The following is a 72089-nucleotide window of genomic DNA, read 5'->3' on the forward strand; positions in this document are numbered from 1 at the left end:
CTAAATTGTTTTTCCGCCAAAAAATGATCCAAATACTTAAAAAAAGTGGTAGTCGGTTGGCGAAAGGTGCGGTGGATATGGTGAATGAGGCAGAGTCTCATACTGCAATTCGTTCGATTTTTAAACCGGATACATGAGTTCATGCATTGTCGTGAAGAAGTATTACACCATCTCTGTTGACCAATCTCGGCCGTTGAATACTCAATTTTTGGTGCATTTCCTCGAGTTGGGCACAGTATTTCTCTGCATTTATCGTTTCTCCAGGTGCCAAAAAAGAATAGTGCATAACTCCAGCTGTAGACCACCAAACAGTCACCATTTCCTTCTTCGGATGGAGGCTCAGTGGTTCATCAGCACCTAGCCATTGTGCTGATCGGCGACGATTGTCGTATAATATCCATATGTCACTATTCTGTGCAAAAAGGGATCGCTTCTGTTGCCGGTGAGTAAAGAACTGCAAATTTACATTCGAAGCGCCATGTGGAACCCATTTGCCCAGTTTTTTCATCTTTCCAAGTTGTTACAAGTGTCGGGAAACTGTCGAATAGTGTACGCCCAGTTTCTCTACAATGTCTCTCACAGGCTGACGTGTGTCGGATTCGACTAGCAGACGCAGCCCGTCGTTGTCAATCGATGGTCCTGGATGTCCACGTGACTCACTTTGAAGGTTTACGTCGCCTGACCGGAATTTTTCGAACCACCGCCGTGTGATTCGTTCGCTTACCGTATCAGCTCCAAATACGCTCTTAATGTCCCTGGCCGCCTTTTTTCCTTTCTATTCATTGTTATCACAACGATGGTCAAAACTGAAATGACTCCTAAATTAAATGTGTGAGTATTTATACTTCATTATCCAACACCAACAGTGTCAACGGGTGGTGGTTTGATACAGCAAAATCACAACTAATTTCACTTGATTGCCAAATCGGCCATTCCATGTGCAACAACCTAATACTATTATTACTTTTATTTGAACAGATATCAGTATGAGAGGTATTTCGAAGCCTAGGCACCACATAGTAGCACCCTCCTGATTTTTTTTCAGATTTTTCAGTTGGGTTTTCTGAGAATGGGTGAAAGAAATGATCACTTTCGGCTCCCCGCACTCCCCACCTTTTTAACAGATGTCAAAACTAAGACCGGCTTTGCAAGCACCAACCTTTCATTCGATATCCCACATGGCTATATCTGGTGAAAAAAAATTGCACCTGCTTTAATTTTGACCTAGAATGATGTAATTTGGTGTCAATTCCTACAGCTGGTCCCTGAAAAAATGAGTGTGACAGACAGACAGTAAACCGATTTTAATAGGGTTTCGTTTTACACAGAACCTTAAAAAGGTAAGATTAATGTAACAGTGTGAACTAACCATTAAATGTAATACATAGTGTGAATTAACAATTAAGTTTACTACAGCTGTATTAAACATACATTCAACTGTCAAATATTTTTTCAAATAAATATGATTCCACAACATACTGGCGACGAGGACGGTCGTGTTTTTCGTTTTTCCGAGCGCGAGTTAAATATGGACGCCACACAGTTTGCCGAATTTTTACGTGTGCAGGCGGAGCAACAAACCGCCATCCTAAAAATTCTTGAAAATTTCGCTACCGTGACGGTTGGTAGAGAAAACATCTCTACAGAGGTAAAAAAACAAAACATCCTAAAAAACTTTAAATGTGAGAAATATGATGGCGTTACAACGGCTAGTGTTTTCGTAGATTATTTTGAAGCTCAGTGCCACATGTGGGGAATCGCGGATGATATAAGTTCGAAAAGAGAATTATTCGTATCATGTCTAAAGCCGGAAACCTATCGTGAACTAAAAATTGCATTTGCGGACGCAAAGAAAAAATTTGAAAACCTGACTTACACGGAAATCGCGGAAAAATTCGTGAAGCTTTTTGAACGAAAAACCACGCGCTTCAAAGGTCTAACGAACTTTTGGAATTGTGTGAGGAAAAAAGATGAGTCATTCGAATCTTACGCGAACAGGCTAAAAGACATAAGTCGCGATTGTGGCTACGACGGCGACATGCTAGAACGTCAATTACATGATCGGTTTGCAACGGGTCTCAACCATCCCCGACTTGAAGTGGAATTGAAACAAAGGTGGCCAGAGCTAAAAACATTCGATGATATTGAAGGCATAGCAAACGAAGTGTCGTTCGCGGCAGTTTTCAAAGTAGCGCTATCAAGAGAGTTGGCGGAAAAAGACATTGTAGAAAGTGAATGCGCGGAAGTGAAAAAGATAGTAAAACGTCGTTCGAAAATCGGTAAGCGGATCCGAATTTTGTCGGAAGAACAATGTTTAAGATGTGGTGCGCGTGAAAGACATTCAAAAGACAACTGCAAGGCGGCGAATCACAATTGTGAAGCGTGTGGCAAACGTGGACATTACGGGTCGTGCTGTATAAGAAAAGGCAGAGCTAAATTGATCGCGAGAGACAAAAAGAAACAACAGCGTATTTACAACGTAAAAAATAGTGATACATATATTTCGAGTTGTGAGCAAGTTTTTAAAGTAATGAGTGCCATTGCTAAGAAAAGAAACATTGACGTTAAGATAAACGGTGTCACGTGTACGATGGACTGGGATCCGGGCGCGTCAGTTTCCATTATAAGTACAGATTTTTGGAAACAGATCGGATCACCAACGCTTAAAGGGAAGACAAAACTACGGGCTTATGGCAATTTCGATTTACCTTGCCAAGGCGAAGCTACAGTGACAGTGACGCTGAACAAGCGAACGCGATCTTTGAAAGTAGTCGTGGTGGACAACGCGAATCCAATGTTATTTGGCTTAGAGTGGAATGAAGCCTTCAATTTGCCACTGCCCGAACCAGTGTACAACGTAGATCGTGTCAACAACCACGTGCAGCCGACAACGAAACCACTGCATCAGAAGTTAAATGACATATTGGAAGAGAACAAGCAGCTATTCGAAGAAGGACTGGGAAAAATAAATAACTACCAAGTTAAAATTCACGTAAAGGAAACAGCAACACCAATACATATTCCAGCCAGGCCAGTCCGATTCGGAATTCAAAAAAGCGTGGAATTCGAACTTGAAAGGTTACAGCAGCTTGGAATTATCTCACCTGTTGACCCCAACGAAACACCGATCGAATGGGCAACACCCACTGTCAACGTGGTTAAACGAAACGGAAATATACGTATTTGTGGTGATTTTCGTGTTACACTGAATCCAGCACTAGTAACAATACGACATCCAGTACCAACATTCGGAAACATCTGTCAGCAGCTTGCCAAGGGTGAGAAGTACACGAAATTAGATCTACGCGATGCCTATCTACAATTCGAGATTAGTCCAGAGTCAAGAAAATACCTAATCATATCCACACACAAAGGTTATTTTCAGTATAACCGTATGACTCCTGGTATATCGAGTGCACCCGGAACATTTCAAAATTATATGGAAAATCTACTTGCTGGCATACCCAACGTTGCAATCTATTTCGACGACATAGGCATTACAGGTCCAGATGAAGATAGCCATCTAAGATCATTAAGAGAAGTTTTTAAACGTCTGCGTGAAGCTGGTTTTCGTATCGAAAAGAACAAATGTAGCTTTTTTCAAGACAGTATCGACTATTTGGGCCATCAATTCAACCGAAAAGGGATCTATCCAGTGGAAGACAAGCTGATAGCAATCAAAAATGCTGCAATACCCACTAACAAGAAGGAGTTACGATCTCTTCTGGGATTGGTCAATTTTTACGAGAAATTCATACCCAACTTACATGGAGCATGTTCCGAACTACACGCATTAGCTGGTACAAAGTCGCAATGGCGATGGTCAATAAAGGAACAGAAACAATTTGATAATGTTAGACATATGATAGCCCGTCAGCTAACTCCTTACGATCACACAAAACCGCTTTATTTGGCAACAGACGCATCCGATGTAGGCCTTGGTGCTGTTTTATATCATCAGGACGAGGCTAACAACGAGTTACCTATCGCCTACGCGTCACGAAAATTGAACGAAGCAGAACAAAAATACGCTACCATTGACAAGGAGGCATTAGCAATATTTTTCGCCGTGAAGAAATTTGATCCATATTTACGTGGGACAAAGTTTACATTAATTACGGATCACAAGCCGCTTCAATACCTGTTGGGAGACAAACGAAATTTGCAAAAAATCGTAAACAACCGTCTGACGAGATGGGCACTAATGTTAGGTGCATACAATTACGATATACAGTATCGTCAAGGCAAATACAATATTCTAGCTGATTGCTTATCACGCTTACCAAACGCACATGAAGCAATTTCGGAGGAAGCGCAGAAGATTTATAAAATTTATGCGGTAATTCAAACACGGAAGCTTGATGATATTGTACTAACAGAACAGGAACTTAGGAAGCAAACGAAACATAACCTAATATTACGACGAGTAATTGAGTTAATTGAGCGTCACTGGCCAGACACGAAGTGTATCAACAACGAGCTGAAACCATACTACGACAAACGGGAGGAACTATCATACGAAAACGGTATTTTGATGTGGCAAAGACGAATTATCGTGCCCGATAATCTTCAAGAAGTAACATTGAGGCATCTTCATAGAGGGCATCCAGGCATTGGCTCTATGCGTGCGTTAACGAGGTACTATGTATGGTGGCCGAACATCGACAAGGACGTGGAACATACAGTGAAATCATGCATGGCATGTCAACGGCAACGCCCAAAACAATCTGAACTGCCAATCTACTTTTGGTCCCTGCCAGAGCATTGTAGGACTTTGCAGGTCCCTTCGAAGGAAAAATGTGGATTGTGCTTGTTGATGCTTTATCAAAGTGGGTAGAAGCAGATGTACTTTATGCTGCCACCACAAGAACTTTGTGCGAATTCCTAGAGGAGAAGTTTATAACATTTGGTTATCCGGAAATTATCGTGTCGGATAATGGTAGTCAATTTACGTCAGAAGAGTTTCGAAATTATTGTCAAAGTCATGGAATAAAACATGTAACGTCTTCACCGTACCATCCGAAAACCAACGGACTAGCCGAACGATTCGTACGAACATTCAAGGAGCGCATGAAAGCCAGTGAATATGATGGTTTATCACAACGTCAGCGCTTGCGCACATTTCTATTTACATATCGAAACACACCATACTCCTTTACAGGGAAGGCACCATCTGAATTTTTGCTAGGTCGACGCCTGCGAACTTTATTTGACAATCTGAAGCCTAATGTACGGCGAGAGATGCATTTTAAACATGTAAAGCAAAATCTTCAAGCAGAGCAGTCTAACAGAGAGTTCCAACCAGCACAACCAGTATTCGTAAAGACAGACATCGAGAAAATGTGGGAACCAGCCAACATAGTCGAAAGAACAAATCGATATTCCTACCGTGTTCGAACAAAGGACGGTGTAGAAAGAAGACGACATGCAGATCATATCCGAGAACGGAGGGTAATACCACCATCAATCGACTTCCGGGATGTTTCAGATTTTAAGCGAAACAGTTTCCATTACCAGTCTGCAAGCCCGACAGTCTATGCAGCCCGCTATACCGTCGTATGAAAACGGAAACATGAGTGAACAAGGACAACACACCGAAGCACAACAAATTGAACATCCAGTACGGCGAAGCCAACGGCTAAGAAATCGACCCAAGAGACTAGTCGAAGAGATGTAAAATTACTGAAGGAAGGAGAAATGTAACAGTGTGAACTAACCATTAAATGTAATACATAGTGTGAATTAAGTTTACTACAGCTGTATTAAACATACATTCAACTGTCAAATATTTTTTCAAATAAATATGATTCCACAACAATTAAAATGTTCAAACGTTTCCTGCGAATCAGATAAGCCAAAAAGGCTATATACAGGAGGAACAATTTCAGCGGAAAAAGGGGCACCGAATCTCATTAAACGCCTTTCGCAATCGCTTGCGGAAGATTGATCTTGGATGGATCTACTTATTTCCTCCTAACTTCCTAGAAGAGCAATCGTAGATCTATTTTTGAGTATGTTGCGCGCGTTTGCTTCTACCAAGCTTGCGATAGCGGGAATTTTGAAGAATTATTTGCTCAGTGATTCCATTAAAATCCATCACCATTAATCCGAAATGAATCTTTAAGGAAGCTCTCCCTTTAGTTCCCGTTGGGATGTACGAAGCCATAAACACCTTCCATTGATTCAACAAAGGCACCACTTTCAATTCGACAACCATTTAATACTACTTTTAACTTTAAATCTTCCCCCTGCAACCATACAAGGCGATGAAAACTCAAATATTCAATATTACTCAACTCAAACAAATCACATATAACAAAAAATCAAATTGGAAACTTAGCATTAATTCATTGTTCAGTTTGATTAGAATCATTCGATCGGACCAATACACAACAGGATTCATCAGTAACCAATTCTGTTGCCCCGGAGGCAAATCTGAAAACCCCTTCGCAAGAGTGTAGTTCATCCGATTGGCTCCATATACATAATTAATGAATTCGTGATGAACGCTTGACAACGAAATGAATTTTTCAATGGACTAGCATACAGGCAGATTTCAAAATGCCTCGCGAGGAATGTGTATTACAAAGAGAACATTTTCTGTTGCTGCTCTGCTTTTCCCCTGTCAAACTGCTGTTATGAAGCAATATTTGGAGCCATGTTATGAGTTTGAAGTGGTCAAAGGGTAGAATAGGTCACGGGGCGAAACGTAGATTGGTACCCACGATGGAGCATAAAACCTGGGAAATGCCTGCTGAACCAACACCAGCAGCTCTACTACCAGACCCTATCTCCACGTCCACGTGGTGACCGCTGGGAGCTCATTCTTAACGAAAAGCTGCAGACGGAGCAGGATGAAGGCGAGTCTCCCGCGCCTAAAAACGGGACAAATTGTACCAACTACAACCCTACACGGAAAACAACTTGTTACGAAGCCACAACAGGAGCCTCGGACAGGACGGATTTTAAAACGACGGACCCGGCAACGACAACGGAATAACGATTTGCGCATTTTCTCATGGAACGTGCGCTCCCTGTACAGAGATGAAGCTGATGAGCAGTTAGCCGATACCCTGTCCCAATATAGGGCTGATATAACAGCGTTGCAAGAGATGCGATGGACAGGGACCGGTTTCCTGGGGAAGAGCCACTACACCATATATTATAGCGGTCATCCAGTAAACCATGTGCTCGGAGTAGGTTTCTTAGTCAGCCAAAAAATGAAACCTGCTGTTATCGGCTTTGAAAACATAAGCGAACCGCTATGCACTCTGCGCTTGCGAGGCAAGTTTAGAAATATAAGGCTCATAAACGTTCCCGCCCCTACAGAGGAGACTGCAGAGTCGGAGGATACCTTCTACGAGGCAGTAGAACGAACCCTCGAAGCCTGTCCCAGATATGATATGAAAATCATACTTGGGGATTTTAACAGCCAAGTAGGGAAGGAGCCCGTATTCAGGCGATACGTTGGCTCCCATAGCTTACACGAAAAAACAAATGATAATGGACTGCGGACTATTCAATTAGCAGGGTCACACGAAGTGGTTGTTGGAAGTACGTGGTTTGCGCGGAAAGCGGTCCACAAACATACGTGGGCCTCTCCAGACGGGACCACTTTCAACCAAATTGACCACGTGTTGATCGAACGCCGCCACCTCTCAGCCTTGATGAATGTCAGAACATATAGGGCATGGTGCTCCGAGCTCGAATAACAATACCACCTAGAATCCCCTCTGACGCCAACTGAAGACGACGGACAAATACTGCCACCACCAAGTTTGGGAGAAACAGTCCGTGCAATTCATCAGCTAAAAAATCATAAGTCGCCAGCAGCCGATGGAATTAGAGCCGAATTGGTTAAATATGGAGGCGACCAGTTACACAAAGTGGTTCATCAACTTGTGTTCAAGGTATGAGACAGCGAATCAATGCCTGACGATTGGCAACGAGGCTTTATCGGTCTCATACATAAAAACACACAGTGCAGCAATTATAGAGGTACCACGTTGCTGAGTACCATCTATAAGATATTCTCCACTATCTTGCTAGGCCGGATAGCCCCATACGCCCAGAAAATCATTGGCCCATACCAAAGAAGCTTCACTCCAGGCAAATCAGCAACAGATCAGATTTTCTGTCTGCGGCAAGCGATGGAAAAACTGTTGGAATATGGACAACAGTTGCACCATCTGTTCATCGACTTTAAAGCCGCCTATGATAGCATAGCCAGGGTAAAACTGTACACGGCCATGAGAGAATTCAGTATCCCGACGAAATTAATAAGACTGACTAGGCTGACCCTGACCAATGTGCGAGGCCAGATAAAAGCAGCAGGATCACTCTCAAGATCATTCGACATCAACAACGGTCTACGACAAGCGGATGCCCTATCATGCGTCTTCTTCAACCTGGCCCTCGACAAAGTGATCCGTGATGCTGAGGTAAATGCAAGAGGTACGACCCTCTTCAAGTCCACCCAACTACTGGCCTACGCTGATGATATCGACATCATGGGAAGAACCACCCGAGACGTACAAACTGCCTTCATCCAGATCGAGCAGGCGGCAATCGGCGCGAGATTTTGGGCTGCACAACAATGAAGGCAAGACAAAGTATATGGTGGCAACGTCAACAGCGAAGACGAATCAACCAACAGCATCAAACCGCACTGATCAAACACAAACACGGAGAAGAATAAGGATAGGAGAATGCAACTTTGAGACCGTTGACAATTTCTCCTATCTAGGGTCGAAAATCACAACCGATAACAACTACGATGATGAAATCCGCGCACGGTTGTTGTTAGCCAACAGAGCCCATTTCAGCTTACAAAGACTGTTCCGCTCGAAACGTCTCACCATAGGGTCAAAGCTCTTACGGTACAAGACTATGATCTTGCCATTTCTCATGTATTCCTCGGAAATTTGGGTTCTTAGCAAGAAAAATTGCGAACTCTTGGCCGCGTTCGAGAGAAGAATCCTCCGAAGAATTTTTGGCCCTCTACATGAGGATGGACGATTCCGTAGCCTACACAATGACGAAATCTATGAGCGATACCATGACCGTCTGGTTGTGGATAAAATCCAGCTCAATAGGGTACGGTGGGCGGGTCACTTAATCCGTATGAATGAGGATGATCCCACCCGGAAAGTCTATAAGGGCAATATCTATGGTAGAAAAAGAAGACGAGAGAGACCCTGCCTAAGATGGAGCGATGGAGTAGGTCAGGACGCCAGACAGCTTTTAGGGATATCGAGTTGGTGGACCTCGGCGCAAAACCGGGATGTCTGGAGTTCCTTATTAAGGTAGGCCTAGACCTGATACCGATTGTTGCGCCGTTGATGATGATGATGATGTTATGAGTTTTACAGATCATTTCATCATTCTATTGACTGAATTATACTCCATTCAAACCTTTCGTGAAATAAATCGTGTACCCATAATTATAATACTAAATTAAATTCGGAAGTAGTTATTGTAGATTCTCATAATTACAATGTTAAATTAACTACGGAAGTAATTATTATAGATGGTGAAATTTTGTCGAGCATGGCTGGAAAACGCACAACAAAAAACTCGAAGACTAATTTTTAATAGTTCTGAATTACTCCGGCGGGGTGAGGTGAGTCTCGAGTCGTGGTGAGTTGGGCTACTTTGGTGTGCAACTCAGATGAATCTCCACTAAGTGGCTCCACACTATTCCACCCCCAGCTGATACTGAGTTTCTGCGACAAAACACGACTCCTGGAATCTCACGCGAGACTTCCCCGAAACCTCAGCTCTGGAGGCAAAAGGCTGGCTAATCTGGACACTGAGACGTTCTTGGGCCTGCCGTCTACATCAATCCTAAGGAAGTACTCCCCACTGTTTAACCTTTCATATGAGCCCTCATATGGTGGTTGCAAGAACTTCCGGGAAGCATCCACACGAGCCAAGATGTGTGTGCAGACATCGAGGCCTCCGCCGAAGAATGATAAAATGGTGGGGATGAATTTAATTTGGCCACGGTGTCCTGGAGCAAGCGCAAAAGCCCAGTAGTGGAAAGGGTTGACCTGGCATCGATCAGAGGATCGCGGGTGAGTCTCAATTCTCTCCGTATATTAGCTCGGCGGAGTTGGCGGCAAACTCTTCACGATGGACTGTACGTAGACAGGACTCATCTTGTGCCATTAAAGCGGCCTTTAGTGTCCGATGCCAGCGTTCCAGAATCCCATTGGATTGCGGATTGTATGCTGACTTTTGTATGTATGTTGACTTTTCTAAAAAAAATCAAACTGAATATGGCCAAGTGCTTAGGCAGTCTCACCTAAGCTTTAAACAAATTAAAGGCTTGTGTGCTTGAACCATATTGAAATTTTATTGCATTTGAACACTTATTATATACACAATTTTTGCTTACAGATAAAATTCTTAGTAGACTAAAAAACCGTAGGTACGAATATTACAAAAAAAAAACGCTATGTCAACCAATTTCTCATGCAATGTATTTTTAGCTGATTTTGTTCAATACATTTTTAACGCTAGTTCTTTACCATCATTGTTGACAATCGAAACTAATACCTTGCATGCAATTATTGCGAGTTAATATTATACTCTAGATAAAGTATGTGTTATATTTCATAAAAAGACTTATTCTGATTATATTCTAAACATTCTGCCCAGCCAAGAACCACTGGTTCTTCTATTTATCGTGGTCGTAAAACTGGACCGTGGATTCTGGAGATGTTCTGGGTGATGAAGTTGACTGAAAGCTTTGTGACTTGCAGAATTTGCAAAGGAGCGCCGTGATGATGATGCTGGTAATCAGGAACCCGAAACCGAGCCCGGACCCTAATACGATGGTCTGATGCCTAAGATGGTGCCAAGTAGTAGTCTTCATATCGGCTCGAAGTTGGGCTTCTTGATGTTGAGTCTCCTCAATGAAGTTGTCGTCTCGTTCGAGAATTGTCTTTGATGGTACGTACACAACTGTCGTGTTGATTGTGTCAAGTCGTTGGATGATGACGGGTTTCACGTAGGTGTACTGGACCATGGCGTTGTTGATATCGGTGGGAGTGGTTCGAAGAATAACTGTAGAACTCTTCAGACTGCAACTTGGGTCCATTTCTAAGATGCCTACGCCTTCGAGTTGTAGGTCTTGTCTTTGTCCCTTGCAAATGAGGACGACAGGATTCGTGGTGGAAGCAAGAAATAGCCAAGTGTTGGGTCGTATTAACTGTTTCCACAACATGTTCTTCTCATGAATGATGTGCTGCGGGCATGGTGTCTTGTTGAATCTGTTGTAGATCTCGTCCAAGATGCAATTCGGGTGGTCATCGTCATCTTTCGTTCAACGATGTGGAACCAGCCGGAAAACGTAATTCTGTTTCCCTGGGTAGAAATGCCAGGTTTGCCTACTTCTTGTGAAACTATGATCAGTTCACCTCCTAGCTTTTCTTGCATCCGAGAGAGGGTGGTCACTATGGTTAATGCTGGTAGTATTTCCGAAAAGCTTCCTGTTCCTGATTTAATTTTGTAAATCGCTTCATAATGCTTCTGAGTGTGCTCCAGCCAAGTGAATGCTGCCTGATACGCTGCCAAGAGTTGAATATTGATTCTGTTGTGATTGGTGTACCAGGTGGCCATTTCTGCCATTGTCTTATAGGCGTGATCTACTTTCCTAGCGACGAGGTGTAATTTAGTGATAAGAGCTTGCCGTGTCTCTTTCACAAGTGCGGTAGTGCTTAACAACAGGTTGCCATGGTGTTCCAAAGTCTTGATGACCTGCCTTTGATTTTCATCCAGTTTGTCGATGTCTGCGTAGACTTCGTCGTTCACTCCGAAGATTCCTTGCAGTAGATTTCCTAGGAGACCGCGTTGATTCCTCACTGTAACCCATGGACTGATAGCGTCCATTGTTATGTTGACTTCATGTTCAAGTTGAGTCACAAGCTCCGCACACCGTATATCTGGGTGTAATCGTAGGCCTTCTTTACAGATATTGGACATATTCTGATATATCTGTCGAGTGTGCTCTAGGTCAGACATGATCTCTTCACTAGAGATATTGACGTCTAACCCGAATTGTCCCTTTATTAGTCGAACCTGACCCAAATGCTCGACATATATCCCTGATTCAGGGTGCTTGATGGTATAGTTGCGTTTTGCCCCTGTGACACAAACCAATAAAGCGATTAAATTTATCATCAGTTTGGACATTTTTGATGTCTTTCCCCCAGACCGGGATTCTTGTTTCCTTTTCTGCCGATTTGGGTGGATACCAATGTCAGCTATCGTTGGCTCTACTGTACGTTCCCCGTTGTTTGGCAAAGGACAAATCTTCAAAATAGGTCGTTTGATTATGTTATTTTCGGTCTTCAGCGTGACTACTCTAGTTAGTCCATCATTTCCAGGATAAACTGCCACAATTCTTCCTAGAGGCCATCGGCCAGACGGTTGATTTTCGCATTTAATGAGGACTAGATCATCCACGTTTATTTTTCGATTCTCACTAAACCACTTTGCTCGTTGCTGCAACTGTGTCAAATACTCCAAACTCCATCGATGCCAGAACTGTTGTTTGAGCCTTTGCACTAGTTGCCACTTTTTTGTAACATTGTCTTCTGTATTTCCATCCGGCAGTTCAAACAGATGTTCCCCCGTCAAGAAGTGTCCAGGAGTCAAAGCGGTAAGGTCATGTGGATCAGTGCTCAATGGTGTCAAGGGCCTCGAGTTCATACATGCTTCGATCTGTGCTAGCTGCGTGAACATTTCTTCCACATTTAACAAGTGCGCACCGATGGTTTTGATCAAATGGCGCTTCATACTTTTGACTGCTGCCTCCCAGATCCCTCCAAAGTGAGGACTTCCCGGTGGAATAAACTTCCAGTTGATGTTGTTTACAGCTAATTTTCCTTGTGCTTCCTCAATCATCTTTCGTGCCGTCTCACGCAACAGTTTGTCAGCCCCTACAAAATTGGTGCCGTTGTCGCTTATCAAGGTGTGACACATACCTCTCGTTGCAATGAACCGTCTGATTGCTGCAATGCATGTTTTCGCTGTTAGATCGCTAGCGAGCTCAAGATGTACAGCCTTTGTAGATAGACATACGAACACAACTATGTATGCTTTGGTGGTCTTGGTCCCTCTACCGTTACTCCATTTAATTGTGATTGGCCCAGCGTAATCAATTCCTGTCCGAGCAAAAGGTTTTCCTGGCCGTACTCGTTCCTGAGACAGTATTCCCATCAGTTGTTGACTCGGTTTGGCGTTCATTCTGAAACAATGGGTACATTTCCTCCCGAATTGTTTCACGGCCGTGAGCCCGTCAATGATCCAGTACTTCGTACGAATCGTCGAGTGTACTAGCTGAGCGGGACCATGCAGCATTACATGATGGTAATGTTTTATGATCAGATTAGCCATATGTCCTCGGGGTAGTAGTATAGGGTGTTTTGTATCGAAATTTGCAGCACTCTGCTGTATCCTTCCACATACCCGCAAGATCTGGTCTGAATCGAGGAACGGTGTTAACCTAATCAGCGAACTAGTCTTGGCCAAGGGTTTGTTGGTGTTGAGTAGACTGATATCATCTGCAAATGCCTCTCGCTGAATCATCCTAATGAGAGCGGTTTCCGCTTGTCGGAGCTCATCTGACTTTAAAAATGGGTTGTGAGAGTTAGACCTCCATCTTCTGCAGTAAGCGATGACTCTTACGAGTTTCGTGAATGATGAGAATCGTTGCGTTAAATTCTCCTTTTCTTCTGCCTTAATAGTTCTGAAACATGCTGCCTTTTGTCGTACTTCTAAATTGGTGACTGCTTTGTTGCATATGAATCTGAATTTCGGCCATTTGTCTTGATGTTCCTTTAACCAGTCCGGGCCGTTCCTCCACTGTACATGATTTTTTAAAAAGTTAGGGAAAATTCCACGGGATGCGACATCTGCCGGGTTTGCTTTGCTATTTATATGTCGCCATTGTTTGGAATCGGAGGAGGAATGAATGTGGCTGACTCTATTGGCGATAAACACTTTCCATTTAGCTGCTGGACTTTGGAGCCATTGTAGTACGATCATCGAATCTGTCCAATAATAGGGAATGACATCCTTCCAACCATGGGCTTCTAACGTAGTTGACATCAGGTCGCACAAGAGCGCAGCGCTGCACAGCTCCAACCGTGGAATCGATTGGACCTTTAACGGTGCGACTTTGGACTTCGACGTTATGAGTTGAACAGTTGTGGAACCGTCACGGTCCTCAATGCGTACATAGATGACTGCCACATATGCTGCTTCTGAGGCGTCACAAAATCCATGGACTTGAATAGTTACAGTATCACTACAGTGTAGCCACCTTGGAATAGTAATTTCCTGGAGAACCGGCAACTGTGAACGGAAGTTTCGCCATTTCGCATCAAGTTCTTCTGTGATTGGTTCATTCCAGGTTCTGTGTTGTAACCACAACTGCTGCATCATTATTTTCCCTACGACAATACATGGCTGCAACCATCCCATTGGATCGAATAATTTGGCTACCTCAGAAAGCAATTGTCGTTTCGTGAGCACAGTACCTGTGATCTCCTCTAAGGTAACCTTGAAGAAGAAGCAATCCCTTGCTGGATGCCATCGTAGTCCTAGCGTCTTGATGTGATCTTCCTTGTCGATGCTTAACGGTCGGTTCGCTTCTCTATCGGAAACAGGAATTGACTCCAACAGACTATCGTGATTTGCTGCCCATTTCCTTAATTTAAACCCTCCCTTTTGTAGCACTTTGATAAGGTCTTGCTGTAAGGTTTGCGCTTCCTTGATTGTATCTCCGCCTGTTAGGACATCATCCACATAAAAGTCTTCTTTAATGGCTCGACACGCTTTTGGATAGTGCATCCTTTCGTCATCCGATAGCTGATGCAAAGTGCGCATCGCCAAGTACGGGGCGCTGGCCGCGCCATATGTAACTGTTGTTAACTTAAAATGTTTAATCAGTTCGGATGGATGACTTCGCCACAGGATTCGTTGATAGTCCTGATCCTGAGGATGTATACTTATCTGTCGGTACATCTTTTCTATGTCAGCTGCTATCACGTATCGATGCGTTCTCCATCTCATCAATACATGAGTGATGCTATTCTGAATGTTGGGACCGACGAGCAAGATATCGTTGAGTGACTTGCCTGTTGGTGTTGCTTGAGACGCATTGAAAACGACTCGAAGCTTTGTGGTGGTACTGCCATCCTTGCGTACGGCATGATGAGGCAAGTAATATGTCTGTTTTGTAAACTTATCTGCGATTGGCACTTCCACCATATGGCCTAGCTCAAGGTATTCCTCCATGAATGCTACATATTGATTCCTTAAGTCATCGTCGTTGTTCAATCGTTTTTCCAATTGCTTAAACGGGAGCCGAACAATGTATCTGCCAGACTCGTCCCTCCTGGTGGTCTGCTGATACGATTCCATAGCTGCCTGCTCGTCCCTTGTTACCGGCTGTTCGCTCGGTATCTCGTTGATTTCCCAAAACCTCTTGACCAGCCTATCCGTGCTGTCTTCAGTAGCGATAAATGTCAATATTCCCTCTTGATTGTTTCGAGCAGCAATCGGACCGAGTAAAATCCAGCCAAATCTGGTATTCACTGCACAAGGAGGTCCCCTTTTGAACTCTGCTAACACGATCTCGTTGTAGATGTCTGCTCCAAGCAGAATGTCGATTCGCCCTGGAGTTCCGTATTGGGGATCAGCTAATTTTTTGATTGATAGTCCCGCTGGCAGCTTGACTGGGTTTCGGTTGACGAATGCAAGTTCGTTATGGTCGGTAGTACTAAAGTTGACACATTGGTTGTGAAGCCTCCATACTTTTCCTTGATCACTAACTCCACACTGCTTCTGCTCTGCAGTCTTGTACCTGCTCCGACTCCGCATATATGTATCTTTGAGAATCGCCTTCGTAGACCAAGCAATTGAACCGCTGATTCCGTGATGAAACTCCTTTGCGACCCAGAATCTATTAAAGCTCTCAAAGTCACAAATTCGCCCGAAACACTCTGTACATCAACTCGAGCGGTTCCGAGTATTACTGTTTGATCCAGCGTTCCATCCCCAGCCAACAACGCTTTGGTAGTCGGGATGAACGGTTTAGAATCGACTGTCAATTTTTTTGAAATGCTTGTGATTTCACTGTTATGTAGTAACGAATGGTGCTTCTTCGAACATGTCCGGCACCTGCCACTCGAGTTGCATTGGTTGACGCCATGTGCCTTCCTCAAGCAGTTAAAGCACAAGTTTTGTTTTCTTGCTTCATTTTTCCGTTGTTGCTCGTCCATCTCTCTGAACTTGTCGCACTGATTCATGTAGTGGTCCTTGGTGCAAATGCTGCATGCCTTTGTCGTTGTAGTCGTCAGTGAGTCAACCTTAGAAGTTTTCCGAGGAATGTTCAACGCCTCGAGTGCCCTGAACCGACTCGTCAGGAACTCCAAAAACAATTTCAAGGTGGTTAACTCTGCGTTAGCACCCAGTGATGCCTCCCATAATCGTCGAGATTGTTGGTCCAATTTCTGAGTTGTTTCGAAAATGACCAATAAGTCCCAATGCTCAGTGTTGACGCCGATGCTATTCATATTAGCGATGAACTCTGCGGTGGCGTCCATTACTCGTTTGATAGAGGAATCAGAATCTTCCTTTGCCATTGGCAAGTTGTGGAACTTGTGCAAGTAATTCCATGCCATGGCTCGCTTGTTGACCAATAAGTCCCAATGCTCAGTGTTGACGCCGATGCTATTCATATTAGCGATGAACTCTGCGGTGGCGTCCATTACTCGTTTGATAGAGGAATCAGAATCTTCCTTTGCCATTAGCAAGTTGTGGAACTTGTGCAAGTAATTCCATGACATGGCTCGCTTGTTGTCATACCGTTCTCGCAGCATGTGCCTTGCTGCCTCGTAATTTTCGTTGTTCACATCCAGATGTTGAATGACTCTTGCAGCATCACCTTGAACATGAGTTTTCAAGTACTGCATCTTTTCAACCGCAGACAGCGTCTCGTTGCAGTGAATTAACGAATTGAACATGTCATTGAACATGCGCCACTGACTGTATTTCCCCATCAAACTTCGGGATAGTCAATCTTTCCAATTGCACCCGGTTCGTCGCGGCTGAACCGCTGCTGTTCATATGTTGCGTGATTGGCTGGTATGCCGCCAAGCCCGACCTAAAACGAGTAAGCAAATCCAAATACGTTTCTTCGGCGCTCTCATACTCTTCCAAGTAGGACTTCTGTTTACTGGAATCTCCTGAAAGGTCATCCAGGACTGCTCTATGTCGTTCCTGGCAAGCCTGCCACAGTTCCTCCAGACGTTTTGTTCTGGCTTGGAAATAGCCAAGGGAATGCCTCTCCTTGCTGTCCTTCAAATGATTTCGGCTCAGTCTGTTCAGACTGGCGAAATTATCCCGCTGTACTAAGATCACCTCCTTGGTCATCTTGTGACGTCACGGATCTACAAGGATACTGACGGATGGGTACTTTTAAGCTCTCTAGCACCGGAGTCTTGCCACTCTTTTGCACCAAATTGATTTGTTCAATTTACACGGTGGAAAATATTGAGCGCAAAGATTGCGGTAGAGAACAATTGCTCCAACTCGTTCAGTATCCGGCTCGACGGAGCAGAAAATGTTGACTTTTCTAAAAAAAATCAAACTGAATATGGCCAAGTGCTTAGGCAGTCTCACCTAAGCTTTAAACAAATTAAAGGCTTGTGTGCTTGAACCATATTGAAATTTTATTGCATTTGAACACTTATTATATACACAATTTTTGCTTACAGATAAAATTCTTAGTAGACTAAAAAACCGTAGGTACGAATATTACAAAAAAAAAAAAAACGCTATGTCAACCAATTTCTCATGCAATGTATTTTTAGCTGATTTTGTTCAATACATTTTTAACGCTAGTTCTTTACCATCGTTGTTGACAATCGAAACTAATACCTTGCATGCAATTATTGCGAGTTAATATTATACTCTAGATAAAGTATGTGTTATATTTCTTAAAAAGACTTATTCTGATTATATTCTAAACAGTATGCAGTCGCCCGATGGCGTTTGAAACCCAGGAGTATGCCTAACTCGTAGACTCGAACTGCATTCCCTGCTCAGTAATGACTTCGGCTGGAATTCCAAAGTGTGGGATCCATTCCCGACAAAGGGCCTCGACACAAGATTGTGCGGAAATGTGGGACAAAGGTATTGCTTTAGGTCCCCGCGTCAACCTATCGATGATTGGGAGCAAATACTTGAACCCATGCGAATTTCGCAAGGGGCCAATGATGTCGATGAGGATCGTGTGAAAATGCTTTGTAGATCCAGGGAATGTTTTAGGTTATGGGAAGGCTGCAATGGTTTGAACCTTGTCTGGATTCGGGTGGATTACCTTAGGGGAAAACGTGTGGTCTAAGGAGATGTTGCAAAATGCACTCGAGATGTTCTAGAGGCGACGAGAACATCATCCAACACGAAACAAAAGTTAAGATTTCGCAAGACCAAGTCGATGAACCTTGTTTGCGCCGCATTGTACAGACTAAAGGGCATCGGTGTGAACTCAAAGAATCCGAAGGGTGTGCATATTGCCGTCGGAATTCGGAATGTCTTCTGGAGCTATAAGGATTTGATGGTACGGCTTGGTTAAGGCATTCAGATGTCTATAATCGCCACATGGTCTCCATTCGCCATTAAAGTTTGGGACCATGTCTAGTGGAGAAGAGCAACAGTTATTTGATAGGCTGCAAATACCCTGTTTTAAAAGTGTGTCGAATTCTTTTTTTAGCAACGGCGCACATGCACCTCGTGAATTTTGTACGCGATGTTCGCTAACACCTTCAAAGATGCGGAGTCCGCATTAGCCAAGATAGCTTGGGTGCTCCCTGGGAGTCGCTCCACCTCGACCTTATCCCAGCCCAATTGGTTCACCTCACGCAGCAGTTGACTCAGGGAGCAGTTGCCTAAGGTGACCTCCGTCGGTAAATGATTCCGCTTTGCTGACTCACTTACCGACATGAAAGTCCTGGGTGTTTAACCTGAGTTCGATGTTCCCATAATCGCGCGGTCCTCTTCGGACACCGATTGATTTGGGGACCACAATCATAGCCCAACCATGACTGGCACAGCGGTGCTGGTTTATATTAAGTGCAGGCTCAGCATTCATACCAGTGGATGCAAGGCCTATCTAACACCTCTGCCACAACTAAGGGGCGCGGTACCGGGTTGAACCGCACAACTCCACGCATGAGTTCCAAGGAGCTCTGCCCGCGATGTAGGCATAACCACAATGACCATGAAACTCCCACAAGGGGGCTAACCGCAAATAACCGAGCCGAAAACACATCCTCCAGTAAATCGGATGTGGTAGACATACAGACATAAACAATGTATTCACGGCGTCACTGACTTACGGGACACTTTAAACTATAGTCACTGAATTCTCTTGATGTTGCAGGGACCGTTAGGCAGGATAATCAAGATGTACAGCGGAGACGATGGGGTGGTGAGGGTTTTATGTAAGCGCACAAAAGGTGTATTCACGCGCCCTATCTGTCGATAAGTGTCATTGTTTCTAGAAAATGAAAACAACTTTAACTTTGCAGTGTCCAATGCTAATGCTTGGAAACAAAATAGCGAAAAAACAACTTGAGTCCAGCAACATTCTTTCAACTAAAGCATTGTTCCTGTTTGGCATTATATTGAGTCAACTAAGGGTTCCCGAATCACAAGCAGATTCAACTCCCTGAAAAAAAGATCACGACTACAATCAGGAGTGTTACTTACCATCCTGGCAGTTTTGTTGTTGCCAGTTGTCCTGTGCAATAAAGTCAACGCCACGCAATTCAGCAACAAACCAGGAATCTATTTTGAAAAATCAGCACTGCAAGAGTCGTGACCGTACGAAGCCGAAATAAATCTTTTAAAGGTAGGAGCATTAACGCTACAAAAACTTTGTGACAATCTCTGTAAAGATATGTTATGTCTATTTTGATTGCATAGAGGGAAATTTAGAACCGAGCTTCAAATTGGCAACAAATATTCGAGTTACAAAAAGTGTCATTGATATCGTCGGAAATGTTGCCAATACTCTTTTTAGAGTTCCCGACTCTAACTATGCATCTACAATGTTGAAAACCATTGATAATCTGAATAAGTTAAGAAACCGGAAGCCGGACGTTTCAGGTATTAAAGGTTTTGTGTATTCCTTTTACAAAGCCATTTGAGTGTGCATTTATCCCATTAGAACCTAGCACGCAATATATGCATATATTATGTGAGAATATCTACTTTCGCGTGATAAGCCTTAAATTTGCACTTGAACGGCAACTTTGACGAGTTATAACTTTGTTAGAAATAGTGCGATTTCTATCAAACTCGGCAGGATCATGCTCTATACTATGGCATACATTGATTTCATGATTCTAGGATGAACGTAAGGGGTTTTCAGTCAATTACTAAAAATTATAATTACATACCATTATTGACGTTATTTGAAAAGATATTGTAACGGAGGGTATTTCGGAGCCTAGACACCATGTAGTAGCATTCTTGATTTTTTTCAGATTTTTCGGTTGGGTAGTTTCTGAGACTGGATCCGCTAAAGAAATGATAATTTTCGGCCCCTCGCACTTCTCATCTTCAGCCTTTGTCTTGATCACAAGCGGGGTCTGCTCGTCGTGATCGGTTTCGCCACTTGCCTCTATCGATTGCCTACTCTGGATCCAATCTCGAGGCTTTTAAATCCCCATCCAGCGTATCGAGCCACCGTTGTTTCGGCTTGTTTTTTGGTCGTTTACCATCGACTTCGTTGTTCAGGCTAATCTTGACAAGTGAATTATCGTTAGCCCGAATTGCGTGACCATCCCATCAAAAATGCTTCCCTCGCAATTTTTCCACGATCGGTGCAACCCCATAACGATCGCAGATATCCTCAATTCGGATGTGATCAAAACGTGTCAGTCCGCAAGTCCAACGCAACATCTTCGTCTCCATCACCGCAAGACGCCGCGCATTGTCTTTTATAGTTGGCAAAGACTCAGAACCATAAAGGGGTCAGGACGAACGACATTGTGGTAAATTTTAGCTTTGAGACGTTTGTTAATACATCGATCACAAAAAACACCAGTTGTAGAACGCCACTTCATCCAGGTTGCCTTAATGCATGAAGGAATTTCATAACGCAGTTCTCCATTGTGTAAGTGTTGTCGTAAAGCATACTAGATGAATTCGTGTGACACACGATCAAACGCTTTCTCTAGATCCAGAAATGCAATGTAAAGAGGGCGATGCTTCTCACGGTGTTTCTCCATGAGTAACAGCGCAGCCTGTATTGCTCTAGTAGTTCCGCAGTTTTTAACACACCCGACTTGATTCACGGTTATTTCAACGCTTTTGCGAATACGGTTGTGAAGAATGCGTTCAAAGATCTTCATGTTATGTGAAAGTAACCGGATCGGAAGGTAATTTGAACATTCTGCTGGACTACTTTTCTTTTTAATTATTCCAACAGTGGTACTTTCTTGCCAGTCAGATGTTCTTCCTTCCTGAATAACTCAATTAAAGAACTCGCTGAGCCACAGTGTTGGGTCTCAGCTCTTCGCTTTCCAGAGTGCAGATATGATGTCGCCAGATGGTGTGGCTTTCCCCGATTTCATTCGTTTTATTGCCTTCTCGACTTCCGTTGCGCTGACAGGTGGACCTGGTCCAAATATCGGCAATGATTGTGGAAGTGGAGGATGAGCAATTTCTTCAGTTGAAATCTGCTCGAAGTTTTCTCGCCATCCACCCGTTGCGGCTCGATGATTGGTAAGGAAAGTGCCGTTCTTGTCATTGACGCAACAGAAGTGTTCGATATCCTGTGTACGTTCGTTACGGCTTTTAGCAAGTCGATACAGATTACTTTCGCCATCGCGAGTGTCCAGTTTATCGTAGATTTTTGTAATGATCCGCTCGGGTGCCAGCAAATGCTTTCTTTGCATCCCGGTTGGCATTCTTATAATTTTTGTCATGGGAGTACTAATAGATAATCATCATGGAAAATTAACCCCACTCTTATTGGGCTCACCTTTTGCCCAAATCTACAATTGCCAATTGATAGGAATAATATGTTGGAATTCGGCAAACTCAGTCGGGTAAATGGTGGCAGAGTACCATGTTATCTTTTCTATCGAACTACTGCTAGCAGATTCCAGAGAATAAAAGAACCATTGTCAGAAATTAAGATATCTACAACATATATGCTAATAAGGCCATCTACCCTGATGAATTTCTATCTGTAGAGCAACCTCAACTAGATGCGTGCTTCGTCCTAAGCGATAATGAATGACTGTATAAAAACTTACCTACTTGGCTTATTCAACAACGTGGATCAAGTTACGGGATGAAAGCAAATGGCACCAGCTGAAACACCCCAACCAGTGGATCTATGCTACAGTAACATCCATGCGCCTTGAAGCCGCGAGCAATGAAGAATCAGCCATAATTGAGTTCGAAAATAGTGGGGTAATATAATTACATCCCGATTCTACTTAAGTATTTAACATTACTTATATTTATTATAATATTTAAGTTAACATTTATTATTAAATTAGTTATACATGTTATTTGACCTAATCTTAGTCGGCGGACTCAACTTCCGTTTTCCTATTTTTAATTCAAAGGACTTCAGTATTTATTCATATATTCGAACTTAATATTACAAATCAGAGACATTTACGAAAAACATAATTACTGCATTAGATTAATTTTTTATTGTGTGTCTACTACGTTTTAGACAACAACTCATGGCACACTTTTCTGCGATCTTCCACTCCCGTGGCGTGCTACGCAAAGTGGATAGATCCGCGCCATCTATTCGCTCGCACTCGCAACATTCGAAATAAATTTCGAATGCTGCGAATCCTGCCGCGCCACATCACTCCGCCCCCAGATGAAACCTAGGGGTTTCGGCGACTGATCCCCGAACTTCGTTCGCCGTTAATCCACAAAGCGGACACGACGTTGCTTCGGGGCGCACGCGGGTTTCAGCCTGGACAAAGAGACTGCCTTTTTGTGACCACCGATCTCGAGCTGGAAGAAATGTTCTCCCCGCTCGAGAACGCGGTACGGGCCCTCATATGGAGGCTGCAGCGGCTTCCGGACGGCATCCGTCCTGATCAGCACGTGCGTGCAAGTGTCCAGCTCCTTGGGCGAACTGGCAGGTATGGACGAGTGTCGAGTGGGTGGTGGCGCCTTGATGCGTCGGAGATTGTCCCTCAGCAGACGCACCAACCCCGACTCCGTGAGACCCGATCTCTTGTCGAAGACCGGATCGCTTGGGAGTCTTGGGTTCTCCCCGTAAACCAGCTCCGCGGGGCTGGCAGCAAATTCCTCTCGGCGGGTTGTACGAAGGCCGAGTAGGACGAGAGGCAAGACTTGCGTCCAGGACGGGTCGTCGCGTGCCATAATGGCGGCTTTCAGAGTCCGGTGCCAACGTTCCAGCATCCCATTGGATTGTGGGTGGTATGCCGTAGTCCGCTGGCGTTTAAAACCAAGGAGTTTGCCTAACTCGGAGAAAAGGGTGGACTCAAATTGCATTCCCTGGTCAGTGATGACCACTGCAGGGACGCCAAAGCGAGGTATCCACTCTCGACCGAGGGCTTCAGCACATGATTGCGCCGTAATGTCTTTCAGAGGTATTGCCTCAGGCCACCGCGTGAACCTGTCGATGATTGTGAGGCAATACTTATAACCGTGCGAGTCTCGCAAAGGCCCTATTATGTCGAGGTGTATGGTGTGGAAACGCTTGGTAGTGCGGGGGAATGAGCCCACTTCTTTCCTTACATGTCTGGAGACTTTACACTTTTGGCATGCGATGCACTCTCTGGCCCAGGAATTGACATCCTTGTTCATGGAGGGCCAGAAGTATTTTCCGGTGACTAACCGGTTTGTTGTCCTGATGCCGGGGTGCGCCAAGTCGTGAACTGCGTGGAACACTTCCTTGCGAAATGTGGCCGGAATGTATGGCCGAGGTCCCTTTTCCGAGTCTTCGCAGCAGAGCGAGAGGTTTGAGCCGAAGATGGGCAACTCCCGAAATTTGTATTTGGGGTTGGACATGGTGGCTGGGGCTGCGTTGATGGCGTCTGTAGCGACAGCGGTGGCAGCTGCTGCGTCTGTGGCAGCACCGGTGACAGCTGCTGCGTCTGTGATGGCAGCGGTGGTGGTTGCGGCGACTGGGGACGGCAGCGGTGGCGGCGACGGGGACAGCCGTTTGCTGCTGTTGTTGATCGTTGTGACAATGATGACTAGTCCGGTGCGTGAAAGGTGTTGTGCAAGAGGGCGTGCGTACGGGAAGTCGCGTGAAAATCTACTTCTGGAGAGGGTCCGACGTGTGTCGCGCAGTACACTGTGTAGAGAAGGTTTTCTCGCGTTTTTTCTTGCCTCTGCTCCGACTCGGGATGTGGAGATGCGACACGTTTTCGTGATGTTTACAACGGCACTCCACACTCAACTGTAGATGCGAACGCGTGAAAATCACTTGCCGTACGGTCTACTGATGTTTTTGATAGATTTCTCGGTGTTTGGAAGTTCTATTTCTGCCGTGTTGCTCGGACGAATTTTGTCGTCAATAGAGCTTCACCAATGGCGGCGATGGCGGATAATTTGTCGTTTTTTAAATATCGGGGTCACCAATTAAGTATTTAACATTACTTATATTTATTATAATATTTAAGTTAACATTTATTATTAAATTAGTTATACATGTTATTTGACCTAATCTTAGTCGGCGGACTCAACTTCCGTTTTCCTATTTTTAATTCAAAGGACTTCAGTATTTATTCATATATTCGAACTTAATATTACAAATCAGAGACATTTACGAAAAACATAATTACTGCATTAGATTAATTTTTTATTGTGTGTCTACTACGTTTTAGACAACAACTCATGGCACACTTTTCTGCGATCTTCCACTCCCGTGGCGTGCTACGCAAAGTGGATAGATCCGCGCCATCTATTCGCTCGCACTCGCAACATTCGAAATAAATTTCGAATGCTGCGAATCCTGCCGCGCCACACTACTCTAAAAAATGTTCAAGTCACTATAAATACGCTCATCAAGAAGTCTTGTTGCACTCGTCAAGTAATATCACAAGGTTGTCATTGGTTTGGACCAAGCAGTATACCAACAAAATGAATGTGACGATCAAGTCATTAATCCTAACAAGTCATGATCTGGAAGAACTTCGACATCAGCTAAAGACCATCGAGGAATCTACATTGTCTTTACAACAAGGAGGTCAACTGGTTAAAAGTAGAAAGAAGCATGTTAAATAAATTTCACCGGTTTACTGATTTTGAGTTGTTAAAAATAAGCAAATTTTATACGACCCTTATTCAATCGATTGTTTTGATATTGTGCGACTTACAAATTTTAAACTCGTTGTTGTAATAAACGTATTTCTAATCAAAAAAGTCATGCATTATTTCAATTTGTTGTGGTTCAAGTGCTACGGGCCAAATTACATTGTTAAGCAACACCCGACAAGAGATCAAACCGAGCTGTGTTGTCGTATTTCAACTTCATGTCGCAAATTTCTCTACATCAATAACGCTATATTTCTTCACTGAATAAGGATATATTATTGAATTGTAATCCATCAAGGCGACAACTTTTATTTTAATGTTTAAAAGATAGGAAAATATATGCAATAAATAGTAAACAAATAGAAGATTGCGAACTCGTGGCTAGGATATACATCACGAGAAATTTATATCCACAGTTATTATCGTCTACAAGTCTTCGAATCTTGTTCATAAATTTTTACATAAACATATATCGTCGGTTTATACATTTTCATATCTGCACCATGAAACAAACATCTGTATATATCTTTGGGGGAATATATGGGAAAGACTCAAATTATTTTAAATTCACTTTCTCCGATCAGATCTTTTTGCACGCCAATCGAAAAATTCATCGATATCATAATCGCCTCCATCATCACTATCATGTTCACTTTCCATTGCCTTTATTTTGTCTAATGATTCAGTTTTGAGCTTTGTCGCAATATCTTTCCGCTTTTCCAAATCAAGGACCCGTGACCACTTACGAATTTGCTCGTCAATCTCTTTAATCTGACGCTCCGCCGTCGCTTCATCCTGCTCTTCTGCGATTATTGCATTCGATAATGTTGATTCCTCCCTTATTTCGCGTTGAAATTTCTCCCACTCTTCATCCTGAGTATCCTTATATTCTTGATTACGAACTCTGGCATCCTTAACGGGGTCATCGAAAAATCCCTCTGGTATTTTTTCATCTTTTCCAATATTAAATGCCGAATCGTTGTCAGTCTGACTAATTCTTTCTAAACGACTTACACCTTTCAACTTTTGTCCTACAGATATTTCGAAAAAGCCATTCGCGTCGGTAGAATCCAGAAATGTTTGTCGTTTATTTAGTTGCAACACAGTTTCCTCGCTCGAGCTTGCTATTTTCAACCGTTTCTTCTGACAACTTGGTGGAAGTGGTGTATTCGCCGGCCGTTTAAAACTTATTTCCGAATGTCCTTTTACCTGTATTGCTGACGCGACGTTCTCCTTGTGTTGTTTGGAATTGACATGCACTTTCCAAATAGACGCAGTTCGGACAATCGACTTGCATAAGATACAAGTTAACTGACCTACATCGTTATACGTAGGAAAAGGTTAAGGAAAAGCAGTAAGCAATGCAAATGCAGTGGCACCCGATAATTCGTATTTTCTCCACATTCGTACAAATTTGCCGGTAGCCAGCGTTAATTTTCTTTATTTTCTACTCTCGACAATTCACACCAAACCACCAGGCCTTTGACGATACGAATCATCCGGGATTGTACTGTATTAAACAAGGGATAGAAAATAAAGACAAGCTGTGATTGAAAAGGATATTTCGCTAGAGGAGAGTCTATTCTCTCTTCAATCGAATTTTTAATTTTGTTTTTCTGCTCATTTAAAAGACGTCGCAAATCGCTTTGGGTATATTTTTTCTTCGCTATTTTAAATGTAGCAGACATAGTCTCTAATCACCCGGCAAACAAACCACTTATGTCAACTTGACAGCCACCACACACAAGAATATTTCAATTCCTAAACTGGGCTGACATTCATCCCGCGACAGTGCGTTTCGATAGACGCACTCTAACCTCGCATGCCTCTTATAATCTTGCATCTGCGCTCGCGTTTAGCTACGATCATTATGGTGACGTCAATTCTTTCTCGATAGCATTAGTTTGCCACTTCGTCTCATCCTAGGGTCAAAGCTCTTACTATACAAGACCATGATCTTGCCAATCCTCATGCGAACCTGGGTTCTTAGCAAGGAAAATTACGAACTCTTGGCCGTGTTCGAGAGAAAAATCTTCCGAAGAATTTTTGGCCCTCTACATGAGGATGGACGATTCCGTAGCCTAAATAACAACGAAATCTATGAGCGATACCATGACCGTCCGGTTGTGGATAAAATCCGGCTCAATAGGTTACGGTGGGCGGGTCACTTAATCCGTGTGGATGAGGGTGATCCCACCCGGAAAGTCTATAAGGGCAATATCTATGGTAGAAAAAGAAGACGGGGCATACCCTGCCTGAGATGGAGCGATGGCGTAGGTCAGGACGCCAGGCAGCTTTTAGGGATATCGAATTGGTGGACCTCGGCGCAAAACCGGGATGTCTGGAGTTCCTTACTAAGGCAGGCCTAGACCGGATGCCGCGGGTTGCACCGTTGATGATGATGATTAGTTCGCTAGTTCCCAACTCTGTTTGTTGTACAGAATCAGGGTCGATTTGATAGGTTTCATACCAGCTGAAAAAGGTGTTGGTTGAAAATTCTGCGCTGTGTGGTTTTGGGAGAAATGAAAACATAGAGGTGATAGTAATTTAACGGAATCTTAACTCGAAACTACTTGCTGCATTTAATTGCGTACGTTAAAAGCATTTTGAACAGGCCATGGCTGTTAAACGCTCGGAATGCCCTCGGACCTGTTTCGTATAAGAAAGGATTTGTAACGGCATTCACGACAGAGGCTCGCGAGCGCTTAAGCCACGCAGGACAACTCGAGGTATTCGATTATCGTCCTTAATAACCAATGCACAGTGACCGCGCACGAGCTGTCAAATGAAGTGCGTTTCACGCAATTGTCTGGCTCACCTCACCTTGCTATAAGCCAATTCATCAAAAAGGGACTGATGAAATATTGATGGATTGGCGGGTTCAATATAAACAAGACAAAACCCATTTTTGTTGTATAATTTAAAGATCCGAATCATTCGGAAATCATGTCGTGATTAACAACAAAATGTCATTATTATCGAACCATTCGGAAATCATGTCTCGACTAACAACACAATGTCATTATTGTCAGTCATTATTCGCTAGCTCGTTCGACGGAAAGTTAGAAAAATCGAACTTTTCTGTTGACAAGGCGATTATCAGTTTCTTGACAGTTCAAGTCATGCGTAGTTTACCCGTTTTTTCCTTTTCATTAGTTACTTTTTCGATTTGTTTGGTTTGGTTTTGAAGATTGAAGCACAGCATATCTAATAATATAAATAAAAAGATCCATACTTGCCGCTGCATTAATTTATCCTGTAAACATCTAATAAACAGTGATGCGAAGGGAGCAGCTTGCGTGTCGAACGGACGCAAATACGAATCGCAGAGGCTATGATATCGAAAAACAATTTTTGACAGGAACACAAAACTCGTTCTGCTTGCATGTTTTTGATGCCACAATGTGCACGAGAAGTCGGCAGCGTGGTTCCTCCAGTTTCAAATTCAATTCGCTTTGGCGTGCGTCATAACTGATCCAATTCGCTTGAAATATGCACTGGTTGGGCTAGCTGGGGAGACAACTTAGCTTGTCTCCGACGTTCTCGAGGACTGTTTTTATAAAACACTAAAAGAGCAGCACATAAAGCGCCTGTCACCAAGTGACACGAGCGAAATTAACCATTTACTCAAAGATCTATCTAGGTGACCGGGCGCAAACCCAACTGTAGCGTGAAATGATGCAGTTGGCTGGTGACAAAGTCGGCACTGAGATGTTACCGTCGTTGTAGTTGCAGAGGCTCCCGGAGAGCATACATACCATCCTAGCATGTGGGGAGTCGGAGTCCGCATCAGTTAACCGCGATTGCGGACAATGTTTATCAGGTTGGCGATGCGTCGCGCAGTACATCAAGCCAGGTGGCTGAGATGCAGCAGATTGTTCCAGCATTAACACTACCGTCTCTGAGGTGGCAGGGCCGTCGGTTCTTTACGTTCGGGAAGTAGGACTAGGTTAGCCTCCCGAAATGGCCGATCGAGTTGTGGGTCGTTGGCACTTTCGGCAAGTATCGGGGCATGCTAGTACCATCGTAGGTTCCGCGAAAAGACTAAGAAATATACCAGCCCTTGCAATTTCTGACCAAAAAGAAGAGACTCGCCGGGAGTTCTGGCGACTGCAACTTGCAATGCAGCAAACCACGGCCTCACAATCTTGGACCTCTTGAGCCGGCGCAATCTGTTCGATACAGACACTGAAGTGTCGGTTCTTCCCGTATCCCGGCAATCATAATTTAATACGGCAATATTTGAAATTCGAGGCAGTCACTTTTCCGTTGATCCGCACGTATAGCTAAAGGCAGGTAGAAGTGATTTTGGGATTTCGACGAGCGTTTTCTTGGCGCTTCCTTATCGCGGACAGTAACATTCCCATCTTAGACACAGATTTCCTGTCCCTTATTGACCCCACAACTTCCCTTAGGCCATCAGGAAGGATCGTCTGCCCAGACGTTGCTGATGAACATATTCGCGCAATTCTTCAAAAATACCGCAACATTACTACCGAGCGTTGTCTTTCCAACCCCATTAAGCATGATGTTCAGCATTACATCAACAGTACTGGCTCACCGATCTTTTCTGAGGTGCGTCCATCATCACGTATCATTATCATTGTAGTTGCACGCAAAGAGTTTAAAGAACTTCTTAGGCAGGGTGTTTGCAGACCTTCAGGTAGTTGTTGGTCTTCGCCACCTCACATGGTCACTAAACCCAATGGCAAAAGAAGACTTGGTGACGACTACAGACGTCTAAATGCAGAGACGGTTTCAGGCCGATACGCCATTCTACTCATCCACGATTTTGCGCACTCTAACGCAAACTGCCGTATTTTCTTGACCTTGGACTTAGTCAAGGAATACCATCAAATTCCTGTAGCTCCAAAATAAAACGACAATATGCTCATCTTTCGGACTCTTCGAGTTAATTAGGAGGAATTTCAGAATGCGTAACGCGGCGCAAATCTTTCAGAGATTCATCTACTCTGTACTGCGAAACCTCGACTTCCGTTTCGTATATCCGAATAATGTTCTTGTCGCGTCTTCCTCTGAGTTCGAGAATTTAAAGCATCTCAAGTGCATTTTTCAACGTCTCCTTCAGACCGGTATTTAACATTGGAATATGTAAATTCCTGCAATCGCAGGACAACGCCCATTTGGCTAACCTTATACGATAAGTATTTGATCAGTCTGGTGTCAGTCAGACTGACCAAACTGATGGTCTAGGGTATTTTTTTTGGCAATGACTGATGGAACTTTAAATTTTTAAAGTAAATAGGTCAGCCTGCCTGGACTGATGACAACTTGAGTGTAGTGCAGTTGTCATTTTGTTATTAATTGAAATATAATTTCCGAATGGTTTTTTGTCGTATTGTTTATATCAAACCCGTCCATCCATCAGCCATTTCATCAGTCCATTTTTGATGAATTGACTTATGGCAGACTGATGGAATACTGATCGTTTAAGTTCAGTCTATATTAGAGGGAACTCTATTTTTTGATCATGTAACCAGTTTAACCCGATAAAAAATTCTAACAACCCCGAAAGATTGGACTGATTATAATCAACAAACTAGCACCATCCAAACAAAAGATTAATCGATTTTCTGGGAACTGTAATTAAATTCATAACAAGCGGAAATAAGGATTCAATAAAAATGAAAACCGCCCTTTACCGATTAATCAGTAACAATGAGAAACAAAGGATAATAAACAGTCACTGACTGTAACGCCGTTCCTTATCAGACCATCGCACCTCAACATCGGCCGTTGATCGCATCATCCGAATTAATCCACTGATAAAACCACGTGAGAAATGCACTGGCCCGCTGCGCATTAAATGGTGGCGATTTCTTGGGAAGGAAAAGAAATGATCTATCATGCGCGATTGCCAACCATTACTAATGTGGAACGAAGCGGCCTATGCAACCTTCGTGATCACCAAGCTAGGTAAGCGGTACATCAACTCAGATATTGGCTTCGGAATAACGATGTTCAAATGAAGGGCCGTGAAAAGAAACTCTACCATTAGTTTCGTAACGATAAATCGTTTGCAGTTGGAAAATTTACAAGAATGGCAACCGGGAAGCAAAGCGCTTTCACCCGGGTCGTGCACTACAAAGATCGGAATGGAAAGAGAGGTCTATATCGACTTGTGAAAAGCCATGCGTTCGTGTCGGCAAGAACAATTATGTTGTATTAATGACAAGAACGCTACTTTCGAGCAGATTTCATAGGAAGAATTTGTTAATCCTCCACTTTCACAAGCATTGCCGATGAGGTGACTCATTGGGCGCGACCTAGAAGTGTGTAATCGATATTGTGATAGAAAGTGCAAGCTTTGTATTACAATATGCGGAACATACTAGTCGGTCAGTATTGTGTTGTAAAATGCTGAGTGTTTGCATAACAGCACTGACCTCTTAATCATGGTTTGAGGTAATCGTGGGTCGGCAAATGAGAATAAGAAAGTAGGTTAAGGTAGGTCTAGAATAAGCATAAGGAAATATAAGCGCCAGTCGATTTGTAAAAGCGAACCCGAAAGGTAGGGAAAGTTTAAGTAGTGTAGAGTAACGAAAACGTAAGTGTAAGTGTAATTTAAGTATAATAACTAATAAAATTTGATTAGAAACGGAACTAAAGAGTTTGTGTGTAAAAAAAGAAGTGAACAGTGAAAGTGGAGGTCACGACAGCCGACATGAGGAGCAATTCCACCTCTCAGCGCCACTGACGACATCGCATCTGAACTCTCGAAAGCAAAGAGCTGGGACCCAACACTATGGCCTATTTCACTATCCAAAACGTAGCAAATACTTCTCGGAAGACAATGGACATCCCCTCCTTTGCCAACATCTACTACGCTAGTTTTCTTCAATAGGACGTCAGCTTCACTTAGCACTTTTGGATTTATTCTACCCTTCCCGAATCGAAAATTGACGATATTTACATCAATCTGAATAATATCGTCTGAAAGAAATGTTGAATTCGACTGATTAAACTAGGCCATATAGGTTTCTCATGCGGCGAGTTTAGCAATGATATATACATTGAAATTTTAATACCCTCCATAGAATTTTTCACTATTTCATTTACGACTTCACATTTGTAACAGTAGTAGCAACACATGTCAATGAAGTGGAGCTGCTGGTCTATTTGTAATATTGCTTATAGTTGAATAATTTGACAATTTTACACACTCATCTATGATTTCGAAAAATTTGTGGAAAACTTCAGGGCCTTGTTCCAACTGGATTGTTGCGCACTAACGATTATTATAGATTATTATAGAAAAATCTTCTTCCACTGTTATTGAAAATGTTTGTTTCTCCAAGTAGCTAATAACAGTGTCCATCACCTCAAAGCAAAATTTTTTACCCAAAACAACAGAATTTTGTAAGAGTTAAATTACATTAGAAGTGAAAGACATTTGTAGAAAATTTTATTTTACTTTTTTTTTTTTTGCTGCTCAATAACTCATGCAATTTTTCTTCTTCTTCCAATATTTTATTCATTTTTGCAAATGACTACTTTTTTAAATAATTCGGCAAGCTGTCTAATACAATTTTTAATCCCCTTTCGAAGACTCTACTCCTTCTCCACTATTAGGGATCTGGTGGCTGATTTTGGCGTTTATTTATATTTCCAAAGCAGCCTTCTTTTATAATAATTGGCCTTGGGCTAGTTGCTTGATCTTCCAGTAGTTTTTGTATATTATATTTGAAAGAGCCAAAGAGATCATTATCAACAAAAAAGCAAACGTTAAATTTGAAAACATTTCAAGTATTTTTTTCGATTAAGACAATGAATTGTGTTTTGTTATTATCGACTTTTTTTTGAAAGAGCTAAAAAGCTCATTATCATCAGTATTCTCTTAGCTCAAAAGCCAATGGTAAAGTTTTAGCATTGATCGTAAATTTTTAGATATAATCATATTATAAATAACAAATTAAATCCATCTGAAATAAAAGTAGAAAAATGTATCAATTATTTGTTAAGAAAACTTTCTCTGTCTTACCTTCTATTCTTCGCGTAAGCATTTTATACTTTAAAAATTTCTGAGGATCTTCCACGCTATTTATAGTTAAGAGTAACTAGCGTGGATTTTTTTTGTCTACAAAGAACATGCCCCCCCAAACAACAACCCCATAACGATCGCGGATATCCTCATTTCGAATGTGATCAAAACGGGTCATGCCACTAGTCCAGCGTAACATCTTCGTCTCCATTACCGCCGTTCATTGTGTTTTATAGTCGGCCAACACTCAGAACCATAGAGAGCAACTGGACCGACGACCTTGCGGTAAATTTTGAGACGTTCGTTGATACATCGATCACAAAGAACACCAGTTGTGGAATACCACTTCATCCAGGTTGCGTTAGTGCGTGAAGCAACTTCATAACGCAGATCTCCATTCGCTGATAGCATTGACCCGAAGTATTTAAATCGCTCAATTCTGGGCAGATCACGGCCGCTGGGAGTGATTATGCCTGTTTCATGGGGCTCGGTCGTCAAAAATTCAGTTTTGTTTAGAATCAATCTGAGACCGTGTTGCATGAGGCGATCATTCCATGTTTGGACAAGTTGCTCGAGATTATTTTTACTATCAGATGCTAGAAAAACATCATCCGCATTTTCGGATCGGAGAGCAATTGAACCCAGTTTATCTGGCACTAAGTGTTGTCGTAAAACATACCAGATCATGGGAAATATTATTGTAAATCATAAGACAAGTATTTGTGGAATTTTGTTCGCAGGCATTTGGTTGTATAGTATTATGAAATTGTAGGAAGTTTGCATTTGCAGGAGTTAGGCAATTAATTTCAGAGAATACAAAAAATAAAAAAATGCATTGGATAACTCAAAGAATAAAGGCATAAGCATGTGCAATGCTTTTGTTGATGAATATTTTCATGATCCCAATATCTTAGGCCCATGTATTTTGTTTTTTGTTTCATTTTGCAAATCATGGGAAGTGCTGCAATAAATCATGCGATACAACACAACATAAAATACAGGAAGATGCATAAACTAATTGCATAAACTTAAAGATTATATGCAATGTCATGATTTTGTGCGCGAACAATCGAATTGCATACATACATATTTTATGTTATGAAATTTATACAATTAATGTCTCGAAGAGTGCACATACTTCTTCTTTTTCTCTTCAGCCATTGTCCCGTTCACAAGCGGGGTCGGCTCGTCGTGATCGAAGAGTGCACATACCTCCGCCTTAAATTCAATTTTTATGAATGGAAGCGACGGGACTAATGTAAGTGACATTAACAATTAGTACTTACAACGCAAATAGTGTCTTCCACAGTTCTCAAAACGAATTCATTCGAAAGTAGCAGCCGAAAACGAAAAGCACCGCCAAATTGCAAATGGCATCATTTGTCATCAGAATGAACCTTACCGACGTGGAACGAACTTCTTCATTGTACATTGAGGCTGCGTGCAGTCCGCAACTTTATTTATGGGTCGCTAATATACTTTTCTTAATTTTGTTAAGAAAATATTTTACTATAGTTTATTATTTGTTGTTTCCTTAGAATACTGTCGAAATCCTGAACATTGTCAACGAAACATTACCCCAGACCTATGTATTAATGTCTTTAGATGTGGGTAAAAAATATCTCATCACCGAATTCATGCTTGCTAAAACTAAATTTGGACAGCGTTTAACGGTCCGTTTTACAACAACAACAACTTTGTTTTCCTACTCCCTTGCTTCTCCGAAAGGATTCATAACCGGAAGCAGATCGATGAGCTGAACGCCTTACAGGAACCCTATTTCGTTTCCGAAGGAACGGATGTGCAGAAACACTATTATTTCAAAATAAAATTTGTTCAAAATAATAATTATTCAACTTATGTACGGTAATTTTAAGTAATATTCCAAATGTCACATAATACTGTGAAATATAATATAATATAATATAATATAATATAATATAATATAATATATGTGAAATATAATATAAGAGAACATTTTAAATGACGCCCGATTAGTAATGAATTTCATAATTTGGATCTGACATTTTTACGTTATACTGTCATCTATCGAGAAGCATATATAAATAAGTCTGCACGTATTGTTAATTCTAGAGAATGTTGAATGATAAATGTGTAAATAAATTTGGAAATTTATCAACGAAATTTTTCATTTAAACTTAATCCCTTCATTAATTGCTAATACATATGGACCACATACATACATATGTACAAAATAATCAAGACCCCTGGTAGTAGCGTACGCACATATCCATCCTATTGGACACTTCCCGCAAACTTAATTTGCACATATATATACATACACATGCCTGTCTCGTGTAATTGATACTGGTATATGAATAACTAAAAAAAGCTAAAAAAGGAAAATTAAAATATCGCCATGGACCCCACCGTTCATATAACTTCATTTTATATTAAGCGATTATTTTATATTTAAGCGATTTGGCCCATCTCATCTAATTTTGGTCATCTAATTTAAAATCCAGGAGCTAGTGCGCGAGTTTGGCCAACGCCCAAGCAGGGTAGCCCATTGGAAGAGGCCGTCTAGGATATCGCCGAAACAATGATGATAACATCATTTTCAGGATATGCAACGGTTTCAACGCCAATAACTTTGTTAATAATGGTTGGATTTCATTCAAACTTGTCAAGGTTATGCGTCATATTATCCCTTATACCAATGCCAAGTCTTATACTTCTAGGAAGAAATTAAAGGGGGGTTTTGGGTAAATTTTGAATATTTGAACAGATATTGGAATGGGATTGTGATTCATCGGCTGGATGTTTCACTTTTTGGTGGACACATTTTGAGCTCTCCCTCCTCAATGTTTCACTCAATATCAGAAATAAGATCAGTTTCGAGAAGCACTAATCGAGTTCTTTTATTTGATACCCCATATGAGCATATTCTATGAAAACCCAATAACTGCTCTAAAAACCAAATTATATTGAAAATGGGTATATCCAGCAATGTAAAACGAAACGAAACGATAAAACAATTGAATAATAATAATAGTAATCGTTGGCGCAACAATCCATATTGGATCAGGGCCTTGAAGTGTATTAGAGCACTTCATTCAAGACCGTAACGGCACACTACAGTAGACTGTAAGAGACAATATGGTCAGCATTGCGCTCGGCCGAGATTATTACCCTGATTTGACTCAGGTAGTCATTCACAGCTGAGTCGACTGGTATACGACGTCAAATCACGATACGAATCCCACTGCCGCCAGTGAGATTTGAACCGCGACCTTACGTACGACTGCCTTGTTCTCTAACCACTCAGTTATCCGAACAAAATTGAATACATACCCCAACCGGATACTACAGGTATAAAATTTTCGAACAACGAAATTCTATTGCTATTTCAAAAGCAATATAACAAATGGAAAATAGACAATCCAAAAGGTTCTGTGCTACAAGCTAATCGATTTCATTGGAATTGCACAAGAGCAGAAATTGAAGAGATTATCGCGAAAGAGCACGAAATTAATAACCACCCAGCAATTACTAAAACATATTATTATTATTATTCTGTTAAGGGAAAGTCGCACCGCGTCCTTGAAGAACTATTGTGCCTCTTTTATTGGTTATAGTGTACCTGTTGATCATAGTATCTCAAGCAGGCTTGTAACCGTTAGGAACTTTAGTATGTTCCCCACTTCCAGAAGTTTCAGCTTTGCACCTGGTATTAAGTGTTCTCCCAGATGTATCGACCTACTTTACACAAGTGCCGGACACTGTCCCAGGACGTGCATAGAGGTTTCGTCCTCCTCCTCACAGAACCTGCAGGTAGTGTCCGTAGATATCCCTAGCTTCCCTAGGTAATATTTCAGCCGACAATGACCAGTGAGAATTCCCACTATGATTCGGAGGTCCTTTTTGCTGAGGTTTAAGCAATCCTTTGTGCGCATGGGTTCGTATCCCCCAATAAGCACCCTGGACTGCTCCATCCCTGGTAGGCCCGCCCAATATATTTCCCTCAACCGTTTCTCTTCGTTTCTTAGATTCATAGTCATGAAACCGTTTCCGATTCCACAGAAGGGTTCTGGTCCGTGTAAAGGCATCCCTGCTCCCTTCTTGGCTAGTTCATTCGTTGTCCCATTGCCTGGAACCCAAAATATCCAGACCTTGTTGGACGAGCTGAGTGTATTCAGTCTCTCAAGGCATTCCCATACCAGTTTAGAGTTCACCTGGTTGAACCTAAGTGCCTTGATCGCTGCTTGGCTATCGGTGAGAATAGCTGTGTTCTGCCCCCTTTAGTTCCTTTGCAGATTAAAGGAGGCACATTTGTCTATGGCGTAAATTTCCGCCTGGAATATGCTAGTGTACCTGCCCATTGGCTCAAAGTACATTTTCCTTGGGCCAATGATACCGGCACCCGCTCCCTCTGCTGTGAGGGATCCGTTAGTGTACCAAGTAATCAGTTGCTGGTTTAAGCCGTATGTCGCAGCCACGCTCTCCCAGTTTGCCTTGTTACTCCAACGTGTTTCAAACTTCTTATCGAAGCGAAACCTCGTTGTCATGTTGTCCCTCGGTATCAGTAATTCGGGATACCGCCTAGAAAGGATATCAATCTCCCTTCGATTTAGGCAGCTCCCCGCCTCACTCATACTACCGGCCATCCTGAATATTGATCTCCTTGCCTGCATCTGTATGTGCAGATGGAGAGGGGTTAATCCCAGAAGGACCTCCAGGGATGCCGTTGGGCATGTCCTCATTGCCCCACTGATACACACGCAAGCCAGCCTTTGGAGTTTATGTAATTCCCTGGCTTGTGTGCTGAGTTGGGTTCTTTCTGTCCAGATTACCGCTCCATAGGTGATCATTGACCTTACTATTGCAGTATATATCCAAAGTAGTATCTTCGGGCTGCAACCCCATTTTTTTATTGCTATGAATCTGCAAGTCGACAAATGTTTCCGACATGTGTCTTCCAGAGTAATTTTTGGTCTAGCGTGATTCCCAAATATTTGACCTCTGTTTCTCATTTCACCTCCATATCATGTAATGTTATGGCTTTCAGGTGATCCAGCTTACGCCTCCTAGTGAATGGTACTATGGTGGTTTTGGTTGGGTTGATCCGCAGTCCCACCTTCCTGCACCAGGCACTAGTAACCCTTAATCCAGTTTGGATTCTATCACATAGGGTATCTTCATATTTGCCCCTACAGATTAGAACAATGTCGTCCGCGTAGCCCTGGACTTGTATTCCAGTATTAGTTAACACGTCCAGGAGTTCATCCACTACCATACTCCACATCAGCGGCGATAGTACTCCACCCTGTGGACAGCCTTGAGTGGTGTTCATGATAATAGAATTTGTAGGGTGTTTCCCACTCCTTTGCGGCTCAGGGCATCCTGTATCTCTGTGTGCGATGTGTTGTCGAATGCTCCTTCGATATCCAAAAACGCGCACAGTGCAATTTCTTTTGTTTCTATGGCGTCCTGTAGTACCTCTGTCAGCTGATACAGAGTTTCAGTTGACCTTCCTGCCCGGTAAGCATGTTGACAGTGATGTAGGGGATTACGCTTTAGAACGTTAGTTCTAATATAGTTGTCTATGACCTTCTCCACCGTTTTAAGTACGAACGATGTTAGGCAGATTGGTCTGAAAGATTTAGGGTGAAAAGAATCCTTTTTACCCGCTTTCGGAATAAAGACCACTTTTGCCCGTCTCCATGCCCTTGGTATGTAACCCAGTGCTATGCTCCTCCTTACCACCCTCAGAAGAGACTCTAAGATAATTCCTAGGCCTCTCTGGATAAGTGCTGGGAAAATGCCATCCACTCCGGGAGATTTCATTGGTTGAAAAGTTCCCACTGCCCATCTTAGCCTAGCTTCTGAGCATAACTCTTTTGCTAGTTTCCAGCTCTCTTTCCTTTCCCTTTTATTCGTTGTTGGGGTGTCAGGCAGATTATTGTCGCCTGCCGCCGAGGGGTAGGACCCCGGGAAATGAGTTCTGAGAAGCAGGTGTACCCTGTCCTCCTCATTCTCGGTGAATGTCCCATCTTCCTTTTTCAAGCAGACAGAGGATATTCCCCCGTCTTTGGCTACAGCCTTGTACAGCCTGGTTGCTTCTGTGATCTGTTCAATCCCTTCACAGAATTCCCTAAAGCTGTTCCGTTTCGCTTCCCTGATCGCGTTGCTATACGCAGTCAATGCATTTTTATACCTCCGCCAGTCCCCGGTTTGTTTTGCCCGGTTAAAGAGTTTTCGTATCTCCGTTCTCATTCTAGCTAAGTTCCTGTTCCACCATGGTACATCCCTTGATGACTTGACTGTCTTGGTCGGACAGCTGGCCTCATATGCGTCAATGACGATTGTGTTGAGGTCTTCCACCACCGTTTCTAATTCCAATTCGCTCCTGATGTCACCTCCCCCTTGAAGGTGGGCAATGTTGTTGCTCAGGTGCGTTGTGTAGGATTCCCAATCCGTTCTCTTGGGATTCCTTATTATTCTTTTTATTTCGGAGTTACCCTCAATGTCGAATCTGATTATCGTGTGATCAGACATTGAGGGTTCATCCGACACCCTCCAATTGCTGACCATCCCGTTCATTAGGATATTTCCTAGAGTTATATCTAGTACCTCTTGTCTGGTGCTGGTCACAAATGTTGGAGTGTTCCCTTCGTTGTATATTTCTAACTTATTACTAAGAATAAATTCGAGAAGGTACTCACCTCTACGATTAGTGTCGCTGCTTCCCCACACTTCGTGGTGGGCGTTGGCATCGCAGCCGAGAAGAAGTGGTAAGGCCCTCTCCTCGCAATACTCCGTCAGCTTTGCGACTTGTTCCGGTGGAGCCCGGCTCTCGTCTCCTGGGAAGTATTCCGATGCTACAACTACCTCTCGAGTGCTCCTCCAGGCTTCCAATGAGACTTGGATAGCCACAAGGTCCCCGGTTAAGAACTCTGAAAGACATATGTATTTTAAATTACGTTTGAGAATTATGCAAGCTCTTGGTTTTTCACAAAAGGAGTCCCAAATTACCTGCATGTCTCCTCCTTGCAGACCGCGAATCTGTCCCCGGTACACCTAGGGCTCCTGAGCTAGCACTATTCCAATGTTCTCCTTGGAATTTGCCCTTGCAATCACTGCAGATGCAGCCCTCGCATGGTGGAGGTTTATCTGGGCTATCCTAGTGCTGGCCATTGGCTCCGTTATTATTTGGAGCTCTTCTCCACTGTGGGAGTGTCACCCTCCTCCTCCGACATGGCGCTTTCCTGCGCGTCGCTGTCCACCCCGAGCCCTAGGAGTCCTTGGTCTAGGTCGTCCAGCTTCTGTTCTTCACTGGGCAGCAGGTCTATTTCCCTGGTTGATCCAGTTCTTTCCGCCTCTATGGCTTCCGCGACTTCTTCAGGGACCTCGGTAAGTTTTCCACCCGATGCCTTCTCCGAGGTCTCTTTTCTTGGCTTTTCCCTGTGCACATGCACGGGTATGTTGCCAAATCGGTAGTTGATATGACAACTCCGATGTTTAATTGCCTCTAGGGATCGGTCATCTACCCCGATCGTGAGGAGTTTACCCTTTCCCTCCACCTTGCTTCTGAAGACTCTCCATAGTCGAGTATGGAGATATTCATTCTGAGCAATTAGGAGTCTCATAAGGTCTTCTGTTTTTATTACCGCGGCCTTTGGCAGAAAAACTGTTACCATGTGGGCTCCTGGTATATCATCTCCAGCACATGTTGACAGTTCTACCCCTTCCCAGCCTGGCAATCTAGGAATTATGGTTCTAACCCATTCTGCGATGCCTTCCGTCGCGCAGTCCACCAGTATAAGGCCTGGTCGAAAGCGTATCCCGGTGAACACCAGTTTCGACGTCCAACCCTTGATCATCTGCTTGACGACAAGTTCCTCAATGATTTCCTGTTCCTCCCGAGTGAGTATTTGCTCGGGAAACCTTTTTGGCAGTATGGCCAGTCGAATGTCCTTGACCGCAGTAGCATAGCTAATGCCGGGCTTCCTGGGTCCTGCCTTCACTCCTGACCTGCCCGGGTTTTCTCCTCCCGTGGGTTCAGGTCTGGGTTTTTTGGGAGCATTCCCTTCATGCGGGCTGATCTCTGCTGCTCCCCGCTTTCTCGACTCCGGTAGAGATGGCTTAGGTCTGTCCTGAGCCTTCTTAAGGGCCTCTTCTGGTTTCAGGCCCTTGGTCCCTGCTCTTTGAGCAATCGTGTTCGTTGGCTGTAGTCCACGCAGTTTACTAATGCTCACCTTGGATCCACTGCTTGACGTCCCAACTTCTCCCTTCTTGGGTGTAGTCACCTGGCTTTCAGTAATTCGGAGACGTGCCTCCGCCTGATTAACCAGTTTTGGTGCGGTACGGGGCCCCGCTTTTTTGGTTTTTGTTTTCTTTTCCAGCTTTGTACTCATTTGATTCCCACTAGTATGGGGGTAGCCCCCCGTAGCACGGTAAGGTCTAACTTACTCACTGAGGCGACCAGGTATCAGTGAGGCTTCGTTCGAATACAGTCAGTTACCCCCGACTGCAAACTATCCAATGGGCACGGTTCGCATGACACCCTGGATTGGGGGTGGTGTTTTTTGACTCCCCAGTCTAGATCCGTAGCGTTTTGTTAATAGTAGGGTCACCTCGTACAGGGTGTGGCTATCACCACTCACTAACGGTCTTGAGAGGCTTGGCCCCTGAAAAGGCACACACCGTCCCAGAGGAGAGACAACTCATCCTTAGAGAGAGATAGGTTGGCCTCAGGGAGCTATGTTCCGCATCAGTCTATCCTGCAGTGCACTGCTTGACCCCTACTAAAACATATGAAATAGTATCCAAAAAATTGTATTAATAATAATCGTTGGCGCAACAATTCACATTGGATCAGGGCGTTCAAGTGTGTTGTAGTACTTCATTCAAGATAGTAACGGTACACTACAATACACGGTAAAAGGCAATGTGGTCAGCATTGCGCTGGCGCCAGATTATTGCTCTGATTGGCTCAGGTACCCATTCACAGCTGAGTCGACTGATATCCGACATTCAATCACGATACAAATCTCTTTTCCACCAAAAAATAGTATTACCCGTACTTAAAAGGACGAATTATCTCATTAAGTGTCTGGTATACACTCAAAGCAAATAAGAAAAGAATCCAATAATCTACTACAACACCAACAGAGATACGGAAAATATACCATGTAGATATATAGTTTAAGAGTAGAGTGCTCACATTACGTGCCTAGGTAGATGTTCATAATTTATGGCTATTATTAAAATTAAATAATTAAACCACTAAAGAACTGACAATTGACACAGTCATACAAGCATTGCCAAGTATGGTTAATAGAATCGGCAAGCCCAAGAAAATAGTCACAGAAAATGAAGGTGCACTTGACTCCGAAGTAATCAAATATTGGTTACTTAATCAAAAAAAAGATTAAAATATACTTCCGCGCATCATAAAAGAAAAAGATTTAAGAGGCCCTTAACCCTATAGAAGAATGTCTTATGTGCCCCTCCGAGAGTTTGGTTAAACTTCCGTTAAACACAGAAAATTCGGTAACAATCGAATTGAATTCAGCATATAAAATGTCAAGCAGGTGTCATAGGAAATGTCACTTGAAATTTATTTTCGCGAAATGGTGTAAGCAAGTGAGAAGTGAGATGTTCAAAACATCAACTCGAAATATCAAGTAATCAAACGAATCAATGTGATCATGGGCGAGAATGAGTTTTGGCAGATCTCTAATCTAAATTTAATGAAATTTTGGCATTATGATATGATCATTATAGTTCCGGCTTTAGGAAGTAGCAATGATTGCGAACAACCGGATTTAAACTGGAATGATGATTTTTATTTTCAGTTTCAATTCCAAGGAAAAAGTCACAAGTCTAATGTGACAGATTTAACTAATCTTATGTAAATCTTACCAACAACGATTCTCTCTTATGCATACTTATTGGAACTGATATGTTACATTATTTGTGCATTCCAATATCTTATTTACTATTTAAATCTTATTTTAATATTTGTACATTCCAACATTTTATTTACTCTCTTAAAACCTTATTGAGAACTTATTGAGTAAGCTACTTACCAACTAATTACAAATTCCATTTTTCGTGTTGCTTATACTAAAGATATCTGGGCTATACTTGTACAAATTTGTGCACTTAATGCGTTTTCTGCAAATATGCCTCCGCTCTTTTCTCCAAAACGGCAAAACCGATCCAGACGAAATTTAGTGGACAGATGGGAACTTTGAAATCCCAATGGAGAGTGACATAAATTTAGCTGGAGTTTAAAGGGGGCTCCCCATATATGCAAAGGGAGGATTTAAAATTTTTTTTCACCGAGTGTAGTCATGTGGGGTAACAAAGGACTCGGTTAGAACTTTCCGAAACTGATATTAGTTTCGACGTGAATTGTAAAGTGCGCGACTAAGGAGTCAAAATGTACACACTTAAAGTGAGACAGGACCCATTTTCAGAAACTACCCAACCCAAAAATCTGAAAAAAAATCAGGGTGCCCTTAGATGAGATGTAGGCGTCAAAATATGTCCCATTCCGATATCTGTTCAAATAAGCTTATTAATAATATATTCACAACTTTTAGAAACTAACTGAAAAACCCCAATCACATAGAGGACAATATCTTGCATACGCATCTGTCCATCACCGCCAAATTTATAGTAGTTCAAACTTAACAATTGCGCGCGAATTTACTGCTTCCAAAGCCATGCAAATAGGATGCTGACGTCATAATTAGCCAGAATAATTGACATTCAAGTGAAATATTAAAGTCGCATTTATGAAGAATCTATTTCTCCCTAGCCCTTTTTAAGGTTTTATGTAAAACACTTATTTATGCCAAATCTAAGCATCGAGAGATGTCCCATTCCGACATCTGCTCAAACAAACTTACTAACAGTATATTACTAGCTTTTAGAAATTTACTGAAAACCCTCCTTAAGTTCATCTTAGGAGTATTAAATTTTGCATAGAGGACAGTATCGTGCATACGCATGCCCCGTTTCATGAAAATCCAACTATTAGTGTCAAAGTTATAGCAGTTCAACGTTATCAATTTCGTGCAAATTTACCGCATCCTAAGCCATACAAATATGATGCTGACGTCATAATTAAGGAGAATAATTGACATTCCAGCGAAATATTGAAATTCTATTAAAAAAAATCTAACTATCCCCAGCCCTTTTTTAAGGCTTTGTGTAAAACAAAACCTTATTCAAATCGATGCAATGTCTGTCTGTCTGTCTGTCACACGCACTTTTCTCCAAAACGGCTAAACCGATCCGAACGAAATTTGGTGGACAGATAGGCACTATGAAATCCCACGCATGCAGCGAGTGGCATAAATTTAAGTGGAGTTTAAAGGGGGCTCCCCAGACATGAAAAGGGAGGGTTCAAAAATTTTTTTTACCAGATATAGCCGTGTAGGATATCAAATCAAAGGTCTCGATTTGTTTTTTCTGAAACTACATTAGTTTTGGCGTGGATTGCAAAACGCGTGAGTAAGGAGTCAAAATGTACGCACTCAAAGTGAGACAGGACTCATTTCCACAAACTACCCAACCTAAAAATCCGAAAAAAAAATCAGGGTGGTGCGCTTAGATGCAATCTAGGTCTCAAAATATGTCCGATTCCGATATCTGCTCAAATAAACTCACTAATAGTATATTACTACTTTTTAGAAATTTACTGAAAAAAACCCCTTAAATTCATCCTAGGACTTCCAGCATAGAGGACAATATTTTCTATATAGGTGCTAAATTTCGTGGAAATCTGACTATTAAAGCCAAAGTTATAGTAGCTCAAAAACAAGCAAATTTGTGCGAGTTTACTGCTTCCAGCCAATAAGATGCTGACGTCATAATTATCCGGAATAATTGACATTCGTGTGAAACATTAAGGTCGCACTTCTACGTCTACTTATCTGCAGCCCTTTTTAAAGTTTTGTTTAAAACACTTGTGTCAAATCTAATCTTCGAGAGGTGTCCCATTCCGGTATCTGCTCAAATAAATTTACAAATAGTATATTATCAACCTTTGGAAATTGATTAAAAAACTCCCCTTAAGTCCATCAGTGCACCGACATAGAGGATAGCCTCGTGCATACACATGCCAAGTTTCATGAAAATCCAACTATTAGTGTCAAAGTTATAGCAGTTCAAACTTATCAACTTCGTGCGAACAAACAGCATCCTAAGCCATACAAATAAGATGCTGACATCATAGTTAACGAGAACAATTGACATCTGAGTGAAATATTTAAATTCTCATTCAAGATGAATCTAATTCTCTCTAGCCCTTTTTAAGGTTTTTTGTGAAACAAAACCTTATTAGAATCGAGTCGATGTCTGTCTGTCTGTCTTTTTTTTTTTTTTGAGGAGGTGGAAATCTTTAAAAGACACTGGTCTGGACACACGTGTGGGATTTTACCCACTAAAACCACCCCCGACTCCCTCCCTGCCCCGCGGAACCACCATAAGGTATTACATCACGGGGCGGAGTCAGCTCACTCTAGCTTAATCCCTTTTCTTCTATACGCGGCGCACGTGACTACGCTTTTTTCCTTTCCTCTGCATCCCAATTTTCTTGATGTGCTAGCATTTTCGCACCCGATTTTCTGGTACCAGCACCTCTCCTAGAGTCTCCTCTAGATTCCTCCTTTCTCCCACAAATCTCGGACAGTGGAAGAATAAATGCTCTGCGTCGTCTGGGACTCCATCACAATTTGGACAATCGGGTGAGGTCTCCAATTTAAACCTGTGAAGGTATTGGAGATATCCTCCATGTCCCGTGAGAAACTGAGTGAGATTATAATTAATATCACCGTGTCGTCTCTCCAACCACTCCTTGATGGCAGGAATGAGGCTGTGAGCCCACCGACCCTTTCCCGAGCGTTCCCACCGCTCTTGCCATCTATCTATGGATCTCTCCCTCTCAGCGTTCTTCATCTGCAATAAGGGGGAGATTGATTTCACACGGTATATATTCGCCATCTTATCTGCCAAGATGTCAATCGGCATCATTCCAGAGATGACGAATGCTGCATGATCTGAGACAGTCCTGAAGGCAGAGCATACCCTGAAGGCTATCCTCCTGTATACTGCACTCAGTTTGTTAGTGTTAACTGACATCTGCAATGCCTCCCTCCAAACTGGGGTCGCATAAAGCATGATTGAGGCCACCATCCTGGCTATAAGCAACCTAGAGGTATGCCGTGGCCCTCCCACATTCAGCATCATCCTCGCCAGGGCCATACTAGCAGTGGATGATTTATCACAAATATACTGTACGTGTTGCTTATAGCTGAGCTTCCTGTCTATCACCACCCCCAAGTATTTGATGGTCGGCTTGGAAGTGATGATATGATTCCCGATTCTAACACAGGCGTAATTTCTTTTCCGGCGCTTTGTCATGAGGACCGCTTCTGTTTTTTCCTCCGCAAGCGTCGGACCAGAGCCCTCTAACCAGCATTTGACACTGATTGCCTCGCTTGAGTATAACTCAGCATCTTCAAGATGCTTTACGACAACAACCAGTGCTATGTCGTCAGCGTAACCCATCACTGTGGCTTCCTCCGGAAGGGGAAGATTAAGTACATCGTTGTACATGATGTTCCACAGTAGTGGGCCCAATACGGAGCCCTGTGGGACACCCGCGGAAACAACGAACTCCCGGGGTCCGTCATCGGTGTCATACCAGAGCCTCCTTTCAGTTAAATAACTATCGACGATAGCAGCGAGATAAGCGGGAATACCAACCTTCGCTAGGGATTTCCGTATTAGATTCCAATTGGCCGAATTGAACGCATTTTTCACGTCCAGGGTTACTACCACGCAATATTTGCTGGTACTAGCCTTTCCGTGGATTGCATCTTCGGCCAAGCCAGTAACCAATTTCATGATTTGTTGATAGGGCTTTTCGCAACCCATACTGCCGATTTGAAAGGCCGCCTTGGCTCTCGACAACCGGGAGATTACCCACTCTAACATTTTCCCCACAGTGCCCAAAAGGCATATGAGTCGGTATGACGATGGGTACTTGGATATATACTGCAATAGTAAGATCAATGATTACCTATAGAGCGGTAATCTGGGCAGAAAGAACCCAACTCAGTACACAAGCCAGGAAATTACATAAGCTCCAAAGGCTGGCTTGCGTGTGTATCAGTGGGGCAATGAGGACATGCCCAACGGCATCCCTGGAGGTCCTTCTGGGATTAACCCCTCTCCATCTGCATATACAGATGCAGGCAAGGAGATCAATATTCAGGATGGCCGGTAGTATGAGTGAGGCGGGGAGCTGCCTAAATCGAACGAAGATTGATATCCTTTCTAGGCGGTATCCCGAATTACTGATGCCGAGGGACAACATGACAACGAGGTTTCAAGTTTCAAGTTTGAAACACGTTGGAGTAACAAAGCAAACTGGGAGAGCGTGGCTGCGACATACGGCTTAAACCAGCAACTGATTACTTGGTACACTGACGGATCCCTCACAGCAGAGGGAGCGGGTGCCGGTATCATTGGTCCAAGGAAAATGTACTTTGAGCCAATGGACAGGTACACTAGCATATTCCAGGCGGAAATTTACGCCATAGACAAATATGCCTCCTTTAATCTGCAAAGGAACTACAGGGGGCAGAACACAGCTATTCTCACCGATAGCCAAGCAGCGATCAAGGCACTTAGGTTCAACCAGGTGAACTCTAAACTGGTATGGGAATGCCTTGAGAGACTGAATACACTCAGCTCGTCCAACAAGGTCTGGATATTTTGGGTTCCAGGCCATGCTGGGTTGGAAGGCAATGGGACAACGAATGAACTAGACAAGAAGGGAGCAGGGATGCCTTTACACGGGCCAGAACCCTTCTGTGGAATCGGAAACGGTTTCATGACTATGAATCTAAGAAACGAAGAGAAACGGTTGAGGGAACTATATTGGGCGGGCCTACCAGGGTTGGAGCAGTCGAACCCATGCGCACAACGGATTGCTTAAACCTCACCAAAAAGAACCTCCGAATCATAGTGGGAATTCTCACTGGTCATTGTCGGCTGAAGTATCACCTAGGGAAGCTAGGGATATCTACGGACACTACCTGCAGGTTCTGTGAGGAGGAAGACGAAACCTCTATGCACGTCCTGGGACAGTGTCCGGCACTTGTGCAAAGTAGGTCGATACATCTGGGAGAACACTTAATACCAGGTGCAAAGCTGAAACTTCTGGAAGTGGGGAACATACTAAAGTTCCTAACGGTTACAAGCCTGCTTGAGATACTATGATCAACAGGTACACTATAACCAGTAAAAGGGGCACAATAGTTCTTCAAGGACGCGGTGCGACTTTTCCTTAACCTAATAATAATAATAATGACGATGGTTCACCTGGAGGTTTACCAGGCTTAGGCAGAAGTACCAACTTCTGTCGCTTCCATGCCGCTGGAAATATTCCCTCGGACATGCACGCTCCGAACAACTCAACGAACATGTCCTGGATTTCACGGCAAGCTTAAGAGCCTTATTCGGTACTCCGTCCAGGCCGGGCGCTTTTTTGTCTCCTATTCTACCGCAGATATCCAGCAGCTCGTCTCTGGTGACTGGCGGGATTGCCGTCACATTCAGAGGTGGTTAGAATGTGTCGGTGCTCTCCTCTCGCTGGGGGAATAACCCCTGGATGACTTTCAGGAAGAGGATGGAACACGTGATCTGCGGAGATGAACGGCCTCTGAATCGTCCCATCATGATTCCATAAGCTCTCCCCCACGGGTTTACGTTCGCTTCTGAGCAGAGCTCCTTAAAATATTTTCTCTTGCTTCGCTGGATGGCGAGCTTGAGGGTTTTGCGGGCTGCCTTGCAGGCGCACTCTTTCTGTCCTTGATCGCCTCTACCTACCGCCCTCTGAGCCGCTCTTCTGGCTCGGTGGCAGGCTGATCGAAGACCGGTCAGTTCATTATTCCACCAGTAGTTTGGTCTTCTACGGGGGAGTGAGCACCTCCTAGGCATCGACATGTCACGGCTCTTTCCGTAGAGGCGCCTGCTTTATCAGGTTGACCTAATCACACCTCTATGAAGGTCTGCTCATCTAAAGATTTGGCAGACCAGCCTGAAATCTTTTTCGGATTCCGGCATGATAGCTCTTTGTCCTGAGGCTCGACACATGTCTCAAAGAAGATTGCCTGGTGATCGCTATGGGTGTAGCGTTCGGTGGCGCGTGTTATTTCCTGGGGCTGACAAAGGTCAGGTTTACAACTGAGCCTGACCCCCCTTTCTGGAAGGTGTTTACAGCACCTTCGTTAGCCAAAACTATGTCCATCTGCGCGAAAGCATCTATTAAACTCCGCCCCCTAGCATTTGATTCTTTGCTACCCCACTCTAGGGCCCAAGCATTGAAATCACTTCGTCCCATTGCGTCGAGAACAATATTATCAAGCATTTGCTCCAATTCAGACAGTGTCAAACTTGGTGGGTCGTAGCAGCTGTATACATATACACTACTTATTTTCGCCCACACAAAGCCACTGGCTGCCTGGCTTGCAGTACATTGTATGGCCTGTCGACCACAAGCCCATATCGCCGCTCCACCAGTCGAATCTGTGACCCATAACCCACCGTGACGGTTTCTGTACGGCTCACTTATGATGGCGATTTCCATCTCAGATTCAGACGTGGTTTGCTCAAGTAAATCCTGAGCGACCCTGCAATGATTTGAATAAACCTCATTTTCTTATTGCAGTGAGCGCCTTCCTAAATTCGGAACATTTACTACTTCCGGCAATATACCGGTTATCTTGTCCCTCCTTCACCTCGCACAATAGGCATTTGGGGTCCCTATTGCATTCCCTGGCAATATGGCTTTTCTCCCCACCCACGCATCAATCGGATCGATCAATGCTGCTGGTGCATACCTTAGCGAAGTGCCCAAACATGAGGCATTTAAAGCACCTCTTTAGTGAAGTCTGTTCTCTTAAACGGCAGACAACCCATCCAATCCGAACTTTTCCGGCCGCCAACAACTTCTGCGCTGTCTCCGCTGGTACTCGCAGTGTGGCCGTTTGAGTACCGCCTTAGGCTTTTCGTAAACTCACAACAGACTCGTCGACAAGTTCTTCCAACTTAAATTGCTCCTTCAGAGCAGCACAAATTTCTGCTTTCGATGTCACTTAATCGAGATCCTTACATTGTATGTAGATCTCATGTTTTTGGGCACCCTCTGCGGCGTTCTCCCCAAGTGAGTCCTTCACCCGAGTGCGAAAGTCATCAGCCTTGCCCACGCTGGATCTTTTCAGCTCGAACATGAGATCCCCTTTCTGGGTTCTTCGGATTCGATTCACATTTCCGCTGATATCTTTTAGGTCGGGATCAGCTTTGACCTTTTTGAGTATTTTCGCGCACGACAGATTGCCTTTACTGGAGGTAACAATCGCATCTGGACGGGTTCGCACTTTTGCTCTTCCTTTCGTTTTTTTGCTGGTAACCTTAGTCTATCCATCGTTTCCGTTCGTCTTGAGCTTCGCAACGCTGGTCGACTTTTCTACATTCGCTGTACGCTTTCTCCCTCCAGAGCTATTAGTGCTGGTTTTCAGAGTTTCCTGTCCGCCATTGTTTCTCTTAGGCGACTACTGATTATTTAAAGGATCCCCTTCTTTTTCATGTACTCCTTTATTTCGCCGTGATTTGATGGTAGTAAGGTTAGGCGTCACTTGGGTCGCTTGTGACACTGTTAGTGCAGCGGGGTTCGACGTATCGTTAGTATTCTTTTCCTCGATCTGCGATATATTATAGCCCTCACCATATTCTTTATGGCTTGGTGCACGTTGTGCTTGTCCTTGGTGAACTCGGACAGCTCAATTATTTTTGCCCCCAGCTGAATAAAGGGCCCTCCGGATCGGGAGTCTGCTCCCTATAAACCCCGGACGGGTTACTCCTTTTATACTATCCTTCATTTTTGGCGTTTGTTGATCTTGCCTTTACTTTATCCTTCATCGTCTTTAGCGTTGGTACACGTCTCAACGTTGATGAGCTTCTTTTGAATGGATCTCTTTCCGTCTTTCTTTCTTTCTTTCTGTCTGTCTGTCTGTCTGTCACAGGCACTTTTCTCAGAAACGGCTATACCCATTGCCACAAAATTTGGTGAGAAGGTGGGACCTGTGGACCCCAAACATGCAGTGAGTGATATCCTTCTACGTTGAGATTTAGGGTTGTAAAAGGGGGATGTAAAAAGATTTTTCACCAAATATAGTCATGGGGTATCAAATGAAACGTTTTAATTGGTACTTTTGGGAGCCGGTCTTATTTTTGAGATTTCTTAGAAAGGCGGGGAGAGGGAGGGGTAGAAAGTGATGATTTATTTAACGGAGCCATTCTCAGAAACTACTCAACCGAAAAATCTGAAAAAAATCGTCAAAGTGCCTCTATATGGTGCCCAGGCCTCAAAATACTCTCCATATCGATATCTGTTCAAATTAAGTTAATAATGGTATATTACCATATTTTTGGGAAAATTGAGTAATATCCCCCTAAAGTTTGCCTCAGAGTTATAAAAGTTGGTAGTAATATAAAGTATAATATGAAGCATATTATCTTCAAGTTTGATCAAAGTCACACTGTTAGTAACAAAGTTACAGTAGCTCAAAGTTGTCTTTACCGTGTAAATTTACAACCCGAACTACTAAATCTGATGTGCTAAATGCATATTCTTAACGCCCTACGTACAAATGGGATAGTTCCACACTTAAATATACTCACAGAAGAAGCAAACAAAACCTTTCATACCTGAAGCGCCCAGCTTCTGGTTTCCCGACTTGTTATGGATGACTTTTTAAACGGTGCTCGCAGTATAAATTTCTCCTTTCGATATCCCTTCATCGAGATCCTTACATTGTATATAGATCTCATGTTTTTGAGCATGGATTGGGGCATTCTCCCCAAGTGAGTTTTCACTCGAGTGCGAAAGTCGTCAGTTTTGCCCACGCTGGATCTTTTCAGCTCCAACATGAGATCACCTTTCTGGGTTCTTCGGATTCTGTTTACATTTCTGCTCAGATCTTTTAGGTCGGGATCCGCTTTGACCTTTCTGAGTATCTCCGCGCAGGACAGATTGCCCTTACTGGAGATAACAATCGCATCTGGACGGGTTCGCACTTTTGCTTTTCCTTTGGCTTTTTTGCTCGTAACCTTAGTCCATTTATCGTTTCCGTTTGTCTTGAGCTTCGCAACGCTGGTCGAGTTTTCTAGATTCGCTGTACGTTGTCCTCCTTCTGAGCTGTTGGTGTTAGTTTTCAGAATGTCCTCTCCGCGTTTTTTTCGCACCTGCTTGCTGATTATTTAAAGGATCCCCCTCTTTTTCACGTACTCTTTTATTTCGCCGGGATTCGATGGTAGTACGGTTAGGCATCACTTGGGTCACTTGTGTTACTGTTGGCACAGCGGGGTTCGGCGTATCCTTAGCATTCTTTTCCTTCATCTGTGATCTATTATAGAGGACCCTAATAGCCCTCACCGTATTCTTTATGGCTTGGTGCACGTTGTACTTGTCCTTAATAAACTCGGACAGCTCAACTATTTTTGCCCAAGCTGGGTGAAGGGTAATTCCTCCGGCTCGGGGCTCTGCTCCCTTGCCTGTACTTAATCCTTCATCATCTTTGGCATAGGTGGAAATCTCAAAGTTGATGAGCTTCTTTTGAATGGATCCCTTCTTTGTTCCTGGAGCACCTCCTGCTGTCGAGCATCTTGAACATGTGCGGTGGGTGTTGTCACGGTTTTTGTTGTCCTAAAAGCTGCTTTTAGTTCATCTTTGTTTGCTCTTGGTATTGGTGTCCTCGGTAAGGTCGTACTTCGCTTGAACACCTCCTTCTCCAGATTCAGATCACTTGTAGTATTATATGCCAAGGTGGCCAAGTTGTCCACCACCGAGGCACTGCGGTCGAGGGATATCGGCGACCGGGAGCGCGCTTGCTCACTCCCAAAAGCCGCCGGTACTGGGGTTCCGAGCCCCTGCACCGTAAGTTTCCTCCTTCTCTCGTCTTCCATTTTGGTTTTATGTTCTGTATTCTTTCCACAGCCATTTTGGCCCGCGCACCAGAGATGAGCAAACACTAGCCCATGCACAGTCAGAAAAGAAAAGTGCATGAACACATATTTACATATCAGTAAGTATGCCCCAATCTGCCAGTTGGGGTCGCGCCTGATGGGAGATCTGGCCACTCCTCACAGGTCTGTCTGTCTGTCCGTCTGTCTGTCTGTCTATCACAGTCGATTTATTCGGAAACGGCTAGACCGATTGTCATGAAAATTGGTTAAAGTATGTGATCTGTTGTTCCCTTTACATGCAGCAACTGGCGCCATGCTGTATTAAGTTTAAGGGCGGCTCCCCATATATGTGAAAGTAGGCTGCAAAATTTTTTTCACAGAATGTGGCCATATGGGGTATCAAACGAAAGGGCTCAATTAGTACTTTCCGAAACTGGTTCCATATTTCATATAAGGTAAAACATAGGATTGTGAGGGCTGAAAATATGACCCACAAAAAGTGTAACAGGTCTCGTTCTCAGAACCTATAATAATAATAATAATAATCGTTGGCGCAACAATCCATATTGGATCAGGGCCTTGAAGTGTGTTAGAGCACTTCATTCAAGACCGTAACGGTACACTAGGAGGCAATGTGGTCAGCATTGCGCTCGCCCGAGATTATTACCCTGATTTGACTCAGGTACTCATTCACAGCTGAGTCGACTGGTATCCGACGTCAAATCACGATGCAAATTCCACTGCCACCAGTGAGATTTGAACCGCGACCTTCCGTATGACAGCCTAGTGCTCTAACCACTGAGCTATCCGGACACATCCGGACAGAACCTATCCAACCGAAAAATCTGAAAAAAATCACAGTGGTACATTTCTACTAAATCTAGGCCTCAAAATACATCTGGTTCCGATATCTGCACAAATAAAGTTAATAATAGTATATTTTTACATTTTAGAAATTTACCCGGCAACCCCCCTTATGTTCATTCCAAAAGTATAAAATTTGGCATAGGTGTAATGAAGAATATAGTGCACAAGTTGGTCAAGTTTAAAGAAAATCCTATTTTCTACTAACTATTTTCTTCTAACTATTATTAACAAAGTTATAGGGGGTGAAACTTTACCATTTTTTGTGAATTTCGTACATTCTAAAACCTGTATGACGTCATCGTCACATTTCAATTCTTGAATAGCATAACGAAATGAGTTCATATGAATGGGGTCGCAAAGAATTATTTTGTTTCAGTTTTTTAGTCATTTCTATGTGAATATCAATTACTCCAAACAGACGTGTGTATGTAGGTATATAGTATATGTACGCTAATGAAATTTGCGGCTGGTGTCTACTTCAGATCGATATATTTGTACATTAAACCAGCCGTCTTAGTGTACGTACTATATATGTACATATGCATCCTTTTGGCACGAAATAAATCGGAAATATGGGTACAATCAATTAATATACGTGCATATATATGTACAGTATTCGGAAATAGGCAGTTTGTTTGTTTAGGGTGAGGATAATATCTATAGCTGTAATATGTACGTACATCTTGTAGTTTGGAAGACAATGAATGACGAAGGAATATGTTAGATTTGTAGCTATATAGGAATAGTAAAATGTGCGTTGAAGTTTCTTACATAAGATGAACACAAAACCTTTATACCCGAAGCGCGAGCGGTATTCCGACTTGTTTATATTTGGTGTTGGTTAAATTCTTGGCATTTGCTAATAATATTAAACTCAGAGTGGGAAGCGTATGAGGTAGACTATTATCAATACAGGGCTTTCCATCAAATGATTTATTTAAATCGCTTTCTAGAAAATAGAGGGCAATGGAATTTTTAGCTATGTGACACGGAGCTGTCGCGCACTCGTCGCTCCTCACATCTTTTTCTTTTTCTTCAGCCTTCAGTTCACAAGTGGGGTCGGCCCGTCGTGATAGGTTTCATCATTTTATTTTGTCAAATGCCTGATCAGGATGTAATCGCGAGACCTTTAAATCCCCATCGAGTGTATCAAGCCACCATTTTTTTGGCCGGCGTTTTGGTTGCTTATCATTGACTTTAATGGTCTGACCAATGCTGGTTATTGAATTCTCGTTAACGTGAATTACGTGACCACACCATCGAAAACGCCTCTCTCGCAGTTTTTCCACGATCGGTGCAAACCTATATCGATTTCATTACACAATTCTCCATTGGCTGATAGCATTGACTCGAGATATTTAAATCGCTGAGTTCTGGCAATGGCAGTAACCTGCCCCTCGAGATATTGAAATCGCTCAGTTCATTCAATGGCAGTAACCTGCCCAAGTCGGGAAACCGGAAGCTGGGCGTTTCAGGTATGAAAGGTTTCGTTTGCTTCTTCTGTGAGTATATTTGAGTGTGGAACTATCCCATTTGTACGTAGGGCGTTAAGAATATGCATTTAGCACATCAGATTTAGTAGTTCGGGTTGTAAATTTACACGGTAAAGACAACTTTGAGCTACTGTAACTTTGTTACTAACAGTGTGACTTTGATCAAACTTGAAGATAATATGCTTCATATTATACTTTATATTACTACCAACTTTTATAACTCTGAGGCAAACTTTAGGGGGATATTACTCAATTTTCCCAAAAATATGGTAATATACTATTATTAACTTAATTTGAACAGATATCGATATGGAGAGTATTTTGAGGCCTGGGCACCATATAGAGGCACTTTGACGATTTTTTTTCAGATTTTTCGGTTGAGTAGTTTCTGAGAATGGCTCAGTTAAATAAATCATCACTTTCTACCCCTCCCTCTCCCCGCCTTTCTAAGAAATCTCAAAACTAAGACCGGCTCTGAAAAGTACTAATTAAAACGTTTCATTTGATACCCCATGACTATATTTGGTGAAAAATCTTTTTACATCCCCCTTTTACATGTATGGGGACCCCCCTAAATCTCAACGTAGAAGGATATCACTCACTGCATGTTTGGGGTCCACAGGTCCCACCTTCTCACCAAATTTTGTGGCAATGGGTATAGCCGTTTCTGAGAAAAGTGCCTGTGACAGACAGACAGACAGAAAGAAAGACGGAAAGAGATCCATTCAAAAGAAGCTCATCAACGTTGAGACGTGTACCAACGCTAAAGACGATGAAGGATAAAGTAAAGGCAAGATCAACAAACGCCAAAAATGAAGGATAGTATAAAAGGAGTAACCCGTCCGGGGTTTATAGGGAGCAGACCTGCCCCTCGAGATATTGAAATCGCTCAGTTCATTCAATGGCAGTAACCTGCCCAGAACTGAACGATTTCAATATCTCGGGTCAATGCTATAAGCGAATGGAGAACTACGTTATGCTCCTCACATAAGGAAACACAAAACCTTTTATACCTGAAGCGTCAAGTTTCCGGTTGCCCGACTTGTTTATATCTAATGTAGGTTAAGTTCTTCGCATTTGCTAATAATAATAAACTCAGAGTGCGAAGCGTATGAGGTTGACTATTATCAATACAGGGCTTTCCAACAAAGAATAATAATAATAATCGTTGGGGCAACAATCCACATTGGATCAGGGCCTTGAAGTGTGTTAGAGCACTTCATTCAAGACCGAAACGGTACTCTACAGTATACTGCAGGAGGCAATGTGGTTAGCATTGTGCTCGCCCGAGATCATTATCCTGATTTGACTCAGGTACCCATTCACAGCTGAGTCGACTGGTGTCCGACATCCAGCCACGATAACAAATCCCTCTGCCACCAGTGAGATTTGTTATCGTGGCTCTCTCTAACCACTTGAGCCATCCGGATACTTTCCAACAAATGATTTATTTAAATCGCTTTCTAAAAAATAGAGAGCAATGGAATTCTTAGCCACGAGACACGGAGCTGCCATGCACACGTGGCTCCTCACATCTTCTTCTTTTCTTCAACCTTTGTCCCGTTCACAAGCTGGGGATCGGTTTCGGCATTTTATTTTATCAAATGCCTGATCTGAATATAATCGCCGAGGCTTTAAATCCCCATTCAGCGTATTAAGCCACCATTGTTTCGGTCGGCCTTTTGGTCGCTTACTATTGGCTTCGATATTCCAGCCAATATTGGCAAATGAATTCTCGTCAGCGCGAATTACGTGACCATACCATGGAAAACACCTTATTCGCAGTTTTTCCACGATCAGTGCTACCCTATATCGATCGCGGAAAGGTATCACGTTCATTGTTTATTGGGCAGACGGACGACATTGTGGCAAATTTTAAATTTGAGACGTTCGCTGATACGTCGATCACAAAGAACATCAGTTTTGGAATGCCACATCATCCAGGTTGCGTTAATGCGTGAAGCAATTTCATTATGCAGTTCTCAGTTCTGGGCAGGTTACTGCCATGGACAGAACTGAGCGATTTAAATATCTCGAGTTAATGCTATCAGCCAAGAAAACTGCGTTATGCTTCTCACATAGAGAAACACAAAACCCTTTTATACCAGAAGCGTCAAGCTTCCGGTTTTTCCTAATTGTCAACATACTTCTGGCTATCATTAGCAATTGTTGTGGCACCGTCGTTGCTTGTAATGCAATAAAACTATCTTTAAGCAAAGATTCATGCGGCTTAGCGAGGTAAGAATGCATATAGAGGAAGTGCAGACATAAACATAAAAATATATGTGCCATCTTTTACCAATAAGTCATAATTGAATCAGGATCAATTTCTTCTTTTTATGTATGCATAATTTAATTTAATCCAATGTTTATGAATACAAAGGAATTAACGGTATATTGATCCAATTGCTAATTATCATCAAAAATGTATGATTTCGTGTTGCATCTTAATTAAATTCTTAATGACAAAATGAAGCAAAGGCACAGTTTTACTATAATTTCTTCTCATTGTCGGCATTGCCCACCTCACTCTCCCGACAATCTTTTACAAAACAGAAACATCAAACAAATTAAACAAGATAGAGAGGTATCTAATTGGGTTCCTCTCCTTTTTTATTGCGGACGTTACGTTCCCTTTTCCATTATGCCTATACAATAAGTGCACATATAAAAATGTATAATGGCGTCATCTTGCAACAAAAGATTAATTGGGAGTCGGTGAATCAACTTCATAAACACACATAGTTAATGACATATTGAGTGATTTGCTCATTCATCATCATCAACGGCGCAACAACCCGTATCCGGTCTAGGGCGCGAGGTACACCAATTCGACATCCCTAAAAGCTGCCGGGTCCTGGCCTACGTCACCGGTCCATTAAAGGCAGGGTCTGCCCCGGCTACTTTTTCTATCATGGATATTCCCCTTATAGATCTTCCTCATCCATACGGAATAAGTGACCCGCCAACCGTAACCTATTGAGCCGGATTTTATCCACAACCTGACGGTCATGGTATCGCTCATAGATTTCGTTGTTATGTAGGCTAGGAAATCGTCCATCATCATGTAGGGGACCAAAAATTCTTGGCAGGATTCTTCTCACGAGCGTTGCAAAAAGCTTGCTAAGAACTCAATTCTCCGAGTAATACAAGAGGACTGACAAGATCATAGTCTTGTACAGTAAGAGCTTTGACCCTATGGCGAGACGTTTCGAGGGGAATAGTTTTCGTAAGCTAAAATAGGCTTTGTTGGCAGCCAACAACCTTGCGCGGATTTCATCGTCGTAACTATTATCTGTTATAATTTTCGACCCTAGATAGGAGAAATTATCAACAGTCTCAAAATTGTAGTCTCCTATCTTTATTCTTCTCGTTTGACCAGTGCGATTTGATGTTGTTGGTTGGTTAGGTTTTGCATGTGGCTATTTATTTATTTGTTCCAGAATTAGATTCTATGACATGAGCAATATGGTAGTAGTTGGTTTGTAATGGATGTACTTTATTATAAATGGAAGGAAGATGTTCTTTCTTATGTTAATTAATTGAAAGTACAGTCGAACCTGGATATAAGGAACTTGGATATAAGGAAAACTTCTTTAAATGGAACATTTTTTCGTGCACCTTCAATTTTCAAAGAAAAAATAACATTTTTCAATTTTTCGAACTTCTATATATGGAATAGAAAACCTCTTTATAAGGAATTCATTTTTTTTCCGGAGCCTCTATAAATGGAAATTTTTATGTTATTCAGTTGTCATGACCTCTATATATGGAATTTTCCCCTGAACGACAAAAAGGGAAGGTCTTTTTTTTTCTTAGAATCGTGCAATTTTCTATTGTGACACGTTTTGAAATTTTTTGTTTATTCAAAGTTTAATTTGAAACTCGGTGATAGTGGTGACGATTCTTTCACTTGCAAATTAAACCTTTTACTGTTCTTTTGCCGCTATAACTTTTGTTTCTTTTAATAATAAAAGGCTGTCATGTCCGAAAACAAGAGAAAAAATTTAAGTTTAAGTGAGAAATTGAAATTGATAAAGGAGTTTGAAAACGGAAAAACTCGGAATGCAATATCCGCGGAATATTTCGTGCCGCTGTCGACATTGTGTCGTATTTTAAAAGAAAGCGACAAAATCAAACAAGAGTGTTCTGAAGGACATGGCAAAATAAAAAGAAATCGTAATTCGGAATATCCGAATCTGGAACAGTGTTTAGTGGAGTGGTTGAAACAGTGCCAAAGCAAGAATGTACCTGTAAATGGACCGATTTTGAAAGAAAAAGCTGAAGAATTTGCTAGGAAGTTGACGATTGGAGGTTTTTGCGCCAGCAACGGTTGGTTGGATGGCTTTAAAAAAAGAAATGATCTTATTTTTAAAAAAATTTCTGGTGAAAGTGGTGCTGTAGACATCAACGCATGTAGCCAGTGGATAAACGATCTTCCCGCTTTGCTGGGAGATTATTCTCCTAACGACATTTTCAATGCAGACGAAACAGGGCTCTTTTTTAAATGCTTGCCAGATAAGACCTTTACCTTTAAGGGAATTTCGTGTCATGGTGGGAAGTACAGCAAGGAACGTGTCACTATTCTTTTATGTGCGAACATGACTGGCACTGAGAAATTACCCGTTTTTCTTATCGGCAAGTCAAGGAAACCCAGATGTTTTGCAGGTGAGTAAAAGATTCTTCGTTCGCTGTTACTGTATAAATGACATTAACAGAATAAAGGTTATGAGTCGATAGTTAAAATACTATAGATTTTTTTCTGTTTTAGGCGTGATAACTCTTCCTGTTGAATACAAAAACAATAGCAAAGCATGGATGACTGCAGCACTTTTTTCGGAATGGCTTAAGAAAATCGATATTCAGATGCGCCTCGAAAATAGGAAAATTTTACTTTTTATCGATAATTGTACTGCCCATTACAGCTCAGATGAACTACAACACATAAAAGTTGTCTACCTACCTCCAAACTCCACCAGCAAGCTGCAGCCCCTAGATCAGGGAGTGATTCAAAATTTTAAAATTAATTATCGTCGGGAGGTTGTTCGCCATATTTTAACAAATCTCGAAAGCAACGGTAGCTTGGAAATAAACGTTCTCATCGCAATGAGATTTGTGAAAAAAGCATGGTTATCTGTAACCCAGACCACTATAGCTAACTGTTTTAGGAAAGCAGGGTTCAGGATAAATGGTTTACAAGAGCCCCAATATTCCGAATGGGACTCTTCACATGAGGAGTTACGGCCTTCATTCCAAGAGTGGTCTGAATTAACTTCCAATGCCGGTGAGAGGGTACCTAGCTTCGAAGATTATGTAAACGTCGATGAAAATATCGAGGTTACAGGAGAGCAAACAGTCGACGACATTGTGAGCACCCTCCAAATGTGTGACACCAATGAAAACGATAGTGATGAAGATCACGGCGATACTCTTGAAATAAAACTTGTAAAGAAGAGGGAAGCGTTAGAGGCACTGCATACTTTAACAAAATTTTTTGAACAGCGTGAAACCGAACCGAACCGAAAGAAACGTTGAAAATGTGGTCACTGATAAACAAACAAAAATATTTGATTTTTTCAAAACTTAATATCTATGAGATAGACACTCATTCCATTTATGTATTCGACTGATTACAGTGACGACTTATGAAATAAAGAATCTTTGATATTGATATACTCTTTTTAATTTTATTTATCATGCGGATTATTTATTTGTATTTAAATGAAAACTCAAAGTTGCTGTAATACTAAATACACCAGGTGATTTTAAAAACCTGGATAAAAGGAATTTTTTGCTGAAAGCCTCTGTATAAGGAAAACTGGATAAATGGAAAACTTGTTTATAAGGAATTTAAGTGAGTTTCCCTTGCAATTCCTTATATCCAGGTTCGACTGTATTTATATTAATTCTTAAATAAAGTATTTTTAAATGGATACATGTTTACCTTATTACTTCCTTAATTATGAAGAAATTTACCTGAAATAACCGTCATCCCCCTGGTCTACCTTAATCCTTTTGTTAGGATATTTTATGGCAAGTAGGTAAGGCACATACCTCCTATTTAAGAATTTTGTTCTCTATTAACGAAACCGCAAGTCTTAAGTTTTGCATTTTGGGTGCTTGCTCAAGAATGAGGGTTCCGTGGACCACAATCGCGAAAGCATGTTGCTTTCCAACTTGGTCCGGTCGGCCATTAAGTGGATGGTGGATTTAGGAATCCTTCAATTCTTAAACAAAATTTTATTCTAATTAGAGTGTTAGGGTAACGCAGTATATTTGAAATGAAAAAAAAATAAAATCGGTGTCGTTTTGCTTTACTAATTTGATTCTCAAGTATAGAGATAAAAGATGGTGCAACTGATGTCTATATTCCAACAGTTTTTCCATCGCTTGCCGCAAACAGAAAATCTGATCTGTTGCTGATTTGCCTGGAGTGAAGCCTCTTTGGTATGGGCCAATGATGTTCTGGGCGTACGGGGCTATCCGGCCTAACAAGATAGTGGAGAATATCTTATAGATGGTACTCAGCAACGTGATACCTCTATAATTGCTGCACTGTGTGATATCTCCCTTTTTATGTATGAGACAGATAATGCCTCTTTGACAGTCGTCAGGCATTGATTCGCTATCCCACACCTTGAGCACAAGTTGATGAACCACTTGGTGTAACTGGTCGCCTCCATATTTAACCAATTCGGCTGTAATTCCATCGGCTCCTGGCGACTTATCGTTTTCCAGTCGATGAATTGTACGGACTGTTTCTTCTATACTTGGTGGTGGCAGTATTTGTCCGTCGCCTTCAGTTGGCGAGACCCCTAACTCGCCGATGTTCTGGTTGTTCAGTAGTTCATCGCGTCAATATGCCCATTCAGTCAGAAATCAGATTTCCCTCTTTGTCTCGGCAGAATGAGCATAGAGGTGTATATGACTTCATTCCGCTAACATATTGGTAAAACCTCTGCGACGGGTGCGGTTGATCCCTGCACTTTTCTAGTTAACAGACCTGTTGGTTTTCTCAGGCTTCCTTTTTCGTTTCTCCGCTCGCCGGACTTCGTGATAAGTGTTGGTGCTAACATTACTCGGTATCCAGCATTCTTCCGTTCCGTTGCTTATCGAGTTGATTTGCTCATTGTCGCACCTTAAAGGATGTTTGATTTCGTTTTGCAACTTAATTAACTTGCTGATTTACTATTGTCGCTTAATTAATTTCTGTTTAAACAAAGTAAAACTAATGGTTTTAATAGGAAGTGAAAAACCAGTTTCACTATTACTTATCATGTTGAAAAATTACGAGGCAGGGTCAAGGTCAAGAAGACTAGTCCGGGGATATCGCACAACCATCTTTTGAATGGTGGTCAAAGGGCGCATTAAGTCACCCGCCCACCCTAACCTATTGAGCCGGATTTTATCCACAACCAGACGGTCATGGTATCGCTCATAGATTTCGTCATTGTGTAGGCTACGGAATCGTCCAGCCTCATGTAGGTGGGCAAAAATTCGTCGGAGGATTCTTCTCTCCAACGCGCCCAAGAGTTCGCAGTTCTTCTTGCTAAGAATCCAAGTCTCCGAGGAATACGTGAAGCCTGGCAATAAGAGCTTTGACCCTATCGTAAGACGTTTCGAGCAGAATAGTTTTTGTAAGCTAAAATAGGCTCTGTTGGCTGACAACAACCGTGCGCGGATTTCATCATCGTAGCTGTTATCGGTTGTGATTTTCGACCCTAGACAGGAGAATGTATCAATGGTCTCAAAATTGTAGTCTCCTATCTTTATTCTTCCCGTTTGACCAGTGCGGTGATCTTTGATTGTGTAAAATATAATTTAGTTGATTTCTTTGAAATGACTTCCTCAATCAATCAGATTAACATTTTCAATATTATGAAAATATTTCCGGGGTACACAAAAAGTACAGATAATGCTTCACCATATGCAGGAGTTAGTTTTATACTTTCATTATCTGGAAATTTTTCGTCTTCGTTGTCGCATTCAGTTATTTCGGTGTTATATTCCATCACTTCTGCTACAATTTCTTCATGTGGAATCTCTCCATAACACTCCACATTTATATAGCACAAAAAGTATTCTCTAAATTCATCTTGCGAGATTGACAAATCAATGACATCTTCATTACAAAGGCAACAAGTTCCAGAAGGTTTCCATTATTCAGATTGGTAAATCCTGTCTTTTTGAAACAATTTTGTATTGTGGTGGGAGCAACTAACCACGAAAATCTTTTAGCAAATTTTGCAGCTTCTAAGATGAAATCTTGCAGCGAAAAGTTATTTTCACACAAGATCTGTACGGTAATATAATATGTTTTGAAACACTTTCTTCTTTCTTGATCGAGTGGCTGAACCATGCTGGTTGTATTTGCAGGCAAAAAACTGTTCTAAAATTAACAGATATTCTGTTTATTTTGTTGCAGATATAATATGGTACAGGGACTGTCTACCTCTAAAGGAGTCAAATTGTTTTACACTTTCTATCATAAATATAATATATGCTATATATTAGACCCATCGCACATAAATTGTAACGCTAGTTGCTGCGTACAAATTTTTATCCTAGTGACCATGTCGGTCCGATATGCTGATCCATCTCGGAAAAGTTCTTTATAGAAACTGACCGATTCATCCGCGTTGTAGGTGCAACCACTTTCGTATTGTGCAAGAAGGTCTAAACATTCACCAACCAATTATTAACAGCTTGACGGTCAGCCTTAGTTACTTCACCGCCCGTTTTATGAAAAGAAACATTCCCACGGACTTTCCATTTATGAAGTCACCCAGAAGTGGCCTTGAAACTATCAACGTTAAACACCAGGATTCAATCGTTTACTAACAAATTAATAAGTGCATAGGTTTGTATAAGTAATTGGGTTATCACGGGAACAGAGCAGAAATCAGAAAAGCAACAAAAAATCAGCAAATAAGTAAACAAGTCAGAATACCGGAAGGGCGCCGCTTCAGGTATTGTGTTCATCTTATATGAGCAAACCAAATGATATGCATGTATGTTCGTAAGTATTGTATATGAAAAGGGTATATGAAAATATTGTATTCATACTAAATAAACAAACATTCCATCTAATTGAGCGCATTTCCAATTAATTCTATGCGCGAAAGCATATGGTGCATACGTACGCACATGGCCAACTTATTGAACACTACTCGCAAATTCTATTAGAACATACATATACCTACACATGCCTGTCACCAGTATTTGATACTGACATTCCGTAGCCTACACAATGACGAAATCTATGAGCGATATCATGACCGTCCGGTTGTGGATAAATTCCGGCTCAATAGGTTACGGTGGGCGGGTCACTTAATCCGTATGGATGAGGATGAACCCACCCGGAAAGTCTATAAGGGCAATATCTATGGTAGAAACAGAAGACGAGGCAGACCCTGCCTAAGATGGAGCGATGGCGTAGGTCAGGACGCCAGACAGCTTATAGGGATATTGAATTGGTTCCTTATTAAGGCAGGGCTAGACTGGATACCGGTTGTTGCGCCGTTGATGATGATGATTCAAATAGCTAGAAACAGTTAATAAGTCGGAAGTCGGAAGCTCGCGCTTCGGGTATAAAGGTTTTGTGTTCATCTTATGTAAGAAATTGCAAACCACATTTTTCTATCCGTATATAGCTACAAATCCAACATATCCCTTCATATTTTTCCAAACTATGAGGAATACGTACATATTATAGCCATATATATTACGCTCACCCTAAACAAACAAACTGCCTATTTCCCAATACTGTACACATATATGCACGTATATAAATTGTTCGTACCCATATTTCCGATTTACTTCTTATATCCAACTACCCGCAATGTTCATTAGCACGCATATACTATATACCTACATACATACATGTCTTTTTTTTTTGTGCGTACACGGAGGTGGAAAATCTTAGAAAGACACGTCCGCCGCAGCTCCGCCGCCCAAACGGCGGAACAACAGCGGGGGCGTGTGGGATTCACACCCACTAAAAACCACCCCCGGTCTCTCCAGCCCCAGCCCCGCGGGACCACCGTTAAGGTATTACTCCGCGGGGTAGGTTTGCCATTAGGCACTCATCCTTCTCCTATTTGCAGCTTTCCTTCTTCTTTGTTCCTTCAGCAACTCCTCCTGCATTTGGATGATTGCAGAGCCAACCGCAAGCCACTTCTCCTCGGACTCCTGCATTTCAGTAACGAAGCTCTCCGGGGTCCCGCTCCTGCCCAGCACCTGGTTTAAGCTCCTTCTTTCCATCGCAAGTCGTGGGCAGTGAAACATCACATGCTCCGGATCCTCCGGTATGCCATCGCATCTGGGACAGTTCGGAAAATCATCCAACCCAAAGCGGTGCAGATACTGCCTGTAGTAACCACCGTGTCCCGTGAGGAACTGAGTAATGTGGTAGTTGGTATCCCCATGTTTTCGCTCAAGCCACACCCTAATGTTGGGAATGAGCCTGTGCGTCCACCGACCTTTCGCAGACTCGTCCCATCTGCGTTGCCAGAGATCAAGCCACTCTTACCTTGCCGCATTTCTACGCTGTGCATGCCCCTTCATATGTCTTGCATTGTACAGGACACTCATTTCTTTGGCCAGAATGTCAACCGGGATCATGCCTGCCACCACCAATACTGCCTCATCTGATCTGGTTCTAAAAGCACTGCAAACCCTCAAAGCCATCCGCCGGTAAAACGAGTTCACCTGCTTCCGTCTCTGAGAGCTTGCAAGCGCCTCTGCCACACAGGCGACGAGTAGAGCAGGATGGAGCGCACCACTCCGGCTAGCACCAACCTCCGGCAATGTTTCGGCCCACCAATATTTGGTGTCCGGATGGCTCAAGTGGTTAGAGCGCTGGGCTGTCGTAGCGAAAGGTCGCGGTTCGAATCTGGCTGGGGGCAGAGGAATTTGTTATCGTGACTGGATGTCGGACACCAGTCGACTCAGCTGTGAATGAGTACCTGAGTCAAATCAGGGTAATAATCTCGGACGAGCGCAATGCTGACCACATTGCCTCCCACAGTCTACTGTGGTGTACCGTTACGGTCTTGAATGAAGTGCTCTAACACACTTCAAGGCCTTGATTCAATATGGATTGTTGCGCCAACGATTATTATTATTATTAATATTTGGCAACATTTTTGCAAGTGCCGTGGTGGCACTGGCTGCCTTTTGGCATGCATACTCTAGGTGCTCCCTAAAACTCAATTTGGTGTCAAATACCCCCAGGTATTTGATAGCCGGCTTTGATACGACCGTATGTCCACCGACCTCCACTTTTACAGTGTTATTTTTCCTGCGTTTCGTTATCAAGACCGCTTCCGTTTTCGCGTCCGCCAAGGCCTTTTCTAGCCAGGACTTTACCGCTCTCACTGTTTCTGTTGCGTAAACCTCCACATCTTCTGGGTGTTTTGCTGCAACAACTACAGCTAGGTCATCAGCAAAGCCGACAATCGTAGTCCCCTCTGGGACGGGAAGAGCAAGCACCCCATTATACATGATATTCCACAACAGGGGACCAAGTACCGAATATATACATACATACATGTCTGGTTGGAGTAATTGATATTCATATACAAATGACTAAAAAACTAAAACAAAATAATTCTTTGGGACCCCATTCATGAGAACTCATTTCGTTGTGGTATTGACGAATTGATATGTGATGATGACGTCATGCACGTTGTAGAGCGCACGAAATTTACAAAAAATGTTAAAGTTTTACCCCCTATAACTTTGTTATTAATAGTTGCATTTTCTTCTTCTTGACCAAATTGTGCATTATATTGTTAATTACACGCATGCCAAATTTTGTACTTCTGGGATGAACATAATGGGGGTGCCGGGAATATTTCTAAAATGTGGAAATATACTATTATTAACTTTGTTTGTGCAGATATCGGAACCAGATTTCGTAGAGATGCACCACCGTGATTTTTTTCAGATTTTTCGGTTGGATAGGTTCTGAGAACGCGACATGTTACACTTTTTCAGGGTCATATTTTGAGCCCTCACTCCCCTATGTTTCACCCAATATCAAATATTGAACCAGTTTCAGAAAGTACTAATTGAGACCTTTCATTTGATACCCCACGTGGCAACATTCTATGAAAAAAAATTTGCACCCTCCATTCACATGTACGGGGAGCCCCTCTTAAATTTAACAAAAAATGGCGCCACTTACTGTATGTAAAAGGAACACCAGATTATATACTCTCACCAATTTTCATTACAATCGATCTGGCCGTTTCCGAACAAATCGGGTGTGACAGACAGACAGACAGATACTTAAGTCCTTGCGGTTTTAACGTAGGTACCTGTCGTGGAGACTTAATCCTACGGTCTTCTTAAGACACAGATTGATTTTGGGACCACAAGCAACAACGGTACCAGTCTATGCAAGTACATGGCTTAACATTCATACTGGTGGATGCAAGACCTACCAAAATCTCTACCGAACTAAGGAGTACGGCACCCGTGTTGAAACGCAACACCACGCCAAGGCCCGAAGGTCTCTTCTCGCTTGAGCATAACCACAATTCCCATGAAACTCCCACTAGGGGCCAACCGCATCACGACCGGCAAGCTAATGCGACACAGCGGATCCCGGTGCCACCACGTGGAGGTTCTCCTCGGCCACTTGGTTTTGATTCAGCCGACAGGGTTGCTGCCCCGTCTTCCTCCCCGCCACCTCGGAGCACCAGACAGACAGACAGACACCGACTCGATTCTAATAAGGTTTTGTTTCACACGAAACCTTAAAAAACGAAAATGAGCCCATGGACCCCGCCGTGGTCAGAGAAGTTCACTTTATATGATGATGTAGCCATGCACGTCTTAGAATGCGATAAATTTACCTGAAATGCGAAACTTTGAACTTCTATAACTTTGTTAATAATGGTTGGATTGCGTTCAGAAGTTATGTCCTAAGCTATCGCCTATATTGTTACTAAATTTTACACTTCCAAAATGAACTTAACGGATTTTTCGGATACATTTCTAAAATATGGTAATATATTATTATTAACTTTATTTGTACAGATATAGGAACGGGGAGTATTTTCGGGCCTAGATTTTGTATATGCGAATCACTGCATTTTTTTTAAGGTTTTGTGTAAAACAAATAATAATAATAATCGTTGGCGCAACAATGAAGTGTGTTAGAGCACTTCATTCAAGACCGTAACGGTACACTAGGAGGCAATGTGGTCAGCATTGCGCTCGCCCGAGATTATTGCCCTGATTTGACTCAGGTACTCATTCACAGCTGAGTCGACTGGTATCCGACGTCAAATCACGATACAAATTCCACTGCCACCAGTGAAATTTGAACCGCGACTTTCCGTATGACAGCCTAGTGCTCTAACCACTGAGCTATCCGGACACAAAAACAAAACCTTATTAAAATCGATTCAATGTCTGTCTGTCTGTCTGTCACACGCATTTTTCTCCAAAACGGCTAAACCGATCCGAACGAAATTTGGTGGACAGATGGCAACTATGAAATCCCACGCATACAGCGAGTGGCATAAATTTAGGTGGAGTTTAAAGGGGGGCTCCCCATACATGCAAAGGGGGGATTCAAAAATTTTTTTCACCGGATATAGTTGCGTAGGGTATCAAATGAAAGGTCTCGATTTGTACTTTCCGAAACTGGCCTTAGGTTCGGCATAAATTTTGGCATAAATTGCAAAGTGCGTGAGTAAGGAGTCAAAATGTACGCAACCCAAAAATCCGGAAAAAATCGGAGTGGTGCGCCTAGATGAAATCTAGGCCTCAAAATATGTCCCATTCCAATATCTGCTCAAATAAACTTACTAATAGTATATTACTACTTTTTAGAAATTTACTGAAAAACCCCCCTTAAATTCATCCTAAGGCTTCCGAATTTTGTACCAGCATAGAGGACAATATTTCGTATATACATGCTAAATTTCGTGGAAATCTGGCAATTAACGCCAAAGTTATAGCAATTCACACTTATCAATTTCGTGCTAATTAACAGCATTCTAAGCCATACAAATAAGATGCTGACGTCATAATTAACGAGAATAATTGACATTCGAGTGAAATATTAAAATTCCATTCAAGAATCTAATCTAATTCGGTTTACTGTCTGTCTGTCTGTCTGTCCGTCACACGCATTTTTCTCAGAGATGGTTACAGCGATTGACACCAAATTTGGTAGAAAGGTGGGAACTGTGAACGCTCACGCATACAGTGAATTACATCCTTTTACGTCGAATTTAAGGGGGGGGGGTCCCCATACATGCAAAAGGGGGGGTGTATATTTTTTTTCATCAAATATAGTCATGTTGGGTATCAAATTAAAGGTCTCGATTAGTACTTTCCATGCCGATATCTCTTTAAATAAAGTTAATAATAGTACATTACTACAATTTTTTGTAATTGGTTAGAAACCCCCCTTAAGTTCATCCTAGTACCATGAAATTTTGCAGTGATATAGGCTATAATATAGGGCATGATCTTACCAAGTTTGGTGGAAATCTCACTATTACTAACAAAGTTATAATACCTCAAATTTGTTGCTTCTTTGAAAATTGAAGACTATGAATGTCAATATCACCCGAAAGTGGATACTCTCACATAATATATGGATATATTACGTGCTACGTACTAAAAAATACACAAAACCTTTCGTACCTGAAGCGTCCAGCTTCCGGTTTCCCGACTTGTTTAGATTTTCTGGCTGGTTTTAGGGATAACATTTAGAGCCGTCACTCTCCTATGTTTCACCCAAAATCAAAAGTAGGAAGTTTTTCGAGTACTCGAGCCCTTTCATTTGATATCTCACATGACCATATTCAGTGAAAAAAAATTACACCCCCTTTCGCATGTACGGGAAGCCCCCTTCAAACTTAACACAAAATGACGCCACTTGTTATATTTAAAGGGATTCACAGACGTGCTCACCAAATTTTGTGACAATGGGTCCTTTCATTTTCGAGTAAGTCGGGTGTGACAGACAGACAGGCAGAAATCGAATCGATTTTAATAAGGTTTAGTGTTTACAGCAGGTATGCAGATGTGTGTAGCATGAGGCTGCTTTGATTTGTTTAGCGATACTTCGCTTCAAATTACTATTTGAGTTTGCATTAAACGGTACACACACTTTTATAGGTGTTGCAATTATCAAACAAATTCCCGAATAAATTTGAAGGACAAGGCATGTAGCTCAAAGAATTTGTACATTTAAAGAGAATTTTCATTCATGCATGGTTCATTTGTGTGTATTTAAATGATTAAAGGGTGGAAGCCTTACATCACGGAAAGATGCTCTGAAAATTTATAGAATATGGAAAAATAAGCCGGAATACCGGAAGATCGATGCTTTGGGTATAAAGGTTTTATGTTTATCTTCTGTGAGAAATTTTCGATGCATGTTTTTCAATTCCAATTCAAAATATTTCCTCATATTTTTCCTAGTTGCAAAATATATACATGTACATATTAAAGTCATAAATATACTTCAACCTAAACAAACAAACATATTCTACTACCGCACACTGATGCATACATGTGTACATATGCGCACACTCCGCGCACAAATTGAATTGAATACCGCTGGTGCTGTACATATGGCACTACCGGGACTTGCCTCGACTAATAAACAAGTCGAGAAACCGGAAGCTGGACGCTTCTGGTACGAAAGGTTTTGTGTATTTCTTAGTACGTGGCACGTAATATATGCATATGTCCACTTTCGGGTGATATTGACATTGATTGTCTTCAATTTTCAAAGAAGCAACAATTTCGACGTATTATAAATATGGTAGTAATAGTGCGATTTCCATCAAACTTGGTATGATCATGCTCTACATTGTAGCCTACATCACTGCAGAATTTCGTGCCGCTAGGATGAATTTAAGGGGGGTTCCCAGCCAATTACAAAAAATTATAGTAATATACTATTATTAACTTTCGTTGAACAGATATCGGTATGAAAGGTATTTCGGAGCCAAGGCACCATATAGTGGGAGCCTCCTGATTTTTTTCAAATTTTTTCGGTTTGGTAGTTTCTGAGAATGGCCTCCTTAAAGAAATGATCACTTTCAACCCCCCGCACTCCCCACGTTTCCAAGAAATGTCAAAACTAAGACCGGCTTCGAAAAGTACTAATCGAGACCTTTAATTTGATACCTCACATGACTATATTTGATGAAAAAAAAATTTACACCCCCCTCTTGCATGTATGGGGACCCCCCTTAAATTCAACGTAAGAGGATGTAACTCACTGTATGTGCGAGCGTTCAGAGTTCCCACCTTTCTACCAAATTTAGTGTCAATCGCTATAACCGTTTCCGAGAAAAATGCGTGTGACGGACAGACAGACAGAC

At 42.4% G+C, this 72089-nt stretch overlaps 3 protein-coding genes and 1 long non-coding RNA gene across 4 annotated transcripts; 2 read left to right on the forward strand and 2 right to left on the reverse strand.

Annotated features, from left to right (window-relative positions):
• Window positions 1-2038: 2038 nt before the first annotated feature.
• On the forward strand, window positions 2039-5562 carry LOC119652096 (uncharacterized protein K02A2.6-like). Its single transcript, XM_038056033.1, has 2 exons — window positions 2039-4829; window positions 4889-5562. The coding sequence occupies exons 1-2, from the start codon at window positions 2039-2041 to the stop codon at window positions 5560-5562; spliced, it is 3465 nt and encodes a 1154-aa protein (XP_037911961.1).
• Window positions 5563-11211: 5649 nt separating this feature from the next.
• Window positions 11212-16988, reverse strand: LOC119652097. The gene is made up of 2 exons (XM_038056035.1): window positions 15847-16988; window positions 11212-15793 (listed from the first exon to the last, which is right to left on the reverse strand). Exons 1-2 carry the CDS (start codon window positions 16986-16988, stop codon window positions 11212-11214), a joined length of 5724 nt encoding a protein of 1907 aa, XP_037911963.1.
• Window positions 16989-25317: 8329 nt separating this feature from the next.
• Window positions 25318-27096, reverse strand: LOC119651232 (zinc finger protein 830). The gene is made up of 2 exons (XM_038054708.1): window positions 26914-27096; window positions 25318-26680 (listed from the first exon to the last, which is right to left on the reverse strand). Exons 1-2 carry the CDS (start codon window positions 27036-27038, stop codon window positions 25918-25920), a joined length of 888 nt encoding a protein of 295 aa, XP_037910636.1. The 5' UTR covers window positions 27039-27096; the 3' UTR covers window positions 25318-25917.
• A 36780-nt stretch (window positions 27097-63876) lies between these two features.
• Window positions 63877-64761, forward strand: LOC119651234. The gene is made up of 3 exons (XR_005249441.1): window positions 63877-63896; window positions 63964-64088; window positions 64151-64761. It is a non-coding gene; the product is annotated as an uncharacterized LOC119651234 (long non-coding RNA).
• The last annotated feature ends 7328 nt before the right edge of the window (window positions 64762-72089 follow it).

This window comes from Hermetia illucens, chromosome 3 (genome assembly GCF_905115235.1).
Source record: "Hermetia illucens chromosome 3, iHerIll2.2.curated.20191125, whole genome shotgun sequence".
NCBI classification, from domain to species: domain Eukaryota; kingdom Metazoa; phylum Arthropoda; class Insecta; order Diptera; family Stratiomyidae; genus Hermetia; species Hermetia illucens.

Coding starts and splice junctions, on each gene's coding strand:
- LOC119652096 (XM_038056033.1), top strand. CDS start 2,039: ATGCTAGAACGTCAATTACATGATCGGTTTGCAACGGGTCTCAACCAT. Junction 4,830..4,888: donor CTTGTTGATGCTTTATCAAA/GTGGGTAGAAGC, acceptor GCGAATTCCTAG/AGGAGAAGTTTATAACATTT.
- LOC119652097 (XM_038056035.1), bottom strand. CDS start 16,988: ATGCAGTACTTGAAAACTCATGTTCAAGGTGATGCTGCAAGAGTCATT. Junction 15,794..15,846: donor CAGAGCAGAAGCAGTGTGGA/GTTAGTGATCAA, acceptor TGTCAACTTTAG/TACTACCGACCATAACGAAC.
- LOC119651232 (XM_038054708.1), bottom strand. CDS start 27,038: ATGTCTGCTACATTTAAAATAGCGAAGAAAAAATATACCCAAAGCGAT. Junction 26,681..26,913: donor ATAGACTCTCCTCTAGCGAA/ATATCCTTTTCA, acceptor ACCTTTTCCTAC/GTATAACGATGTAGGTCAGT.